The sequence below is a fragment of the Amphibalanus amphitrite genome, unplaced genomic scaffold (genome assembly GCF_019059575.1).
Source record: "Amphibalanus amphitrite isolate SeventyFive unplaced genomic scaffold, NRLGWU_Aamphi_draft 000630F_arrow, whole genome shotgun sequence".
NCBI classification, from domain to species: domain Eukaryota; kingdom Metazoa; phylum Arthropoda; class Thecostraca; order Balanomorpha; family Balanidae; genus Amphibalanus; species Amphibalanus amphitrite.
Genome location: NW_024882124.1, coordinates 39,178 through 111,266, shown reverse-complemented (window position 1 = coordinate 111,266; position 72,089 = coordinate 39,178). Strand labels below are relative to the sequence as shown.

At 49.3% G+C, this 72,089-nt stretch overlaps 2 protein-coding genes across 2 annotated transcripts; both read left to right on the top strand.

The window, feature by feature from the left end:
- Nucleotides 1-12,130: 12,130 nt before the first annotated feature.
- LOC122363602 lies at nt 12,131-20,803 on the top strand. Its single transcript, XM_043333072.1, has 3 exons — nt 12,131-17,033; nt 18,077-18,374; nt 18,953-20,803. Exon 1 carries the CDS (start codon nt 12,131-12,133, stop codon nt 16,562-16,564), a length of 4,434 nt encoding a protein of 1,477 aa, XP_043189007.1. The 3' UTR covers nt 16,565-17,033; nt 18,077-18,374; nt 18,953-20,803.
- Nucleotides 20,804-61,400: 40,597 nt separating this feature from the next.
- Nucleotides 61,401-69,857, top strand: LOC122363618 (translation initiation factor IF-2-like; the record flags this gene model as incomplete). Its single annotated transcript, XM_043333116.1, has 2 exons — nt 61,401-61,777; nt 69,402-69,857. Coding segments are annotated over exons 1-2 (787 nt in total), but the record flags the coding sequence as incomplete, so codon positions are not given.
- Between the last annotated feature and the right edge of the window lie 2,232 nt (nt 69,858-72,089).

The window sequence follows — 72,089 nt, the reverse complement described above, 5'->3', positions numbered from 1 at the left end:
GACGGGGAACTGAAAAAGTGCCACTACATATTGTCCGATTTTCAAAATTTTGGCACCAAAATGTAGCGCGTGCAAAGTTCTAGCCGCACATCGAAAACCATTTTCATCAAGGTCAAACTTCAAGGTCAACTTCAAGGTAAAAGGACGGGGAACTGAAAAAGTGCCACTAGATATTGTCCGATCTTCAAAATTTTGGCACCAAAATGTAGCGCGTGCAAAGTTCTAGCCGCACATCGAAAACCATTTTCATCAAAGTCAAACTTCAAGGTCAAATTCAAGGTCAAAGGACGGGGAACTGAAAAAGTGCCACTAAATATTGTCCGATCTTCAAAATTTTGGCACCAAAATGTAGCGCGTGCAAAGTTCTAGCCGCACATCGAAAACCATTTTCATCAAGGTCAAACTTCAAGGTCAAATTCAAGGTCAAAGGACGGGGAACTGTAAAAGTGCCACTAAATATTGTCCGATCTTCAAAATTTTGGCACCAAAATGTAACGCGTGCAAAGTTCTAGCCGCACATCGAAAACCATTTTCATCAAGGTCAAACTTCAAGGTCAAATTCAAGGTCAAAGGACGGGGAACTGAAAAAGTGCCACTAAATATTGTCCGATCTTCAAAATTTTGGCACCAAAATGTAGCGCGTGCAAAGTTCTAGCCGCACATCGAAAACCATTTTCATCAAGGTCAAACTTCAAGGTCAAATTCAAGGTCAAAGGACGGGGAACTGAAAAAGTGCCACTAAATATTGTCCGATCTTCAAAATTTTGGCACCAAAATGTAGCGCGTGCAAAGTTCTAGCCGCACATCGAAAACCATTTTCATCAATGTCAAACTTTAAGGTCAAATTCAAGGTCAAAGGACGGGGAACTGTAAAAATGCCACTAAATATTGTCCGATTTTCAAAATTTTGGCACCAAAATGTAGCGCGTGCAAAGTTCTAGCCGCACATCGAAAACCATTTTCATCAAGGTCAAACTTCAAGGTCAAATTCAAGGTCAAAGGACGGGGAACTGAAAAAGTGCCACTAGATATTGTCCGATCTTCAAAATTTTGGCACCAAAATGTAGCGCGTGCAAAGTTCTAGCCGCACATCGAAAACCATTTTCATCAAGGTCAAACTTCAAGGTCAAATTCAAGGTCAAAGGACGGGGAACTGAAAAAGTGCCACTAGATATTGTCCGATCTACAAAATTTTGGCACCAAAATGTAGCGCGTGCAAAGTTCTAGCCGCACATCGAAAACCATTTTCATCAAGGTCAAACTTCAAGGTCAAATTCAAGGTCAAAGGGCGGGGAACTGAAAAAGTGCCACTAAATATTGTCCGATCTTCAAAATTTTGGCACCAAAATGTAGCGCGTGCAAAGTTCTAGCCGCACATCGAAAACCATTTTCATCAAGGTCAAACTTCAAGGTCAAATTCAAGTTCAAAGGACGGGGAACTGAAAAAGTGCCACTAAATATTGTCCGATTTACAAAATTTTGGCACCAAAATGTAGCGCGTGCAAAGTTCTAGCCGCACATCGAAAACCATTTTCATCAAGGTCAAACTTCAAGGTCAAATTCAAGGTAAAAGGACGGGGAACTGAAAAAGTGCCACTAGATATTGTCCGATCTTCAAAATTTTGGCACCAAAATGTAGCGCGTGCAAAGTTCTAGCCGCACATCGAAAACCATTTTCATCAAAGTCAAACTTCAAGGTCAAATTCAAGGTCAAAGGACGGGGAACTGAAAAAGTGCCACTAAATATTGTCCGATCTTCAAAATTTTGGCACCAAAATGTAGCGCGTGCAAAGTTCTAGCCGCACATCGAAAACCATTTACATCAAGGTCAAACTTCAAGGTCAAATTCAAGGTCAAAGGACGGGGAACTGAAAAAGTGCCACTAAATATTGTCCGATTTTCAAAATTTTGGCACCAAAATGTAGCGCGTGCAAAGTTCTAGCCGCACATCGAAAACCATTTTCATCGAGGTCAAACTTCAAGGTCAAATTCAAGGTCAAAGGACGGGGAACTGAAAAAGTGCCACTAGATATTGTCCGATCTTCAAAATTTTGGCACCAAAATGTAGCGCGTGCAAATTTCTAGCCGCACATCGAAAACCATTTTCATCAAGGTCAAACTTAGAGGTCAAATTCAAGGTCAAAGGGCGGGTAACTGAAAAAGTGCCACTAAATATTGTCCGATCTTCAAAATTTTGGCACCAAAATGTAGCGCGTGCAAAGTTCTAGCCGCACATCGAAAACCATTTTCATCAAGGTCAAAGTTCAAGGTCAATTTCAAGGTCAAAGGACGGGGAACTGAAAAAGTGCCACTAAATATTGTCCGATTTTCAAAATTTTGGCACCAAAATGTAGCGCGTGCAAAGTTCTAGCCGCACATCGAAAACCATTTTCATCAAGGTCAAACTTCAAGGTCAAATTCAAGGTCAAAGGACGGGGAACTGAAAAAGTGCCACTAAATATTGTCCGATCTTCAAAATTTTGGCACCAAAATGTAGCGCGTGCAAAGTTCTAGCCGCACATCGAAAACCATTTTCATCAAGGTCAAAGTTCAAGGTCAAATTCAAGGTCAAAGGACGGGGAACTGAAAAAGTGCCACTAGATATTGTCCGATTTTCAAAATTTTGGCACCAAAATGTAGCGCGTGCAAAGTTCTAGCCGCACATCGAAAACCATTTTCATCAAGGTCAAACTTCAAGGTCAAATTCAAGGTCAAAGGACGGGGAACTGAAAAAGTGCCACTAGATATTGTCCGATCTTCAAAATTTTGGCACCAAAATGTAGCGCGTGCAAAGTTCTAGCCGCACATCGAAAACCATTTTCATCAAGGTCAAACTTCAAGGTCAAATTCAAGGTCAAAGGGCGGGGAACTGAAAAAGTGCCACTAAATATTGTCCGATCTTCAAAATTTTGGCACCAAAATGTAGCGCGTGCAAAGTTCTAGCCGCACATCGAAAACCATTTTCATCAAGGTCAAACTTCAAGGTCAAATTCAAGGTCAAAGGACGGGGAACTGAAAAAGTGCCACTAAATATTGTCCTATTTTCAAAATTTTGGCACCAAAATGTAGCGCGTGCAAAGTTCTAGCCGCACATCGAAAACCATTTTCATCAAGGTCAAACTTCAATGTCAAATTCAAGGTCAAAGAACGGGGCACTTTAAAAATGCTACGTCACCAGCGACTTTTCCAGCGACGAGCACCGATTTTAGCCAAAATATCGTCCAAGGTCAATTGGACCATGAGGATCACGAAAATCGAACCCATTCACCCCTAAACCTTGACCTTCAAGGTCAAATTCAAGGTCAAAAGACGGGGAACTAAAAAAGTGCCACTAAATATTGTCCGATCTTCAAAATTTTGGCACCAAAATGTAGCGCGTGCAAAGTTCTAGCCGCACATCGAAAACCATTTTCATCAAGGTCAAACTTCAAGGTCAAATTCAAGGTCAAAGGACGGGGAACTGAAAAAGTGCCACTAAATATTGTCCGATCTTCAAAATTTTGGCACCAAAATGTAGCGCGTGCAAAGTTCTAGCCGCACATCGAAAACCATTTTCATCAAAGTCAAACTTCAAGGTCAAATTCAAGGTCAAAGGACGGGGAACTGAAAAAGTGCCACTAAATATTGTCCGATCTTCAAAATTTTGGCACCAAAATGTAGCGCGTGCAAAGTTCTAGCCGCAAATCGAAAACCATTTTCATCAAGGTCAAACTTCAAGGTCAAATTCAAGGTCAAAGGACGGTGAACTGTAAAAGTGCCACTAAATATTGTCCGATTTTCAAAATTTTGGCACCAAAATGTAGCGCGTGCAAAGTTCTAGCCGCACATCGAAAACCATTTTCATCAAGGTCAAACTTCAAGGTCAAATTCCAGGTCAAAGAACGGGGAACTTTAAAAATGCTACGTCACCAGCGACTTTTCCAGCGACGAGCACCGATTTTAGCCAAAACCTCGTCCAAGGTCAATTGGACCATGAGGATCACGAAAATCGAACCCATTCGCCCCTAAACCTTGACCTTCAAGGTCAAATTCAAGGTCAAAGGACGGGGAACTGAAAAAGTGCCACTAAATATTGTCCGATTTTCAAAATTTTGGCACCAAAATGTAGCACGTGCAAAGTTCTAGCCGCACATCGAAAACCATTTTCATCAAGGTCAAACTTCAAGGTCAAATTCAAGGTCAAAGGACGGGGAACTAAAAAAGTGCCACTAAATATTGTCCGATTTTCAAAATTTTGGAACCAAAATGTAGCGCGTGCAAAGTTCTAGCCGCACATCGAAAACCATTTTCATCAAGGTCAAACTTCAAGGTCAAATTCAAGGTCAAAGGACGGGGAACTGAAAAAGTGCCACTAGATATTGTCCGATCTTCAAACCTTGAAGTTTGACCTTGATGAAAATGGTTTTCGATGTGCGGCTAGAACTTTGCACGCGCTACATTTTGGTGCCAAAATTGTGAAAATCGGACAATATTTAGTGGCACTTTTTCAGTTCCCCGTCCTTTGACCTTGAATTTGACCTTGAAGTTTGACCTTGATGAAAATGGTTTTCGATGTGCGGCTAGAACTTTGCACGCGCTACATTTTGGTGCCAAAATTGTGAAAATCGGACAATATTTAGTGGCACTTTTTCAGTTCCCCGTCCTTTGACCTTGAATTTGACCTTGAAGTTTGACCTTGATGAAAATGGTTTTCGATGTGCGGCTAGAACTTTGCACGCGCTACATTTTGGTGCCAAAATTTTGAAGATCGGACAATATTTAGTGGCACTTTTTCAGTTCCCCGTCCTTTGACCTTGAATTTGACCTTGAAGTTTGACCTTGATGAAAATGGTTTTCGATGTGTGGCTAGAACTTTGCACGCGCTACATTTTGGTGTCAAAATTTTGAAAATCGGACAATATTTAGTGGCACTTTTTCAGTTCCCCGTCCTTTGACCTTGAATTTGACCTTGAAGTTTGGCCTTGATGAAAATGGTTTTCGATGTGCGGTTAGAACTTTGCACGCGCTACATTTTGGTGACAAAATCTTGAAAATCGGACAATATTTAGTGGCACTTTTTCAGTTCCCCGTCCTTTGACCTTGAATTTGACCTTGAGGTTTGACCTTGATGAAAATGGTTTTCGATGTGCGGCTAGAACTTTGCACGCGCTACATTTTGGTGCCAAAATTTTGAAAATCGGACAATATTTAGTGGCACTTTTTCAGTTCCCCGTCCTTTGACCTTGTATTTGACCTTGAAGTTTGACCTTGATGAAAATGGTTTTCGATGTGCGGCTAGAACTTTGCACGCGCTACATTTTGGTGTCAAAATTTTGAAAATCGGACAATATTTAGTGGCACTTTTTCAGTTCCCCGTCCTTTGACCTTGAATTTGACCTTGAAGTTTGACCTTGATGAAAATGGTTTTCGATGTGCGGCTAGAACTTTGCACGTGCTACATTTTGATGCCAAAATTTTGAAAATCGGACAATATTTAGTGGCACTTTTTTAGTTCCCCGTCCTTTGACCTTGAATTTGACCTTGAAGGTCAAGGTTTAGGGGTAAATTGGTTCGATTTTCGTGATCCTCATGGTCCAATTGACCTTGCACGAGGTTTTGGCTAAAACGGTGCTCGTCGCTGGAAAAGTCGCTGGTGACGTAGCATTTTTAAAGTTCCCCGTTCTTTGACCTTGAATTTGACCTTGAAGTTTGACCTTGATGAAAATGGTTTTCGATGTGCGGCTAGAACGTTGCACGCGCTACATTTTGGTGCCAAAATTTTGAATATCGGACAATATTTAGTGGCACTTTTTCAGTTCCCCGTCCTTTGACCTTGAATTTGACCTTGAAGTTTGACCTTGATGAAAATGGTTTTCGATGTGCGGCTAGAACTTTGCACGCGCTACATTTTGGTGCCAAAATTTTGAATATCGGACAATATTTACTGGCACTTTTTCAGTTCCCCGTCCTTTGACCTTGAATTTGACCTTGAAGGTCAAGGTTTAGGGGTAAATTGGTTCGATTTTCGTGATCCTCATGGTCCAATTGACCTTGGACGAGGTTTTGGCTAAAACGGTGCTCGTCGCTGGAAAAGTCGCTGGTGACGTAGCATTTTTAAAGTTCCCCGTTCTTTGACCTTGAATTTGACCTTGAAGTTTGACCTTGATGAAAATGGTTTTCGATGTGCGGCTAGAACGTTGCACGCGCTACATTTTGGTGCCAAAATTTTGAATATCGGACAATATTTAGTGGCACTTTTTCAGTTCCCCGTCCTTTGACCTTGAATTTGACCTTGAAGTTTGACCTTGATGAAAATGGTTTTCGATGTGCGGCTAGAACTTTGCACGCGCTACATTTTGGTGCCAAAATTTTGAATATCGGACAATATTTACTGGCACTTTTTCAGTTCCCCGTCCTTTGACCTTGAATTTGACCTTGAAGTTTGACCTTGATGAAAATGGTTTTCGATGTGCGGCTAGAACTTTACACGCGCTACATTTTGGTGCCAAAATTTTGAAAATCGGACAATATTAAATGGCACTTTTTCAGTTCCCCGTCCTTTGACCTTGAATTTGACCTTGAAGTTTGACCTTGATGAAAATGGTTTTCGATGTGCGGCTAGAACTTTGCACGCGCTACATTTTGGTGCCAAAATTTTGAAAATCGGACAATATTTAGTGGCACTTTTTCAGTTCCCCGTCCTTTGACCTTGAATTTGACCTTGAATTTTGACCTTGATGAAAATGGTTTTCGATGTGCAGCTAGAACTTTACACGCACTACATTTTGGTGCCAAAATTTTGAAAATCGGACAATATTTAGTGGCACTTTTTCAGTTCCCCGTCCTTTGACCTTGAATTTGACCTTGAAGGTCAAGGTTTAGGGGTGAATGGGTTCGATTTTCGTGATCCTCATGGTCCAATTGACCTTGGACGAGGTTTTGGCTAAAATCGGTGCTCGTCGCTGGAAAAGTCGCTGGCGACGTCGCCAACTTCACGGACATATGGGACATTGGCAGTGTTTTAGTGCGTGCGACTGGCCGCCATGTTTGTGAGGGCGGGAGGAATCTGCGGCGCTGTGTAAACACTACGGGAGGAGGGGGGTATTTGAGACTGATTTTGTGGTATTTTTGGACCGAAAAGTGATAATCTTTTTTGCTCACGGCATTCTTTGGAATGTGTAGATTGTGGAACAAGTGCTGAAATATGCTTATCTATTGTAATTTGGCTACGTTAGCCTTAGACATGTTGCACTGTTGACGCTGATGAAGAATAGGCGGCACCAAAGGTAGATTTGCTTGGCATGCCTGTTTTAGATTTAATTCAGTTCCCATGTTTTTTTTTGTGCACACCACAATCCTTTAATTATTCTTGCATGGATAGAGCATCAGTCATATGATTTTTCACAAAGAAAGCTTAGGTACCTAAATAGGTAGGTACCAGAACATTGGCAGCGGAAAGCAGACTCATTACCTACTGTGGAAATTCCTTTGCAAAACACTAAAAACCAGCCACTCTACCTCCCCCTCTCCTACCGGCTCCTCCCCTCCCCCCGCCACGCGTTGGACACTGGGCCGGGCTGGGCGGCGGGTCAGGCGACCGGTCAGCTGACCTGCCCCCGGGCGATAACCACGTGACTGGCGGCCGCCCGCAGCCGCCCGCCTGAGCCACGGAGAGGGCAGTCGTTGTCCGTTACCGGTTGGAGCCATATGTGTTCACGACTGATTTGTGCCTGAATTCACCTATTACAAATATACTCATCAAGAGATACCTACCTACGAGAACATCGAGAGATCTACCTACGCGGTTCGTCCCGGCAAACCTACGCGGGGAAGTACCAGTGAGACCGACCAAATCACAGGACCGACGACTTCGAGACAAGACCTACGTCAAGGTAAGCCCGGCCTGTGTCTGTGGCGGTCCAACTTTCCCCTCGAATTCTCATCCCTACATCATTACCCTGTCAAAACCAACGTCAAAGAATAATTTTCTGTGTGCCCCTCGTACAAATCCGTACATAGAAAAACTGTGATTTGGACGCAGAAAACTGTGCTTTGCCCCCGAACTGGGTTAAAGTTGAACTTGACGAAACAGATAGAAATAAACTGAAACAGCCATATTTAAACTGAGCTGCACAGTGCAAGTTACTCAATCTGTCACTGATTGCAAGATTGTTAAAACCTCAATATCAACTGTTATCAAACTGCATAGAATTGTCGTCTAACCTCAAGTGTAAGGATCAATGAGAATTGACCAGCTGATCTCAGGGAAGTTGTGAGCTAGCCTGACAGAGGAAGCTGACTCATCAACGTCAAGATCCTGCTGCGGTCTGGTCTTCAGCGTCAGCAATCTGTTGCAGTCGCTTCATCAACGTCAAGATCCTGCTGCAGTCTGGTCTTCAGCGTCAGCAACCTGTTGCAGTTGCTTCATCAACGTCAAGATCCTGCTGCAGTCTGGTCTTCAGCGTCAGCAACCTGTTGCAGTCGCTTCATCAACGTCAAGATCCTGCTGCAGTCTGGTCTTCAGTGTCAGCACCCTGCTGCAGTCGCTTCATCAACGTCAAGATCCTGCTGCAGTCTGGTCTTCAGCGTCAGCACCCTGCTGCAGTCGCTTCATCAACGTCAAGATCCTGCTGCAGTCTGGTCTTCAGCGTCAGCACCCTGCTGCAGTCGCTTCATCATCAAGACCCTGCTGCAGTCGCTTCATCAACGTCAAGATCCTGCTGCAGTCTGGTCTTCAGCGTCAGCACCCTGCTGCAGTCGCTTCATCAACGTCAAGATCCTGCTGCAGTCTGGTCTTCAGCGTTAGCACCCTGCTGCAGTCGCTTCGTCAACATCAAGACCCTGCGGTAGTCGCTTCATCAACGTCAAGGCCCTGCTGCAGTCTGGTCTCCAGTGTCAGCACCCTGCTGCAGTTGCTTCATCAACGTCAAGATCCTGCTGCAGTCTGGTCTTCAGCGTCAGCACCCTGCTGCAGTCGCTTCATCAACGTCAAGATCCTGCTGCAGTCAGGTCTCCAGAGTCAGCACCCTGCTGCAGTCGCTTCATCAACGTCAAGATCCTGCTGCAGTCTGGTCTTCAGTGTCAGCACCCTGCTGCAGTCGCTTCATCAACGTCAAGATCCTGCTGCAGTCTGGTCTTCAGCGTTAGCACCCTGCTGCAGTCGCTTCGTCAACATCAAGACCCTGCGGTAGTCGCTTCATCAACGTCAAGGCCCTGCTGCAGTCTGGTCTCCAGTGTCAGCACCCTGCTGCAGTTGCTTCATCAACGTCAAGATCCTGCTGCAGTCTGGTCTTCAGCGTCAGCACCCTGCTGCAGTCGCTTCATCAACGTCAAGATCCTGCTGCAGTCAGGTCTCCAGAGTCAGCACCCTGCTGCAGTTGCTTCATCAACGTCAAGATCCTGCTGCAGTCTGGTCTTCAGTGTCAGCACCCTGCTGCAGTCGCTTCATCAACGTCAAAATCCTGCTGCAGTCTGGTCTTCAGCGTCAGCACCCTGCTGCAGTCGCTTCATCAACGTCAAGATCCTGCTGCAGTCTGGTCTTCAGCGTCAGCACCCTGCTGCAGTCGCTTCGTCAACATCAAGACCCTGCTGCAGTCGCTTCATCAACGTCAAGATCCTGCTGCAGTCTGGTCTTCAGCGTCAGCACCCTGCTGCAGTCGCTTCATCAACGTCAAGATCCTGCTGCAGTCTGGTCTTCAGTGTCAGCACCCTGCTGCAGTCGCTTCATCAACGTCAAGATCCTGCTGCAGTCTGGTCTTCAGCGTCAGCACCCTGCTGCAGTCGCTTCATCAACGTCAAGATCCTGCTGCAGTCTGGTCTTCAGCGTCAGCACCCTGCTGCAGTCGCTTCATCATCAAGACCCTGCTGCAGTCGCTTCATCAACGTCAAGATCCTGCTGCAGTCTGGTCTTCAGCGTCAGCACCCTGCTGCAGTCGCTTCATCAACGTCAAGATCCTGCTGCAGTCTGGTCTTCAGTGTCAGCACCCTGCTGCAGTCGCTTCATCAACGTCAAGATCCTGCTGCAGTCTGGTCTTCAGCGTCATCACCCTGCTGCAGTTGCTTCATCAGCGTCAAGATCCTGCTGCAGTCTGGTCTTCAGCGTCAGCACCCTGCTGCAGTCGCTTCAACATCAAGACCCTGCTGCAGTCGCTTCATCAACGTCAAGATCCTGCTGCAGTCTGGTCTTCAGCATCAGCAACCTGCTGCAGTCGCTTCATCAACGTCAAGATCCTGCTGCAGTCTGGTCTTCAGTGTCAGCACCCTGCTGCAGTCGCTTCATCAACGTCAAGATCCTGCTACAGTCTGGTCTTCAGCGTCAGCACCCTGCTGCAGTCACTTCATCAACGTCAAGATCCTGCTGCAGTCTGGTCTTCAGCGTCAGCAACCTGCGGCAGTCGCTTCACCAACGTCAAGATCCTGCTGCAGTCTGGTCTTCAGCGTCAGTACCCTGTTGCAGTCGCTTCATCAACGTCAAGACTCTGCTGCAGTCTGGTCATCAGCGTCCAGCCTGCTGTCGCCTCATCTAGTATCACTACCCTGCAACCATGGAGAAGCTTCGGAACGCTCGAGCGAACAGTAAGCGTTCGTTCTCCAGAATCAACAGAAACCTGTTACGGCACATCACAGACAAGGCTGAACCAAGCCTAGTCCAAGACTGCTGGGGAGAGTTGCAGACAGCGTGGTCCGATGTCGAACGGAAGCACAATGACTACGTTTCGCTGCTCTCATCTGAACAGGAGATGGAGAAGGAAGATACCTGGATGGACGAGATGTATGACATCTTCTCAACCACGAAGAAAGCCTTCTTCAGCTTCAACAATGAGACCATGAAGAATGTCAAGGAGGAAACCGGAACCAACGAGCAGAACATCAAACAGCCAGAGATCCAGAAGCTCAAGATGCCGCTGTTCTCCGGAACGCAAGATGATGTGATGTCGTTCAACGATTTCCTCAAGATGTTCGACGATCTCATCGGCAACAACTCGGCCTACAATCAATCGGCTAAGCTGATGTACTTGAAGAGTTATCTGCGTGGGAACGCGCTAGATACCATCAAACACTTGTCAACTGAAGAGAAAAACTACACCATCGCAAGAAAGTTCCTAACCGAGGAATATCTCGACACTGATGTCATCGTGGAGGCACATATCAGGAAACTCCACGACTTAACCCCACCACCTGCAAGAGATCTGCCAGCGCTGCGCGCGTTCTTTAATACTGCTCGCACCTCTGTGTATGAACTCAAGGCGTTTGGATACGACGCACTCGAAGACGGAACTCTTGGAAGCAAAATTGTCAGCTTCATCATCTGCGAAAAACTCCCAGTGAACTTCAAGGTAAAGTTGAGCGCAATCCTGCACACTGACTACCCTTCTACAAGACAACTGCTCGAGAACTTCAACGCCGTGATCAAGTCGTTGATGAAGACGACACCTGCAAAGCAAGAAACAAAACACACCACGGACCTCTCGTCGAAGCCGAAACAGCTCAAGACAACAGAGGTCGCCGGCTCAGCCAAACCAGCGAAGTCGTCACTACAACGATTCCAAACCAGTGCCGAGCCGATCAAGAAGACTCCCAGTCATTCCACATCGAAGTTCAAGGCGTGCAAGCTGTGCGAAGGTGCACACTCCATGCTGAAGTGTTCAGCGTACACATCACCTCGAACACGAATCCAACGCCTCAAAGACCTGGAACTCTGCACAAAATGCAGTGGATCCCACAAGCTGACGGACTGCAAAAGCCAGACATCAGGTCTCTCGTATCCCTGCACGCTGTGTGGCAGCAAGCAACACATATCAGCAGTGTGTGTCGTCAAACCTGGAGAGACCACGCCACTGCAAAGTGGAATGCGTCTGATCTGCAACAGTCTACAAAAGGGCCAGACGGTCCTCCTCCCGTCCTTGACGGTCATCATGCACAACGGCGAAGAAGTGAGCTGGTTCGATGCATGATAGATGTGGGCTCACAAGCGTCATACATCAGCGAAGAGTTGGCAGTGAAGCTTGGTTGTCCACTGGAGGCACCCAAGACAACATACAAAGTCAAAACGTGCATCGGCGTACAGGAAAAGAACTACAGAACGGCTACGTCCGACATCATCTTCACTCCAACCGCTTCGGCCCACCACTGCTTCCTGGTTGATCCGGAAATGAGTCTGGAGTACGAGATCCCTGGCGTGACGTCCCTGGTGCAGTTCCTGAGAGCCCAAGGAGTGCGTCTGGCCGACTCGTTCTTCAGTCACAGCACCAACGACGTCATCGGTGGCTTCGAATGTCTGCTAGGAGCGGACATCATCGGTGCAATCAAGCCCATGAGAAGTGTAAATCTTGGGACAGGTACTGCCTTCGAGGTACAGGACGGCCTCATCCTCTTCGGAAGCGTCGACGGATACTTCGAGCAGCTGAACCTGAAAGAGAACACTGAACATGATGAAGGTACAGACGAAGCTCATGGTGAAGGTGGACCGAGCGACTCAAACGAGCAAGAAGACGATGGCGGAGACAGTTCTCGGAGCGATGACAACGGTTCCGGTGGACGGTCGTCACCACTACCAGGCAACGTGAACACAAACAACTCAAACATCAACAGCGTCAAACGCAGCACTCAAAACAGTGGCAACAGGTCTCAGCAAGGAGACTCCTGCATGCTACAAGGCACGGACATCAAGCGACCAGTCAACATGGAAGCGAAGTTGACAGACAAAGAAACTCAAGCAGATGCTACAAACGAACAACACACACAAACACTCAGTTCGGACACAGCTGAGTCACAAACTCAAACCGACACACACTCTACCGTCGAACAACAACCACAAGTCCTCCGTCAGGGGGCAGTCGAACAACAAACTCAAACGCAAACAAACAAAACAACAAACTCGAGACAACGTCTCAAAAACTCAACAGCCGATCTCCCTGTTCCAGATAGATCTACACGTGGGAAACAGGAAGGTGAGACATCGACACATCTGTTGGTGCAGGCAACACTACATCCTAAAACTTCATACTTCCACCCACTGGCCCACGTATCAAGTGACAGTGACGTGGATCTCCAGCTTGAGCATCTCTTCAGCATCGAGAGCCTTGGCATCCGAGAGACAGATGAAAGTGTCTCGGCTCGAGAGCGCAGACTGGTGGAGGAATTCTCCAACGAGGTGGAGCTGAGGGACGGCAAGTACTTCGTCAAGGTGCCGTTCTACGACAGCGTCACCAAGGTTCCTGGAAACCACGACGTAGCTCTCGCGACAATGAAGAAGGTGCGAAACAAGCTCGCCAAACGCGGCCTCGCAGATTCATACACCGCAGTCTTCGAGCAGCAACTCCGAGACGGCATAATCGAAGAGGTCGATTACAACAAACCAAGTACCAACCAGAGGGTGTTCATCCCGCATCACCCTGTGGTGAAAACCGATGCACAAACCACTACAAAAATCCGTCCAGTCTTCAACTGCAGTTTGAAGATCGGAGATCGTCCATCACTCAACGAAGCCTGCTTCAGAGGTGTCGACCTGCTGAACGACCTGGTCACCCTCTTGATGAGGTTCCGCACAAACAAGCACATTCTTCTTGCTGACATCGAGAAGGCGTTTCTGCAAATATATCTGAAGTACGAAGAGGACAAGGACAAGTTCTGTTTCCTCTGGGAGACGGATGACGGTCTGAAGATGTACCGCTTCCGTACCATCCTCTTTGGCCTCAACTGCTCACCGTTCATTTTGAGCCACATCATCCAGATTCATCTGTCGAAATACTCGACAATGATGGCGGCTACAGCGCTCAAGGAGTCGCTGTACGTGGACAACTTCATATTCTCGACATCCGACGAAGGAAAACTTCTAGACATCTACCGCGACGCCACCCAGATTATGAAAGAGGGAGGTTTCAACCTCAGGAGCTGGATGTCCAACTTCTCTCCACTTGTCGACATCATGATGTCTGACAACATGGTCAACGAGCACGGCGCCGTCACAGAGAAGGTGCTGGGATACTTGTATGACGCCAAACAAGATACAATATCACTATCCGACTTCAACTTCGAAGAAAACCAACAGGGCATCACAAAACGTCAACTTCTGAGCAACATCAGTAAGGTCTTCGACCCGCTGTCTCTTGCACTGCCAGTCACCATCAGGGGAAGAATCCTCATGAAGCAGGTGTGGACCGAAGGGACAGCATGGGACGAAGACGTGTCGCCGGCTGTGCTAGCCGAGTGGCAGCGACTGAAGAAGGATCTCCTGTCTTTGCGTGAGTTCCAGTTCTCAAGAGAAACCGGTGACACTGAAAGTGGCCAACCAACAGACCTCCATCTCTTCTGCGACGGGAGCAAGACATCCTACGGGTTCGCTTGCTATCTGAAGCAGGAGGGCTCAGACCCTCAACTGGTCTTTGCCAAAAGCAAGCTCGCACCAGATAACAGAAGCATACCACAGATGGAGCTGCTGGCGGTGTTCCTCGCTCTGAAGTGCCTGCCACTCATCATCGACTCCATCAACGCTTCCATCCGTCACGTGCGTCTCTGGAGTGACGCACAGGTGGTGCTCGAGTGGCTTGCATCTGGATGCAAGTCAAAAAGCAAGTTCACTGCAAACCGTCTTGAAGACATCACAGCCATGAAGTTGAAGCTCCATCATCAGCATCAAGTTGAAGTCACTCATCACTACGTTTCTACTGACAGCAACGTGGCTGACATGCTCACACGGGGCCTGTCTGCGAAGGAGTTCCACAAGAAGCTGGCCGTCTGGTGTCACGGACCAGACTGGCTGGGAGATCATCCTGAGCAGTGGCCCAAGAGTCCTCTTCACTGCCTGTCGGAAGAAGGGAAAGTCATGGTTGAGCTCCAACAACATCATCAACAGGTGGAGCTCAACACTGAAGCACAAACGCCCGCGACTCAGACTATTCTCAGCATCAAGGACTTCTCTTCTCTTCGAAGACTGCATGGGGTGACGGCTCGAGTGTTTCGCTTCGTGAACGTGCTGAAGCACAGGGAGGCTGATGCCAAGGAGCAAGCAACACACTACTGGTTGAAGGTGATGCAGGAGAATGCGTTCACTGAAGAGATCAGCTACCTGCAAGACAAACAAGAGAACAAGTTATTCAACTCAGCCTCAGTACCCAAGCTGGTGAAGGAATTGAATGTCTTCATAGACAAGTCAGGTCTGCTAAGATGCAGAGGACGCTTGTCGAAACTCAACCGATACTCATACGCTGTACACAATCCCATTCTCCTGGATAAAACCCATCGGCTGACAACGCTCATGATTGAAGATCAACACCGACGATGCAAACATCTGGGAGTCGGCACGACGCTCACAGAACTGCGAGAGCACGGGTACTGGATCCCAAGTGGTCGTCAAGTCGTCAAGCGAGTTCTGAAGGACTGCATCACGTGTCAGAAGCTGAACGCGTTGGCTTTCGAGTACCCGAAGATGACGAACCTCCCAAGAGAACGAGTCAGTCTGATCAAGCCATTCTGCAACACAGCAATCGATTACACTGGACACATCTATGTTGAAGACACGAATGGAGAGATGAGGAAGATGTACATTGTACTGTACACCTGCCTTGCCATTCGCTGTGTACATCTCGACCTTGTCCCCGACTTAAGCCTGGGTTCGTTCCTGCAGTCATTCAGACGATTCTGCAGCACATACGGCGTGCCAGAGTTCTTGTATACCGACAACGCTAAACAGTTCCTTGCAAGCCAGAGGGTATTGTTCAATGTATTCACATCAGACGAGTTTCAAGAATATCTTACTGAACAAAGCATCAAGCACAGCACCATCCCAGTTTACGCCAGCTGGGTTGGCGGAGTCTACGAGAGACAAATCAAGACGGTAAAGCACTGCTTATACAAGACAGTAAGAAGAGCCAAACTTGGTTACTTCGAGCTCCTCACACAGCTCAGCGAGATACAAAACATGGTTAATAGCCGACCGATCACTTACGTCTACAGTGAGATTGATGATATCGAGCCGTTGACACCCAACAAAATACTCAAGCTACACACAAACCCGAGACTCCAGCTGGTGGACAGTTCACACGCAACTGACCCGCTGTGGGTTTCGACGCCTCAAGATGTTCACCAACAACTCAACAAAACCCTGCACGAGCAGCAACATCTTCAAGAGCACTACAAGAACATGTGGTACCGTGAGTACTTGCTTGGTCTACGCGAGAATTCGCGAGACCTATTCCACGTAGACTGGGATGACAAGATTGCTGTCGGTGATGTCGTCCTCATCAACACCAAGAATAAGCCTAGAATGTTCTGGCTAATGGGAAGAGTCCTACAGCTTCTGCATGGAGATGACGGGCGTGTGCGCCAAGTGCTCTTGAAGACGAGCACAGGACGCACTGAACGCTACGCCATATCGCACCTCTACCCGCTGGAGCTACAGAGTACCCACACAGGTCAAGACAGCACAAATGGCAGCACCAGGTGCCCTGATGAGCCGACTACGCACAACACCGAGACCGAGTCAAGCCCAGAGACCTCAGAGAGGGCTGCGAGACCTCCACGAAGAAGGGCAGCCATCAAGCAAACCGAGATGGTCAAGTCCCTGCTACAATCAGGCAGCATCTAATCAAACTGTCAAACGAATGCTAAACCCTGTTTAGCATCAGTCCGTGGGAGGGTGTGGAAATTCCTTTGCAAAACACTAAAAACCAGCCACTCTACCTCCCCCTCTCCTACCGGCTCCTCCCCTCCCCCCGCCACGCGTTGGACACTGGGCCGGGCTGGGCGGCGGGTCAGGCGACCGGTCAGCTGACCTGCCCCCGGGCGATAACCACGTGACTGGCGGCCGCCCGCAGCCGCCCGCCTGAGCCACGGAGAGGGCAGTCGTTGTCCGTTACCGGTTGGAGCCATATGTGTTCACGACTGATTTGTGCCTGAATTCACCTATTACAAATATACTCATCAAGAGATACCTACCTACGAGAACATCGAGAGATCTACCTACGCGGTTCGTCCCGGCAAACCTACGCGGGGAAGTACCAGTGAGACCGACCAAATCACAGGACCGACGACTTCGAGACAAGACCTACGTCAAGGTAAGCCCGGCCTGTGTCTGTGGCGGTCCAACTTTCCCCTCGAATTCTCATCCCTACATCATTACCCTGTCAAAACCAACGTCAAAGAATAATTTTCTGTGTGCCCCTCGTACAAATCCGTACACTACACTTGCTTTGCCTGCTCACTTTCTACTGTTGCCTTCAATGGACAATATTTATGAAGTAAGAAGGTTTTATGATTATAGGTTTTAAATAAGTACTTTACTTAATGTCATCAGCATCAGTTAGTATTAAATAGTAGTTCAGTGCCAAACGAAAAATCCATGCACTATGCCAGATGCCTCGGGGGCTCTTATCCGCTCTGGGTTCAGAGTGCAGTGGCATACCACGCTCACCCTCAACCAGAGCTGATAGATAGTGAAAATGCCAGACGTCGTGATATCTGCACCAGTGAACCGTGTCACACATTTGATCCCAATAATGAACAGCACAGGGGTGACGTAAAAATGTGCGTTAGTTGGAGCACCTAAACTCAGATTGTCATTACCTAATTAGTTTTCACATTGTAAAGCTTAAACTACACTTCATGCTCTTTTGGCTCACCTGTTATCAGTATCAGTAAATAGGGTATTAGTAAATCTGGCGTTACCATCAATGCTAAGTGCTAACAAGTAAATATGAAGTCCCAGGAAGATAAAAATCATAATCTTACTTGACCTAACCTTACCTACTAACCTAACTAACCTACAACCTACAAACCTCAACCTACATACAGCCTCCATACCTACAACCTACCCACCTACAACCTACCAACCTTATATGTGCCGACGGTGGCACCAGATTTATGGATACCCTTATTTGTTAGGTACTTCACTCCACTTCTCATTTTATTTGAAGCTCATTTAAATTCTTGTATTTAAGTCTGTGTAAACTATTATTTTAAAAACCTGATGCTTTTCCATGACTGTAATCTCACTGTTTGCTATGTGTATTTTGTAGTGTGTACTGTGTGCAAATCCAGTATCCTACACTTGTATGCTACAGGCCTTGTTTTGATCTGACTAACTGTTAATATGTTTCAGCTTTAAAGACTAGTATCTTTTGAAATTGAAATTTGTCTCTCAAGAATCAAGATGCCAAATAGATGTGCAGGATTTGATTGCTGACAAACCAGGGCCCTGTTTCACCGGTGATAGCAGCACGCTGCTTTTACACGTGTCAAATTGGGTTTCCATGGAAACATCAACAGGCCCATTGCTCCAACACTACCACAAGTGTGACGTCAGCTCGCGCAATTTGATAGCAGCGTGGTAGCAGCGTCCCGTGAAACACCGCCCGGGGATGAGGCTCAAGAGTCAAGAGATCACCCTGCATTGGCAAGTAAAAGCTACAGACTCTTGATTTTTTATATTGTTACAGGTTATCTGTCACCGAGAGCGATTGCTGTAGTTCAATTTCTTGCATCAAAATTGGCAGAATATGACTTCACTGATCACTCTGACGTCATTTACGGCCGACCTATGGTAGCTACACAATTTTTATTTCTATAAAATGTTTCAGATTGATGCAGCCGAAGGTACTGCAAGTTTCGTATTGACACGTCTAGTGGTTTAGAAATATTGCAACAAATATATATTTTAATTTTTTTTCAATATATAAATGTTAATATTTTATTGCAGAAAACAGGAGAGGGGCTCTGTAGAGCCCCACCCTCCAGTCATGCGTGGGTAAAGGCCCATCAGTCACTAAAACCAGAATAAGTGCAAAAAATTATTACCAAATGCCCGGAGACTGCTTTACCATTGCCAACATGTGTGTGTGTGTGTGTGTGCGTGTGTGTGTGTGCGTGTGCGTGTGTGTCAACAATGTGTTAACAACAAATACAACACTTGTGCCTGGCGTATGTTAACACTAAACACTATTAGCCATATTTTATTGATACTAATCGAACCTTCCAGGTGGCTGGAACAACCCCAGTGCCGCACAGTTCTGCGGGATATTCCGGCACCTGCTCCACCGCTGCGGCGTCCGGCCCGGCAGCACAGGGAAAGTGGCAGCCCTCGACCCGACCAGCATCCTGGCAGTCGGTCACACGACCAGCGGACGGGGAGCCAGCCTTACTACCTCGGCCTCCACCACCTCAGACAACGGTGCCACGGCACTCCACATCATCACGGAGCACGACTTCCAGCCTGGGCTGTCGTCTGGTGGGCAACATCGTCACCTACATCGCAGGGTTCGTGGTGAAGAAGGCGCTCGACTCTGTCAGCTGTAGCACCTGTCAGGAGGCCCTGGTGAGCGACATCCAGCCGGACGACATGACACAGCTTTACCACCTCTTCATCATCTCTGCCAGATGAGCTAAGGTGGGGACGGGTTACATGCCTGGGATCTGACTGAGACCCGCTCATACCCTGCCGAAGTGTTGGTGATTTCAGCGGTCAGCTGTCTCTAGCCGGTGTCAGTGAGTCGCGGCCAGCTGCCGCTGGAGTGGGTATCTACCGTCGATAGCTGCTGTGTGGCGGATAGCGTGGATTTGGATGGACACTTCATATTAATGAGCAGATCAATGTCTGGCCGATAAAAGACGTATTTCGATGATTGCTTAGTGACTGAGTGGGTCCACTGGCGACCAATGCAGTGGGCGCTGGGTTAACGCCTCGCCTCTTGTGACCGTGTCGATATGTAGCACTGTTAATTGCCGATTCGTTGCCGGCCGTCTCTGCTCCGTGGCTGGCTGATCCGGCACAAACTGGTGTTCGTGGCTGAAGGCGCGGCTACAGTTACACTAGCTCGCCACGTGCCTGTGCGACTATCGTCGGTGCTGTCTGCAAGGGCGATGTCGGTGCCTGTAGGGGGCGCGGATTGATTCAAAGTGAGGAATGGGTCATCGGAGCTCGGGTCAGGTCATGTTGGGCTTAAATAAGCGGATTTTGCGATTTGCCGCATCCGGGTGAATTTCCTTGCCTTCTAGTGCATTTTATGCATTTTACATGCGTTTTTTTAGTGTTGATGTCTAGATAACGTGCATTTGCCTCGAGGTCAAGGCTGCGCTTCATATGGGCAGTTTTCGGAGCATCTTGTTCATTTTATTCGTAATCCTTAATTATGTTTGCGGATTTGTGCCCGCAAATCATTTTTTAAAGTAAGATTGACACGGGATTCGAGATCGGCGCCCATAAATACACTTCACATGACCCGCCATGTGTCAAGGCCATCCGAGGTCATCTAAGGTCGCTGACCTTGTATGACCTTATGTGACCCGGTTCGCTAGATTTCGAGATGAGGTTGATTGGGAATGATGTAACCCATTTCGCCGACAGTTCACGCGTTTTGGTCGATTTTATAGCGAAAGATCTCAAACTCCAGTGACTTTACTGGTTCGATTTCCAGTGTTTGACCTGACCTCTGAGTTCACCCGTTGACCTAGTACCCTGAAATTTGGTATCACTGGTTTACTCACATCGCGGACAGCATACCTATTTTTTTCCGTTCTTGCTCCGTCGAGGGGCGAACGGCTGGAGTTCACTCCGTTCACCCTGGCTTCCCCTACTCGTAAGACGCTGACAAACTACGAACGGGTGAGGGCTAAAATTGCACTTATTGTCGATCATTGTCCATTGCATACTGCATACATAGATATAAAGTATGGTAGCCATAAAGGGAAACGAATTTAATCTTAAATTAGCATGCCAATTGCATCTACCTTCGGTGCCGCATATCCTTTATCAGCGTATTCAGGGCTATATGTCTAGGGCTGATGTAATTACATTACTATAAATACACATGTTTCTGCCCTTGTTTCACAATCTACTCATTCCAAAGAATGCCATAGGTAAAAAAGATTAACAATTTTCGGTCGAAAAATACCACAAAATCTGTCCCAAACACCCCCCTCCTCCCATAGTGTTTACACAGCGCCGCAGATTCTCGCCCTCACCAACATGGCGGCCGCTGCTACGTATTCGCGAGTCGCTCCCGACATGGGGGTGCCCTATCTAGTCTTTATATCTATGGTACCTACCACCCGGTACCCTAAACACCAGAACTTGACGACTATTCAACCTGCCCTTTAATGAAGATTCCCTTTTGTTCCTACAGCGTTATTGACCGCAATTTCCTTCACTCAATGAAGGAAACCATATCAGAGACAAAACTGTGAGTCCTGGTGGCAGCATTTTGTTGAATACGAGACGCGGGACATGAGCGGGCACTGAAAAGGAATAAGACAATACTAGTAAGGTGCAGGAGAATGCGTATACAAACGACCAACGCTTGACCGGATCTGCTTGGAGTCGGCATAGTTCGTCACAGGCGTAGTAGCTGGGGGCCAGGGTGTCCGTGCCCCCTGCCTCGGTTCAAACAGGCTGGGGGCCAGCAATGTCTGTGGGTATCTGCCCCTCCCCCTTCGCACTTTCAGTGCAGTGGCGGTCGCAGAGGGGGGATCAGGACCATGCCCTTCCCCCCTCCAAAGGCTAATCAGGGGGCCATCATATCATTTGCCCCCCCCCCCAAACAACCAATGGGCAGGACCCCCATGGGTGTATGGGGCTCTGGCCCTTATTCGATTGTCACGAGGCTCAAGAAACCCACGCCAGCTATTAACAGCTCCCATACCAGTCTTTGAGGGTCCTACACTGATCTCGGAGGGCCCTTCAGTGGCGGTCAAGCGCCCACATTGAGGGATGAGAACCCACATTGACCTCTGAGGGCCCTCCACTGGCATTTGAGGGCCCCTAAACCGGCCTCAAGGGCCCAGCCGGCGTCTGAGGGCCTCACTCCGGCCTCTGGTGACATCATTTCTGTCTCTGGGGTCCCAAGACTAACCTTTAGGTGCCTCTGAGCATGGGATCTGAGGCATGGGATCTGAGGGCCCCGCACTGCGGGCCCTCAGATCCCGTGCCGGTATTTTCCCATGCCGGTAAGCCCATGCAGGTATTTTAGGGTCCCACACTGACCTCTGAGGGCCCATGATGGCCTGTAAGGACCCACATTAGCCTCTGATGGCCCAAGTCGGCATCTAAACGTCTCAAACTGCCCTTTGCAGGCCCTGTACTGGTCTCTGAGAGCCTTAACCCTCGCCGGCCGAGGGGGGAGGCAGGTGCCGCCCCTCCATAGTTTTTTTTTTCGCGATAGATCCGAACACGCCGGTGATCTGAAGCTAGGCATACCTGACCTTTGAATCAAGCCGGATCTGTTGACACCAACCGCATTTTCGGGTCAGATCAGGTCACTGACCTATGAAGTCAAAAATGAACCTCTGCACGGTCTTCAGATGTCGCAAATTCTCAACGCCCTCACTCCCAGAGGAGCTTTCACATGGAAATGAACCTTGCAGGACCTAGTATCCATTAGGAGTCTTACAACTTCAGAAAGGCAGTGTATAGGTAACATGAAAATACAGAGTCTGAATCTGAGTTGCTTTGTTTTGTTTATTGTATTCAAGCCATTTCGACTAAACAGACAAAAGGATTAAGTAGGACTTCGGATTAATCTGACTACAGAATAGTTGGACAAATGTTTTCAAATAACAGTCGAAATTGCTATTTATGAAGGTGGTCCCGAAGAAAATTTTCACCATCACAAACTCGCCGGCTGGAAAGGCATGCTTCTGCCCCAGGCCCCCATAGTGTAAGTGCAACTGTAACTACATACATCATTCTGCAGACTGCAATCGGTTCGAAGCCAAGGGAGGGACGGCAGGGACAGCCGTCTTTCCCTTGGTCAGCTGGGTGTTTATTAGATCATTCGTTTTACTCGTTTTGTATTATTTTAAATGAAAATGTTGACTTCTCGACAATCAGTGGGACGAATCCGGAGAGTTTTCAGGTTTTGGTGATGTTATAAATAAGCACCTTGGAACTTGGGAAAATTTTCATCCCACCCTGGGTGTCGTGCCTGAGCCTACCACTAACCTGCATGCGGGTGTACGTAGTGCTCATAAAAGCGTGGCGGCGCCGCTGCAAAATTCCTTAAAATCTATTTTCATTTTTACCTTAATGCATCATATTGCATATCATTCGACTCAGCTGGTGAAGAAGAACACAACGACACCATTTTTGAAGCTCTAGCTTCATTTTCTGTCGCGTTATCTGCAAAAACGTAGTTTGACCCTAGTTGACCTTAAGTGACATGACTGGCTTTGTCTATGATAACATGTTTATTTTCGAAATTTATCTTTGATCTAGGTGTAAACCAAACCTGCTCAGTACCTATTATCTCATGGACAACAGTGGTTTAGTGGCATTGCTCTCGGTTGGGGGTAAGCTTGGCCACTCGCCCGGGGTTACCCCAATGTGCTAATTTTTATTTTAGAACAGCGATATTCGAAAAAAATGCCATACTTAAGCCAGCCTGCCTAGTCACCCCTCACTACAAACACTTAAACGGTCCTTACATAACATTCGTATAAATATTAGTACTGTATGGTATAACATTAACAGTGCAACATATCTCACTTTTTAGCTAAAAACCCTTAAAATATCATTTTTGCGCTATAACTTAAACAATATGCAATTTTTGTCAGCCTTAACTTTTTTGCTGGCGTCACCTTAGCTGCCACGCTGAAAGGACAAACAGTTGAGCATTTTATTGTGAATAATGTAGCCGGAAACGGGGTGGCCGGGCTTCCCCCGCGCCCGGGCTTCCCCCGGCTTCCCCTACATCAATTTAACCCGCGCCCTGATGGGGTCTGCCGAGCAACGCGGTCTGATGGGGGGGGCATTTTGGCCCTCCCCCCCCTAAGATCTAGAGAACCACGCAACATAGCGACAAGCGGTAAACGGTGTTGGATAGCCCCAACGGGGAACTACCTTGTGACCCAATTTCATTGACCTCGGTCAAACTGATGACGTCACAGGTCAGGTCAAAGGTCGAATTTTCACCGTTTACAGGCATTTCAGGAAATGCGTTGTAAAATCGAGTAAAATGCATTTCATTGAAAATCATCGAAGGGGTAATGTTCTTCAAACACATATTTTGCTATTTGAGGTCACTGATACCAGGTCAGGTCACAGAGGTCAGGTCACTGGGGGGGGGGGTTACAATATGAAAGTGTCGTGTGATACATGCTTTATGGTCCATTTTACATGACAAATGCGATTATGTGGGTCAGGCAGACGATAGGGCCAGCTTAGGTCACGTTTTGGTCAAGGTCAGGTCAAGGTCAGGTCAAGGTCAGGTCAAGGTCAGGTCAAGGTCAGGTCAAGGTAAGGTCAAGGTCAGGTCAAATTTCAAAGTTGATATTTTGCATAAAATGGGTATCGATTCGATGCAGCTCGTCACGGGGAGTTCAATGGTGGTCTCCGTTTTGCGCTACGAGCTCTAGAATTGCTAAAAATTGAGTTCAAAAAATTGACGTCATCAATTTTTAACAGTTTTTTCGCTATAACTTGGCCAAAAAAAGGTATCGATCTAAAATTGGTATGTATATCGAAGAGCGCAGGGACTATCACATATATTCCGGTTTTTTAGAAATTCGAAAAAAATTTTGAGTTTTCTAAAAAAATCATTTTTTTATTTTTTTTTTTTTTGGTCAAAATCCCAAAATTATTTCGATAATCCGAGATAGCAGTTTTGTAGCGCCGTCTTTTCTCTACACAACCACATAAAGAACTTTAAAATTGCTTGTTAATTAACCCTCGCCCCGTTGGGGGGGGGGCATTTTGGCCCCCCCCCCTGTGGTTTTTCCTAAATAGCAAGAAAACGGCGGCGCGCAGCGCCGCCAAATTTTCAGTACCTTCCCGGGCATCAATTTGACACCTTCACACCAAATTTCAAGTCTTAGGTCACCTTAGGTCAGGAGTTATTGAGGTCAAACTGAGGTCATGTTCGAGCAAAAATGAGCAAAAAACATGCAATCTTGAAACGCTCACCAAATCTACAGTTATCAAGCAATTTCAAAGTTCTTTATATGGTCTAGTAGACGAAATGCGGCGCTACAAAACTGCTATCTCGGATTTTCAAAATTTTTGGTTTTTGACCAAAAAAAAATCAAAAAATTGATTTTTTTAGAAAAACTTTGAAAAAATCCAAAATTTTTCCGAATTTCGAAAAAACCGGAATATATGTGATAGTCCCAGCGCTCTTCTATATACATACCAAATTTCAGATCGATATCTCGTTTTTTGGCCAAGTTATAGCGAAAAAACTGTTCAAAAATGATGACGTCAAATTTTTGAACTCAATTTTTAGCGATTTTAGACCACGTACGGCAAAACAAAGACCACCATTGAACTCCCCGTGACGAGCTGCATCGATTCGATACCCATTTTATGCAAAAATATTAACTTTGAAATTTGACCTAATTTGACCTGACCTTGACCTGACCTTGACCTGACCTTGACCAAAACGTGATCTAAGCTGGCCCCAAAGGCTGCCTGACCCATATAATCGCATTTGTCATGTAAAATGGACCATAAAACATGTATCACACGACACTTTCATATTGTGACCCCCCGTGACCTGACCTCTGTGACCTGACCTGGTATCAGTGACCTCAAATAGCAAAATATGCGTTTGAACAACATTTCCCCATCGATGATTTCCAATGAAATGCATTTTACTCGATTTTACAACGCATTTCTTGAAGTGCCTGTAAACGGTGAAAATTGGACCTTTGACCTGACCTGTGACGTCATCGGTTTGACCTAGGTCAATAAAATTGGGTCACAAGGTAGTTCCCCGTTGGGGCTATCCAACGCCGTTTACCGCTTGTCGCTATGTTGCGTGGTTCTCGAGATCTTAGGGGGGGGGCCAAAATGGCCCCCCCCAACCGGGCGCGTTGCTCGGCAGAGCCCAACGGGGCGCGGGTTAACTGTAGACTTGGTGAGCGTTTCAAGATGTCATGTTTTTTGCTCATGTTTTCTCGAACATGACCTCAGTTTGACCTCAATAACTCCTGACCTGAGGTGACCTGTGACTTGAAATTTTGTGTGAAGGTGTCAAATTGATGCCCAGTAAGGTACCCAAAATTTGGCGGCGCTGCGCGCCGCCGTTTTCTCGCTATTTAAGAAAAACCACAGGGCGCGGGTTAACCCTCGCCGGCCGAGGGGGGGCGGGTGCCGCCCCCCCATAGGGTTTTTTTCGCGATAGCTCCGAACACGCTGGCGATAGAGAGCTGAAACTTGGCATACCTGACCTTTGATCCAAGCCGCATCTTTTGACACCAACCGCATTTTTGGGTCAGGTCAGGTCACTGACCTATGACGTCATAAGTGAACCTCTGCACGGTCTTCAGATGTCGCAACTTCGCAACGCCCTCACTGCCAGAGGAGATGTCACAGGGAAATGAAACTTGCAGGATCTAGTATCCATTATGAGTCCCACAACTTGTATATCTCGGATTTTTCCTAAAGGTCATATGAGGTCAGGTCATTTTCGTGACCTCACCATTATAAGTCAATGGGGAAAAATGAAAACTGCTATTCTGGCGCCGGGAACGATCTCCAACTATCTCAAGCACACAGAATCGTGATTTTATGCACTCCTTGCAAGGTTAGATGCGTCACTTTTCCAATGTTGACCTTGCGTGACGTCATTTATGACGTCATCAAGGTCATATTAGTTTTTCGTCAATAACTCTTGATCAAATTGAGCTAGCGAGTCGGGAAAGCCACCAATGGACTCAGGAAGGCCTACCGAATCGAATGATATGCGACATGACCCCTTTCGACCAACTTCGTGACCTGGGGGTGCTGACCTGACCTTGACCTGAGGTCAACACCCCAAGTTGACCTAACCCGGACAAAAAGTATACCATTCGACGCGCCTGAGCGAGACGAACACGATGCTGCCAAAATCGGCGCTCTGCGGCCGTTTTTTGCGAAGTTATTCACCAAAAACTGAACCGTACCTTGGGGCACTTGACCTGACCTCAGAGGTCACCGGTTGACCTAGGACCTTAAAATCGGTTACCAATCTCTGCGTCTCGTAACGGCGCACACGCTCGTTTTTTCCGCGACGCGCTAGCTCCACCAGGAGCGAAACGGCGAGGGGGGGGTCGTACCCGCCCCCCCCCCCCCCTCGGCCGGCGCGTATGTAGAAAACCAATAGGTCCGGCGAGGGTTAATTAACACGCGCACCGACGGGGGTCTGCGCCAACTTCGCACCGACGGGGGGGGGGGCGGATGACCACCCCCCTGAGATCTCAAGAACGAAGCAAGATCGCGACAAGCGGTAAACGGCATGGGATAGGCACTGACAAGGTCTACAATTTTTACAAAGGTCATTTTCAGGTCAGGTCAAAGATGACGTCACAGAGGTAAAAAAAGGTCAAAAAGGCGGCGCTAGATATGGAAAGTTTTTTCTCGAATAACTTTCGAATTAGTCAAGATACGAACAAACTAAGGGCATCATCGTGATCCTCTCGTCGATCCGCATCGAATGGTATCCCTCGCCGGACCTATTGGTTTTCTACATACGCGCCGGCCGAGGGGGGCGGGTACGACCCCCCCCCCTCGCTGTTTCGCCCCTGGTGGAGCTAGCGCGTCGCAGAAAAAACGAGCGTGTGCGCCGTTACGAGACGCAGAGATTGGTACTCGATTTTAAGGTCCTAGGTCAACCGGTGACCTCTGAGGTCAGGTCAAGTGCCCCAGGGTACGGTTCAGTTTTTGGTGAATAACTTCGCAAAAAACGGTCGCAGAGCCGCGATTTTGGCAGCATCGTGTTCGCCTTGCTCAGGCGCGTCGAATGATATACTTTTTGTTCGGGTCAGGTCAACTTGGGGTGTTGACCTTAGGTCAAGGTCAGGTCAGCACCCTAAGGTCACGAAGTTGGTCGAAAGAGGTCATGTTGCTTATCATTCGATTCGGCAGGTCTTCCTGAGTCCATTGGTGGCTTCCACGACTCGCTAGCTCAATTTGATCAAGAGTTATTGACGAAAAACTAATATGACCTTGATGACGTCATAAATGACGTCACGCAAGGTCAACATTGCAAAAGTGACGCATCTAACCTTGCAAGGAGTGCATCAAATCACGATTCTGTGTGCTTGAGATAGTTGGAGATCGTTCCCGGCGCAAGAATAGCAGTTTCAATTTTTCCCCATAGACTTATAATGGTGAGGTAACGAAAATGACTTGACCTCATATGACCTTTAGGAAAAATCCGAGATATACAAGTTGTGAGACTCATAATGGATACTAGATCCTGCAAGTTTCATTTCCCTGTGACATCTCCTCTGGCAGTGAGGGCGTTGCGAAGTTGCGACATCTGAAGACCGTGCAGAGGTTCACTTATGACGTCATAGGTCAGTGACCTGACTTGACCCAAAAATGCGGTTGGTGTCAAAAGATCGGACTTGAATCAAAGGTCAGGTATGCCAAGTTTCAGCTCTCTATCGCCAGCGTGTTCGGAGCTATCGCGAAAAAATCCTATGGGGGGCGTCACCCGCCCCCCCCCCTCGGCCGGCGAGGGATATATATGTTGACCTCGAAAGGTCAAGGTCAAAGGTTGACCTCAGGTCACGTGACGTCGAGGTCATCATGTATATCATTCGATGCGTCTTGACGAGCTGAACACAATGAGACCATCCGCGCGGCTGTATCTTGTTCGTGTACGGAATTATTGGCAAAAAAACCTTTGGTGACCTTTGATGACGTCACATGACCTTACAGCTGCCCAACAGCAAAACAGACCTGAAGGTAGTGAAGGTGGATCGTATATGAAGTCATGTATGGTATATGGGGCCATTCCGACCCGTTTTAGTGGTAAAAACAGGGAGTTTGATTTTTTCCCCCATTGACTTATAATTAATGGGGAGGTCGAGAAATTGACCTGACTTTAGGTCACCGATATCAAAATTCCGAGATAAGCAAATTGTAGCTACTAATGACCTAATAACATCCTGCGACTTTCAAATGCCTCCGACATCTACTGTAGCTCTGGCACGGTGACAAATTTGCAAAAAAGTGACTTGAGGTTGGGTCATTCAAAGTGACCTGGTGACCTGACCTTGAAGGTTAGGAGGTTCAAACTTGCACACCATGTGTAAAATTGATGAGAAAATAGTCGTACCAAATTTCGCGGCGCTACTCGCCGCGGTTTTCCCGCTATTCGCGAAAAAACTCAGGGGGGGGGCGGATATCCACCCCCGTCGGTGCGCGTGTTAACACGCGCAGTGGAAGGGTTGCGAGTACTTCGCCCAGTGGAAGGGGGGGGGCGGATGTCGCCCCCCCCCCCTAAGATCTCAGCTCCCACTGGAGCTAGAAAGACACGAAATTTGGAGGGTAGGTGGAGGCCATGGGGAACTCTGTTGTGTGTGAATTTCATGACCCTAGGTCAATATCTTCAAGGTCAAATGAGGTCAAATGTGGTCAAATCTGCCATATTTTCGACTTTTTTGCGTTTACACGCCGATAACTCAAAAAGTTACCGGCCGATTTTCTTTTTTCTTTCATTATACGAAAGACCAAACCTTTGTGAGTATGTATGGTGAATTTCAAGTTAATCCAACAATGAATATGGCAGTTAGAAGCCTGCTAAGGGTAAGATGTCGCCGGCTGAAGCGGGATCGGCCGACGCGGGAAACGCGGCAATCACAATTCTGTGTTTACACACTCATAACTCAAGTTGTTACCGGCCGATTTTCAAAATTCTTTGACCATATGATTGCCTGTACATTTCTCAGTCTTCTCACTAAATTTGACGCGAATCTAATTTAATCAGCGGTAAGGAGCGCCAGGGGCGGATCCAGGAAAACTCCAAGGGGAGGGTCATGAATCGAAGTGGTGCCCCTACCTATACCCAAAATTAAAAACTCAACGGATTTCGTCCACTTGATTTTGGTGGTGCCCCCATTTTCAGTTTTTTATTTTTATTTTTTATTTTTAGTCAGTATCTTACCTCTTAGCCACAACCACATTTACCAATTGTAAGCAAGTATATATGAATGTGCTATGTGTATATATGTTGTGGACGCTGAGTAATGAGTACTTACCAGGGACGTTATCAGGTAAGCAAATCGTTGTCAGTCCGACGAACTTGACCCTGGCGTCTAAAGGATCTGTCCTTGACACTTCAGGCTTGTCAGGGGCACCAAAGTCCTTCCAGGGACACCACAAACCTGTCAGGGGCACCTACGGCCTTGTAGGGGCGCCACAGGCCCGCCAGGGGCACCACAGGCCTGCCAGGAAGCAGGGGCACCACAGGTCTAGCAAGTATACACGTCAGGGGCACAACGGGCCTGTTGGGCCCATGAGCACCCCTAGGGGCAGGGGCACCACAGTCCTTCCAGGGGCACCGCAGACCTGTGAGGGGCACCAGCGGCCTAGCAGGGGCACCAGTCAACACAGGCCTGCCAGGGGCACCACAGACCTGCCACGGGCACCAGAGGCCTGCCAGGAGCACCACCGACCTCGCAGGGGTAACTTGGGCCTGTCAGGGCCCAGGGGCACCACGGGCCTGTCGAGAGGCACTTCAGGCTTTTCAGGGGCACCATAGTCCTCTCAGGGCGCAGGGGTAGCAGGGGCACCAGAGGCCTGCCAGGGGCACTACAGGCCTAGCAAGGGCACCACTGGTCTATCAGGGGCACCACGAGCCTGTCATAGCCAGGCATCTCAGGCTTGTCAAGGCCCAGCGGCACCACAGGTCTGTGAGGGGCACCAGCGACCTAGCAGGGGCACCAGTCAACACAGGTCTGCCAGGGGCGCCACAGACCTGCCAGGGGCACCACAGACCTGCCAGGGGCACCAGAGGCCTGCCAGGGGCACCACCGGCCTCGCAGGGGCACCTTGGGCCTGTCAGGGGCACGACGGGCCTGCCGAGGGGCACTTCAGACTTTTCAGGGGCACCAGTCCTCTCCGGGCGCAGGGGCACCAGAGGCCTGCCAGGGGCACCAGCGGCCTAGCAAGGGCACCAGAGGCCTGCCAGGGACACCAGCGGCCTAGCAAGGGCACCAGAGGCCTGCCAGGGGCACCACAGGCCTAACAAGGGCACCACGGGCCTGTCAGGGGCACCTCAGGCTTGTCAGGGCCCAGGGACACCACAGTCCTTCCAAGGGCACCGCAAGCCTGTCAGGGGCACCAGAGGCCTGCCAGGGGCACCACAGGCCTAGCAAGGGCACCTCTGACCTGTCAGGGGCACCTCAGGCTTGTCAGGGCCCAGGGGTACCACAGTCCTTCCAGGGGCATTACAAGCCTGTCAGGGGCACCAGAGGCCTAGCAAGGGCACCACAGGCCTGCCATGGACACCACAGGCCTGCCAGGGGCACCACCGGCCTTGCAGGGGCGCCTCAGGCCTGTCAGGGGCACCACGTGCCTGCCGGGGACACTTCAGGCTTGTCAGGGGCGTTACAGTCCTGTCAGGGCCCAGGGGCACCAGGCCCGTGGTGTCCCTGCAAGGCCTGTGGTGTCCCTGCAAGGCCTGTGGTGCCCCTGGCGGTCCTGTGGTGCCCCTGTCAGGACTGTGATACCCCTGATAGGCCGGTGGTGCCCCTGGAAGGTCTTTGGGCCCCCGGGCCTCAAGGGGGGGGCCATGACCCATGTGACCCCCCCCCCCTTGGATCCGCCCCTGAGGAGCGCGATGTAAAGACGGAACCGTCCCGCCCCGGCACAGTCTACAATTCAGGCGGCGCGTAACGGCTAGCGCCGGCCGCCGCGCCGCCGCGCCGCGCCGCCGCCGGGGCAGGATGTTTGACTTTACACCGCTGTTACTAGAAAAGTTGTGAACCGATTTTCTTATTTCTTGCACCAGAAGATCCGCAATTCAATTCTAGACAGGTAGCCAAAATTTCACATTAATATTATTGTTTGCGGCGCGAGTTATTGGCGAAAAACAGGAGGGGTGGGCGAAATCCGCCCCCCCCTTCCACTGCGCGTGTTAACGCCCTTTCTGAGTAATTCTCTCAGATTTGACCTACGTCAACGGTTTTGCCTGCAGGGGGCAAAAAAAAAAACTGAAGAAATAGCCGATTTTTTCGAAAGCAGTTTTTCTGCAATAACTTTTGACCCAAGCCTTGTACGAGCTTACTTTTACCGGCATCGTGTTCCTCTCGTCAAGACGCATCCAATTAACTATAACTTGACCTTGAAAGGTCAACTTGAAAATTTGACCTCATGTCAAGGTCATGACCTGACCGGAAAGGGTCATGTTGCATATCAGTCGATCCGTATCGTCGAGCTGAACACATCTAAGACGTTTTCATCGCTCTAACATGCCTCTATCAAAAGTTATTCGCGAAAAACTGTTATATTTATATTTATATAAACTGTTTTATAGATATCATTCGTGACCTGAGATGACCTCAGGGATATAAACAGGGGTCACGGACACCATATTCATGTTCAGTGTGTCTAAAACACTTGTAATTCAGTGTTTGGGAGTGTTTATAATGTCTTTCGTCCAAAAGAGGCGCATTTCAATTTTCTCCCATTGACTTATAATTTGGGGAGGTCGCAAAATTGACCTGACCTTAGGTCATCGATATCAAAATTCTGAGATATACATTTTGTACATGCTATTGCTCTTAGCAATCGCTGAAAGTTTCAAAGCGATCGGTCACTCGGTGTAGCTATGGCAGACATTGAAACTTGTTATGTGGTGACGTCACTTCAAGTGACCTGGTGGCCTGACCTTGAATGAACCTGGTCTGAAATTTTGACAACATGTGTAGAATTGATGTATGATAAGGTGTACCAAAAACGGCGGCGCGTTTTTGAGATATTCGCGAAAAAACACGGGGGGCGGTGTTCAGACACCCCCCCCCCCCAGCAGGGCGCGGGATATAAGATTTAGCCAACTACCATGTTCAATCTTTAATTAAACTAGAGTATGGGGCTTATTGCCCCAGGCCGTGGGGGGCTTTGCCCTGGGGTTTAGGCAAATTGTCCCTTTTGCAGCTGCTTCGCAAATCACTTCCTACCTGGGAGTCCTATGACAGACCTATGACGTCATTAGTGAACCATTTCAGCGTGCACGGTTATAAAAGTCCTAACTTCGCAACACTATGTGCCAGAAAGTCTTTTACAGGGAGATAAGACCTACATGCAGAACTCAATAACCTACCAAGTCTCTTGTATAACTCGGATATCTCTCTCGGTTTGCACCTGAGGTCAGATCGGCCAGGTGACCTCACCATTAGGACCTAAAGGTCAATGGGGAAAATGAAAATTGTTATTTTGGCGTCGGTCGTCGGACATGAGCTAGTAGGACTATCTCAAACACACTTGGAAGCGACATTTTATGCACGGCTCCTTGTAAAGTCCAGGGACTGTTTGCACTATTGGTTTTGTGTGACGTCCATCAGACTTTTTGTCAATAATTTCTGCTCAATTTATACTAGCGAGTCGGGAAAGCCAATAGGCTCAGAAGCGCCTCAAGCGGAGCGGAAGGATATGCGATATGACCTGCTTTTACAAACAAAATCACCTGAGAGGCCGTGGCCTGACCTAGACTAGACCTGAGGTCAACACACTAAGTATCTTTCCTAAACAAAAAGTAAGTATGTCATTCGACGCGCCTGATCATGACAATCGACGGCGCCAGAATCGTGACTTTACGACCATTTTTGGCAAGGTTATTTAATATTTACCATAAGAAACCTGACATAAGAGTTCAGTGGTTGACCTGAAACACTAAAATCGAATACCGGTCGCTGCGTCTCGTATACATAGGCCGACGCACACGCTCGTTTAGCTTAATATAGGTCGTTTAATAGTAAGGTAAAATCACACGTATTTCAGTCTAACTTTGGCGCAACGACACAAAACTAGCAGCATATGTTCATTGAAATATTGTCTAGAAATTGGCTATAGGGTAGCCTGGGGCAAGACGCCCCAGATAATTTATTTTGCTACATAAATTTTGTCCCACATCACCTGGAAGGCCAAATTTGTGCTCAATGCGTTCTTTGGACATTTTACTTTAAATTGCACCCCTCAAATTCATTCACTTATGATCGGACTCCAAGCTAGGAAGTGATTTGTGAAGCAACTGCAAATGGGGCATTTTGCCCCAACCCCAGGGCAAAACGCCCCACGGCCTGGGGCAAGTAGCCCCATACTTTAGATTACAGATTTAACATGGTAGTTGGCTTAATCTTATGTGAGAGATCCGTTAGACCTCTGGAGGCACGGCTCTGAAGTTATCATATTCCATCCTGTCAGGTGTTCAGCTATGACACTATTGTATGAGCAGGTTTTTCACCTGCCTCATAAGACCAAATAATAAATTATTGCAATGCAAATGTTTACAGAATACTTCCTTTGCCATCCAGTTGCTGAGAAAAATACACATTAAGGCATAGAAACTTACTGTTCGCCAGCTACCGAACATTAGAAAGTGGGTAGCCCGAGCAACACATGAGGTAAAACGCCCCATGGGGCTTTTTGCCCCGCGACCTACTGGGGCGTTTTACCCCATCACGTAGTTCGGTCAGAGAACAACGCTTTGCACTCCAGCAAGACATAATTTAACATGAACCAACCCGGCATGATAAGCGTTAGGCAATAGTTGTTCAAAATACATAAAAGTCGTTAACCTGATGTGGACCATAAAAGAACGCCATGACGCATAATCTGACAACAAAACATAAAAATCACTCAAAAAACACATTTTTGGCTATATCTTCCGAAAGAGTCATCACAATTTCTTTCCAGTCTGCTCATATAATGTTCATATAGTGCACGTTTTATAGAAGAGAGGATGTTTCCCCAGAAGTCTGCCAGTTTCGAGAAACATCGGTGAGGCGTTTTACCTCGGCGGGGCGACTTGCCCCGGTCTACCCTAAGCATTTATTAGCATGTCTCTTCGGCCAGCCTCCCCAGCCTTCGGAACTCGAACCTACATCCAATCACCGTTCAAGCGCACGTGCCTATCCCAGCACTCCACCCGGTGTTGAAATCCTGCTTAGAAAACTCCTTATTGCTATTCTAAAGCCATGTCTTGATTATTTTCTTGATTGCCTGATCAGTAAAGATTTCAAAGTACACAGCAGGTTTTCCGGTGGTCCAAACAGGTTGAAGTGGGACGGCGCCAGATCAAGGCTGTACTTAAGCTTTTCTGTACTGCTAAAGCAAAGCCGATCCCACACTGACGCCTCGTTGGGCGTCCTTCTGTTGTTCAGTGAGCTCTTTCTGTATTAACCTTCGCCCCAGTGGGGGGGGGGGGGATATGTTACCACCCTGTTGCGTTTTTGCGTCTGAATAAAAAACCGTGGCGCGTAGCGCCGCGCCGCTTGGAGTAGCTTTTAGCCTTTTTTACATCAATTATGGACAATGTGTGAAATTTTTTATCCCAGGTCATGTCAGGTCAGGTCACCAGGTCAAGTTAACTGAACAAGCCTAAAAAAGTTTGCAATCCTTTTAGTTTGCAATACAATACAATACAATACAATGCAATACAATACAATACAATCATGTCCAGCCTGCAGTGTTTGTCAGAGAGGTTTTAAACTTGCATGATGCTATGGGCGCCTATAGTTTGTATATCTGGGATTTTTTTTATATCCGTAACCTAAGGTCAGGCCAGTGGCATGACCTTTCCATTATAAGTCAATGGAGAAAAACGAAAATGCCTCTAGATCCGTGTGTACGCATAGGAACAGTCCAAATATTTCAGAATCACAATGATTTGGACCACCCGTGACGACCAAGGTGTCTTTATTGCTGATAGCCTCTAGAAAGGTCATCCGAGGCCATTTGAGGCTACAAACAGATTTTTGCCAGTAACTATCGATTGGAAAGAGATAGAACGCTGAAGATGGCCTCATTGTGTTTGTCTTGCCGAGACGCATCGACTGATATCCAACATGACCTTTTCCGGTCAGGTCATGACCTTGACCTGAGGTCAAATTTTCAAGTTGACCTTTCAAGGTCAAATTATAGTTCATTCGACGCGTCTCGGCGAGAGGAACACGATTCTGGGAGTAGAAATGTCGTGGCTTTTTTAGTCAAAAGTTATTGCCGAAAAACACATTTCGTAAAAACAGCTATTTTTGGAGTTTTTGCCCTCTGGAGGCTAAACCGATGACCTGAGGTCATTTTTAATGATGACTCTATCAAAAGAAGCTATCGATTGCGTTTCCATGCGTTTTTCTAGCTATCATAATGTAGCGGGATTTCGCGGCGTTGCGGGGCTAACCGGGCGGTCGCTTCTCAGCAGGTGGGCTGGCTCGAGTGGGGGTGTTAAAATCGGCCTAATGGGTGCGCTTCTACTCGTAAAAGCCCTTCTCGGTTCAGCCCCTCGCGAACTCGTCCCGACTCTGTCTTTGCATTCTCCGGGGCGATCAATCATCGGAAACACATAGGCCAGGGTTAGGGAATGGGAGATAATGATAAATGATAATCAATTACCCTCGATCATATTGGTATAGAAAATCAACTCTATTTAACAAAAAGTCCCACTCTCAAACAACAGCGCCTTTCCTAGCTGAGGGCTATCTCCCACCGGATATACACAACAATCATACTTCCACTCGTGCATCCCTTCTCACTTCTGTCATACGTCCAGTTATACCTCATAATTATCAGAGTTAGCCGTCTCCGATCCCTCCCTCTTTGCCTAACTTCCCCCGGTGGTGCTAAGGCGTGCGCAAATCATTATTGAGTCATTGGCCTTAAATTTCATTAACCGTTATCCCTTCATAACCACAATGCTCCGTACATCAGACAAACGCTTCATAATGCTCACGCTACACGAATAGAATATACGAACCACCACAGATTTCGGCACTCCGCCCTTGAATTACGCGACTTATAGCGGGTCCAAGACCATGCCGAACTACCTACACACAAATAATAAACACACACGCACGCAGGTTGTTGAGCGAACAATGGACTTACAGCATGGGCCGGTAAACCTTTGCAACAACGTACGCAGCCCTTGTCTTACTGCCACTCACGCGTGGACCTACCTTCTGCTGCCAGTGGTCAGTCAGCATCTCTAACACACTCCAGCCCACGGTTCCGGAGCTAGAGCTCGCAGGGCACTCAGTAGCCCGGGCTTTCCGCGGCGGACGTATCTAAAATTTGAAAGCCGGGTTGGGTAACTAAAGTCCGTCCGTGATACTAATGACCGCATCTCGCACCAGCCATAGTTCAGGGTTTCCGGGCCAACCCGGCGACCTAAAAAAAGGTTAGCTCTCGTCGGCTAACTACAAAGACGACACGCGTCTTCCACGCACGCAGGTCCACTCGGGGATATCCTGCACTCAACACACATCGTCGACTACCAGCACATAGGCGTCCAAAGCCCTATCTATCCGTGGCTGGTAGTTAAGCTGTCGTCACAGACCTATTCGAAAGGACCAGAGCATGGCCGGAGCTACTCGACTGACTGCGGGTGGCCAGCACCGTCTGACTGCGATCACCCGACTCGAATGCTCGGTATCTAATGTTCACCCCCGTCTTGCGGCATTATACGTTCCTTCGCGGGGCATTACTCTTCCGGCGGCATACGATTCCCTCGCTAAGACGCCCGGGGTCCTAACCACCTCCGAAACTATCTATGTCGCTCTTCAAATGACGTCCCGCGCCGACCACTTGAGGGACCGATAGCGGGCCTACCTATCTTTTTGAAACCGGGCTGGGTAACTAAGGTCCATCCGTGATACTGATGACCGCATCTCGCTCCAGTCATAGTTCAGGGCTTCCGGGCCAGCCCGGCAGCCTAAAATCTGCCCAGCCTCCGAGGCTGTTAATCCGAGACGGAACACCGTCATCTCGCGGCGGCCCACCCGCCGATACACATCCCAGGCGACGGCCCACGTGACCTTAATTATCACCCAGGCCTACCCTGGGCCGGAACAATCGGGCCACTGGTCCCGTGTCCGCTAGCCAGAGGTTAGACAGACTACAGCCCGTCGTCCCCTCCGAGCCAGGACACGAGGCTGACCGGGTAACATTTCTTGAAACCCTCCTCGGCGGTCTGTGCCCGACTCGCCTTCATCCTCACGTTTAATTTCGCGACTTATTGCACGCATCCAGGGCTTACTCAATCGAGGCCTTATATCTAGTGGGGTCTGTCCGAGTTTAGCGCCATTCGGGAAACCCGATTTTTCTATTTGTACAGTCCGCGTCTCTACTCGCGTCTCATCTCCCTCCTAACCCATGGCCGCGTCGGTGGATTCTCCACGCACAGGGGCGTGACGTGCATCATCTATCTCCCCGGTTCCATCCCTTGCAGTGTCCATGTAGAATAAAATTACATATATTTCGTGTGCAACAAGGTCTAGTGTGTTGCTTGTGTGCGGACCGTTGGTAAATTGATTAGTGGAGTGCCAGGAAATCCGCTGGCGAGGGCATTTGGGAGTCAACCGGAGGAGCTCCAGTATCGGTTGGGCTAGGGAGGTCCTGTATGTGTTGTGTATAATCGCTATCGTTTGGACCGTGGGATAATTCGGGGAGGATGGAGTGCCAGGAAATCCACTGGCAAGGGCACTTAGGAGTCAACCGGAGAAGCTCCAGTATCGGTTAGGTCAGGGAGGTCCTGTGTGTATTGTGTGTAATCGCTATTATTTGGACCGTGGGATAATTTGGGGAGGATGGAGTGCCAGGAAATCCACTGGCAAGGGCACTTAGGAGTCAACCGGAGAAGCTCCAGTATCGGCTAGGCTAGGGAGGTCCGGTGTGTGTTGTGTGTAATCGCTATTGTTGGACCGTGGGATAATTTGGGGAGGATGGAGTGCCAGGAAATCCACTGGCAAGGGCACTTAGGAGTCAACCGGAGAAGCTCCAGTATCGGTTAGGCTAGGGAGGTCCTGTGTATGTTGTGTGTAATCGCTATTGTTTGGACCGTGGGATAATTTGGGGAGGATGGAGTGCCAGGAAATCCACTGGCAAGGGCACTTAGGAGTCAACCGGAGAAGCTCCAGTATCGGTTAGGCTAGGGAGGTCGTGTGTGTGTTGTGTGTAATCGCTATTGTTTGGACCGTGGGATAATTTGGGGAGGATGGAGTGCCAGGAAATCCACTGGCAAGGGCACTTAGGAGTCAACCGGAGAAGCTCCAATATCGGTTAGGTCAGGGAGGTCCTGTGTGTATTGTGTGTAATCGCTATTGTTTGGACTGTGGGATAATTTGGGGAGGATGGAGTGCCAGGAAATCCACTGGCAAGGGCACTTAGGAGTCAACCGGAGAAGCTCCAGTATCGGTTAGGCTAGGGAGGTCCTGTGTATGTTGTGTGTAATCGCTATTGTTTGGACCGTGGGATAATTTGGGGAGGATGGAGTGCCAGGAAATCCACTGGCAAGGGCACTTAGGAGTCAACCGGAGAAGCTCCAGTATCGGCTAGGCTAGGGAGGTCCTGTGTGTGTTCTGTGCTCCCCGTATAATCCCTGTGTGCACTGTGTAAAATCAAACAGATAAAGAAAACTGATCGTTGTAAATTGCTCTGGCCAGACACCTTGGAAATGACCTCTTTCCCGACTGTGGGTTGGCATATGGCCTTTTATGCTCCATCCTCCGATCCCTGCCCTTCAGCACTATACTCACACTCGTATTTCAATATTTACAAGTCCCATTTATTTACATACTCCGACGCAACACCTTAAATTCCCTTACACGTCAAATTTAAAAGAAACATTCTGGGCCCAGGCCGCCCATCAACTGAGCCCCACAAGCCGCGCGGTGCGGTACACAGTCGCCCGTCCCTTTCCAGACTCCCCACGGTGTATAATCCCCTCCGTCCGCCTTAATCACCACGGGGCGCCGGACGAGGGTCCACGTCGGCACGCGTCTCGCGCCACGCGCACAGTTACATAGTTTACCGAAATCGAATTGTGAACTTAAGCTACCTAGACTGAAAGTCCCAAGAATAAATTTAACTACCTAAACTGAATGGCCTAAAACATTGCAGACGACACCTAAAAAGGGGAATATAATGTGGCTCACATAGCAGTAACGAGGGGGATTGAAGGATACTTGAAGGATTTTAGGGACTAGGTGCGCACCCGTGTTCACCGCGTGACCTTACTTGAGATGGAGTCGCTGACATGATGGTCGTGTCCGTCCAGCGCCCGGCCCGGCGGCCAGAGCCGCCGCCGGCGCCGTGATGCCAGCCGCTGGTGTCTCGTGGGCTGTCCGCGATGTCAGACGAGAGACGTGGGCCGAGAGTGCCACCGGCGCGGGATGCGTCGTCCGAGAGAGCGAGGACCAGAGAGCGTTCCAGTTCCGTTTCATCAACTTATACTTTTGATGACGTCATACTTCAGAGGGCCGGGCAGCATCTCCTTGTCCAATCTTCGTCCTCCATTCTCAGAAAGTGCGTTTGGCTCCGCCTTCAAACGTTCGTGATTTGCTGAAGTTCGGCACCCCCGGCCATGCAGTCGCACCCTTTCACGTGGCGATCGGGTGGAATTCGCCGCCGGCGCTCACGGCGCCTGAGGTGCCAGGTGGCGGGCCTGGCCCTCCGCTCCCCCTTGTTTTGAAGTCAGCTCCGGCCAGATGTCCTATATTTTGTCGTTGGCGACCGAGTTCCATTTCATCCTGTTTTCGTACAAACCGGGTCGGTCCCCGCTCCCCTTTCTTGTTTTGGTTCAAATCAGGGCCGGTCTGCACTCCCCTCTCCTTGTTCTCTGGCGGGGTGCCGAGCGTGGGACAGAGTCTTGTTTTCCAAAGGCTAAACTGATTAATGGCTCGAGGCTGGCAGAATGGCGCGTTTCGGTATGCTATTTGTTGGCTTCAGATCCGGGTTCTCATGAAGTGGGGTGGTCATCTATAGAGGACCCCTGTTTGTCAGAGCCTACTGCGCCGTCTGTGTGGACGGCAGCTGGGACGGAGAGAGGGTATCACAGCCGATTTAGCCGGCTGACCGTGTCTGTGCGGCGCTCGCAGATGGCCGTGTTTCAGCTTGTGGCACAGCTTGCAGTTCAGCATGAAAGATGAAAAAAATGTAACGCATCTGCGTTACATTTTCAGACCTCTTTTTATAGTCGCGCCCCGCGACTAAACGTTTGAGAGCCCGCTTCTGCCGTGCTATTTGGTGCCGTTTCGTCGTGTTTCTTGGTGACTTCTGTGACGAGGGCGGGTGGCCGTCTTCTAAAGGATTGGTAGCTAATTCAACAGGAGTGTTCGGTTGGGGAGGATGGCATAATACGAGCTTGGATGATTGGGACAAAAGGAGTGCGGGTTTTTGTGTCATTGCACAGTATTTCAGGCCATCCTTACATTTCCAGAATTAAAAACATTCACGTACTATCCCGTAATACACCACCAACTACACATCAAATTATTTGCGCGCAAAACAATGGAAATTGAATGAAACCTGTAACGCAGATGCGTTACATTTTTTTCATCTTTCATGCTGAACTGCAAGCTGTGCCACAAGCTGAAACACGGCCATCTGCGAGCGCCGCACAGACACGGTCAGCCGGCTAAATCGGCTGTGATACCCTCTCTCCGTCCCAGCTGCCGTCCACACAGACGGCGCAGTAGGCTCTGACAAACAGGGGTCCTCTATAGATGACCACCCCACTTCATGAGAACCCGGATCTGAAGCCAACAAATAGCATACCGAAACGCGCCATTCTGCCAGCCTCGAGCCATTAATCAGTTTAGCCTTTGGAAAACAAGACTCTGTCCCACGCTCGGCACCCCGCCAGAGAACAAGGAGAGGGGAGTGCAGACCGGCCCTGATTTGAACCAAAACAAGAAAGGGGAGCGGGGACCGACCCGGTTTGTACGAAAACAGGATGAAATGGAACTCGGTCGCCAACGACAAAATATAGGACATCTGGCCGGAGCTGACTTCAAAACAAGGGGGAGCGGAGGGCCAGGCCCGCCACCTGGCACCTCAGGCGCCGTGAGCGCCGGCGGCGAATTCCACCCGATCGCCACGTGAAAGGGTGCGACTGCATGGCCGGGGGTGCCGAACTTCAGCAAATCACGAACGTTTGAAGGCGGAGCCAAACGCACTTTCTGAGAATGGAGGACGAAGATTGGACAAGGAGATGCTGCCCGGCCCTCTGAAGTATGACGTCATCAAAAGTATAAGTTGATGAAACGGAACTGGAACGCTCTCTGGTCCTCGCTCTCTCGGACGACGCATCCCGCGCCGGTGGCACTCTCGGCCCACGTCTCTCGTCTGACATCGCGGACAGCCCACGAGACACCAGCGGCTGGCATCACGGCGCCGGCGGCGGCTCTGGCCGCCGGGCCGGGCGCTGGACGGACACGACCATCATGTCAGCGACTCCATCTCAAGTAAGGTCACGCGGTGAACACGGGTGCGCACCTAGTCCCTAAAATCCTTCAAGTATCCTTCAATCCCCCTCGTTACTGCTATGTGAGCCACATTATATTCCCCTTTTTAGGTGTCGTCTGCAATGTTTTAGGCCATTCAGTTTAGGTAGTTAAATTTATTCTTGGGACTTTCAGTCTAGGTAGCTTAAGTTCACAATTCGATTTCGGTAAACTATGTAACTGTGCGCGTGGCGCGAGACGCGTGCCGACGTGGACCCTCGTCCGGCGCCCCGTGGTGATTAAGGCGGACGGAGGGGATTATACACCGTGGGGAGTCTGGAAAGGGACGGGCGACTGTGTACCGCACCGCGCGGCTTGTGGGGCTCAGTTGATGGGCGGCCTGGGCCCAGAATGTTTCTTTTAAATTTGACGTGTAAGGGAATTTAAGGTGTTGCGTCGGAGTATGTAAATAAATGGGACTTGTAAATATTGAAATACGAGTGTGAGTATAGTGCTGAAGGGCAGGGATCGGAGGATGGAGCATAAAAGGCCATATGCCAACCCACAGTCGGGAAAGAGGTCATTTCCAAGGTGTCTGGCCAGAGCAATTTACAACGATCAGTTTTCTTTATCTGTTTGATTTTACACAGTGCACACAGGGATTATACGGGGAGCACAGAACACACACAGGACCTCCCTAGCCTAGCCGATACTGGAGCTTCTCCGGTTGACTCCTAAGTGCCCTTGCCAGTGGATTTCCTGGCACTCCATCCTCCCCAAATTATCCCACGGTCCAAACAATAGCGATTACACACAACATACACAGGACCTCCCTAGCCTAACCGATACTGGAGCTTCTCCGGTTGACTCCTAAGTGCCCTTGCCAGTGGATTTCCTGGCACTCCATCCTCCCCAAATTATCCCACAGTCCAAACAATAGCGATTACACACAATACACACAGGACCTCCCTGACCTAACCGATACTGGAGCTTCTCCGGTTGACTCCTAAGTGCCCTTGCCAGTGGATTTCCTGGCACTCCATCCTCCCCAAATTATCCCACGGTCCAAACAATAGCGATTACACACAACACACACACGACCTCCCTAGCCTAACCGATACTGGAGCTTCTCCGGTTGACTCCTAAGTGCCCTTGCCAGTGGATTTCCTGGCACTCCATCCTCCCCAAATTATCCCACGGTCCAAACAATAGCGATTACACACAACATACACAGGACCTCCCTAGCCTAACCGATACTGGAGCTTCTCCGGTTGACTCCTAAGTGCCCTTGCCAGTGGATTTCCTGGCACTCCATCCTCCCCAAATTATCCCACGGTCCAACAATAGCGATTACACACAACACACACCGGACCTCCCTAGCCTAGCCGATACTGGAGCTTCTCCGGTTGACTCCTAAGTGCCCTTGCCAGTGGATTTCCTGGCACTCCATCCTCCCCAAATTATCCCACGGTCCAAATAATAGCGATTACACACAATACACACAGGACCTCCCTGACCTAACCGATACTGGAGCTTCTCCGGTTGACTCCTAAGTGCCCTTGCCAGTGGATTTCCTGGCACTCCATCCTCCCCGAATTATCCCACGGTCCAAACGATAGCGATTATACACAACACATACAGGACCTCCCTAGCCCAACCGATACTGGAGCTCCTCCGGTTGACTCCCAAATGCCCTCGCCAGCGGATTTCCTGGCACTCCACTAATCAATTTACCAACGGTCCGCACACAAGCAACACACTAGACCTTGTTGCACACGAAATATATGTAATTTTATTCTACATGGACACTGCAAGGGATGGAACCGGGGAGATAGATGATGCACGTCACGCCCCTGTGCGTGGAGAATCCACCGACGCGGCCATGGGTTAGGAGGGAGATGAGACGCGAGTAGAGACGCGGACTGTACAAATAGAAAAATCGGGTTTCCCGAATGGCGCTAAACTCGGACAGACCCCACTAGATATAAGGCCTCGATTGAGTAAGCCCTGGATGCGTGCAATAAGTCGCGAAATTAAACGTGAGGATGAAGGCGAGTCGGGCACAGACCGCCGAGGAGGGTTTCAAGAAATGTTACCCGGTCAGCCTCGTGTCCTGGCTCGGAGGGGACGACGGGCTGTAGTCTGTCTAACCTCTGGCTAGCGGACACGGGACCAGTGGCCCGATTGTTCCGGCCCAGGGTAGGCCTGGGTGATAATTAAGGTCACGTGGGCCGTCGCCTGGGATGTGTATCGGCGGGTGGGCCGCCGCGAGATGACGGTGTTCCGTCTCGGATTAACAGCCTCGGAGGCTGGGCAGATTTTAGGCTGCCGGGCTGGCCCGGAAGCCCTGAACTATGACTGGAGCGAGATGCGGTCATCAGTATCACGGATGGACCTTAGTTACCCAGCCCGGTTTCAAAAAGATAGGTAGGCCCGCTATCGGTCCCTCAAGTGGTCGGCGCGGGACGTCATTTGAAGAGCGACATAGATAGTTTCGGAGGTGGTTAGGACCCCGGGCGTCTTAGCGAGGGAATCGTATGCCGCCGGAAGAGTAATGCCCCGCGAAGGAACGTATAATGCCGCAAGACGGGGGTGAACATTAGATACCGAGCATTCGAGTCGGGTGATCGCAGTCAGACGGTGCTGGCCACCCGCAGTCAGTCGAGTAGCTCCGGCCATGCTCTGGTCCTTTCGAATAGGTCTGTGACGACAGCTTAACTACCAGCCACGGATAGATAGGGCTTTGGACGCCTATGTGCTGGTAGTCGACGATGTGTGTTGAGTGCAGGATATCCCCGAGTGGACCTGCGTGCGTGGAAGACGCGTGTCGTCTTTGTAGTTAGCCGACGAGAGCTAACCTTTTTTTAGGTCGCCGGGTTGGCCCGGAAACCCTGAACTATGGCTGGTGCGAGATGCGGTCATTAGTATCACGGACGGACTTTAGTTACCCAACCCGGCTTTCAAATTTTAGATACGTCCGCCGCGGAAAGCCCGGGCTACTGAGTGCCCTGCGAGCTCTAGCTCCGGAACCGTGGGCTGGAGTGTGTTAGAGATGCTGACTGACCACTGGCAGCAGAAGGTAGGTCCACGCGTGAGTGGCAGTAAGACAAGGGCTGCGTACGTTGTTGCAAAGGTTTACCGGCCCATGCTGTAAGTCCATTGTTCGCTCAACAACCTGCGTGCGTGTGTGTTTATTATTTGTGTGTAGGTAGTTCGGCATGGTCTTGGACCCGCTATAAGTCGCGTAATTCAAGGGCGGAGTGCCGAAATCTGTGGTGGTTCGTATATTCTATTCGTGTAGCGTGAGCATTATGAAGCGTTTGTCTGATGTACGGAGCATTGTGGTTATGAAGGGATAACGGTTAATGAAATTTAAGGCCAATGACTCAATAATGATTTGCGCACGCCTTAGCACCACCGGGGGAAGTTAGGCAAAGAGGGAGGGATCGGAGACGGCTAACTCTGATAATTATGAGGTATAACTGGACGTATGACAGAAGTGAGAAGGGATGCACGAGTGGAAGTATGATTGTTGTGTATATCCGGTGGGAGATAGCCCTCAGCTAGGAAAGGCGCTGTTGTTTGAGAGTGGGACTTTTTGTTAAATAGAGTTGATTTTCTATACCAATATGATCGAGGGTAATTGATTATCATTTATCATTATCTCCCATTCCCTAACCCTGGCCTATGTGTTTCCGATGATTGATCGCCCCGGAGAATGCAAAGACAGAGTCGGGACGAGTTCGCGAGGGGCTGAACCGAGAAGGGCTTTTACGAGTAGAAGCGCACCCATTAGGCCGATTTTAACACCCCCACTCGAGCCAGCCCACCTGCTGAGAAGCGACCGCCCGGTTAGCCCCGCAACGCCGCGAAATCCCGCTACAGATTTGGCGCACCCAACGTGGGGTAGGATCAATCAAAGGAATCATGAAGTCGGTGGACGGACGTGCATTGCCGAACCCAAAGCTAAAATTTCAGAGGAAATGCGAGCGTGAGTGAGGAAACGTATTAGTGTATGTCTGAGATAGATGCAATGGGAGCTGGTCACTCAGTACAGCGTTGCTCGGGTTGAAATCGATTTTTGACTGAAATCAGAAAGCGTTGATTGCTGAAGGGTGTATATAGCTGAATGAAATGTGTAATAAAAGGGTTACTTGATATCAAATAAAATGGTCATGATAAGGGTAACGTGAGTATAAATTTTCAGTGACGGGCGAGCGTATTTAGTATTTCTTTTAGCTACAGGTATCGCTAACTAAATTTATGTGGCTCACATCAGCGAACCCTAACCTTGAGTGAAATCCCGTGATCCAAAGTTAGAGTAATCACACCGACGATGCCATTGTAACCCAATTTTAAGAGATTGTACCCATCCTATACCAAAAAGGTGCAGTGACCTATGTGTGACCCGTGGACTGACCCACCTCTGGAGAGAACTGACAGGAGACCGGCAACCGTCCACGAGCCGTTTTCCGCGACGGAAAACCCGTTACAGAACAGGCAGTCATGTGCTGCCGAACCCGATGTACATACTACAGATACGGCTGAGCTCGTCTCTATGAAGATATTGAATGTTTTCAAATGAAATCAGGACCGAAGACGGCAAGAAAGATAAATAGAACGCATGATATTGAAAGGAAGGTAACGGCACAGACTGAAGATGATCGGGGTTGTTATTGAAGTATGTAATATGAAGAACAGTAAGGTGAAAAGAAGGACGGCACACAGCGGAGGTTGACGGCGGGAAGAGAAGAAATTGAAGGAGGAGACCGATTAAAACGATGCCACTAATACTGAATTTCAGTACAGACATGAAATCACAGATATGAATCAACAGCTGGGAAGAGAATATGCAAATGATTTGAGAATAGTGACATCACGGATCAAGTTGGGAGAGCAAACACGCAATAGAAGAACAACAGATGCCGACAGAAGAACAGAAAAGCTAGTCACAACCACTGACCTGATGCCGACAGCCAGTGCCCAAGAGGGCTCAAAATGAAGACAACGCCTGAAACAAATAACAACAAAGACCGGAAGAAGGAGAAGGAGGGACGGATATACCGAATAACTTAAATGTTGTTAGCAATCAACATTGCAGGTATTACAACAAAATCAGACAGCAACTTGGGTGATGGTGACGACTTCTATCACCTTTGGAGCATCATTAGACACGACTATTCGGGGGCACCTGGATGCTGCCTGTTTCGACCAACATAGACAGCTGAAATGGACCGGACCAGTCCGCGGGCCGATTTCTGGACCGCCCGCCGCATCCGCCGTTCATCAATTGCAGGCAGCTCCCACTTTCCAGACTTCGAGACCGACTCGCGAGATCCGCAGCGGGTCAGAGCGAAGTGCTCAACATCGCAGCCAGTAATCATGGAGCAGGCTGCAGTGGGACCACGTCTCCCACTGGATGTGACAGCCAAACCATCATCAGCAATCTACACCAGAGCGCAGCCCAGCCGGCCACCAGACCAGCAGAAACAACTCGGAAGTGCGCTGGAGCCACGTCCAACCCAGGCTCAGCCACAGACGACAAGTTCTGGGCCGACCGTAGTCAGCCCTGACAGCTCGCCAGGGCGGCTGCGTTCGACATCGATGGTCGGCGAGAACCACGGCTACAACTACGAGACTGGGAAAATCCGGAACTGGACACAACTACAGCAGCAGCCGGCCGGCTCGAGACCGAATCGCGGACGCCCGCCAGCTCGCCAACAAAGGCCTTCCCGGACCGGAGTTATCGTGGCTCGCTCGTGGATCCACCGTCAGGTGCCAGGCTCGGCTCAGGCACACCAAAGTCTGCACTGGTATGTTATCTGTTAAACTGATCTGAATTGGAGTAACCAAATCTATCATTGTATTTATGTGTGCGTGTAGTTTTTTTTTTTTGTATCGTGACGCGTCAACAATCTCCATTGCTTTGAGTGAACTTCTGGCGAGGTAGGTGGAGTTTAACGAGATATTGTGTGATATTTTAGTTCTGGAAATGTAAGAATGGCCTGAAATACTGTGCAATGACACAAAAACCCGCAATCCTTATGTCCCAATCATTCAAGCTCGTCCTACCATCCTCCCCAACCGAACACTCCTGTTGAAATAACTACCAATCCTTTAGAAGACGGCCACCCGCTCTCGTCACAGAAGTCACCAAGAAACACGACGAAACGGCACCAAATAGCACGGCAGAAGCGGGCTCTCAAACGTTTAGTCGCGGGGCGCGACTATAAAAAGAGGTCTGAAAATGTAACGCAGATGCGTTACATTTTTTTCGTCTTTCATGCTGAACTGCAAGCTGTGCCACAAGCTGAAACACGGCCATCTGCGAGCGCCGCACAGACACGGTCAGCCGGCTAAATCGGCTGTGATACCCTCTCTCCGTCCCAGCTGGCGTCCACACAGACGGCGCAGTAGGCTCTGACAAACAGGGGTCCTCTATAGATGACCACCCCACTTCATGAGAACCCGGATCTGAAGCCAACAAATAGCATACCTACCGAAACGCGCCATTCTGCCAGCCTCGAGCCATTAATCAGTTTAGCCTTTGGAAAACAAGACTCTGTCCCACGCTCGGCACCCCGCCAGAGAACAAGGAGAGGGGAGTGCAGACCGGCCCTGATTTGAACCAAAACAAGAAAGGGGAGCGGGAACCGACCCGGTTTGTACGAAAACAGGATGAAATGGAACTCGGTCGCCAACGACAAAATATAGGACATCTGGCCGGAGCTGACTTCAAAACAAGGGGGAGCGGAGGGCCAGGCCCGCCACCTGGCACCTCAGGCGCCGTGAGCGCCGGCGGCGAATTCCACCCGATCGCTACGTGAAAGGGTGCGACTGCATGGCCGGGGGTGCCGAACTTCAGCAAATCACGAACGTTTGAAGGCGGAGCCAAACGCACTTTCTGAGAATGGAGGACAAAGATTGGACAAGGAGATGCTGCCCGGCCCTCTGAAGTATGACGTCATCAAAAGTATAAGTTGATGAAACGGAACTGGAACGCGCTTTCTGGCTCTCTCTCGGACGACGCATCCCGCGCCGGTGGCACTCTCGGCCCACGTCTCTCGTCTGACATCGCGGACAGCCCACGAGACACCAGCGGCTGGCATCACGGCGTCGGCGGCGGCTCTGGCCGCCGGGCCGGGCGCTGGACGGACACGACCATCATGTCAGCGACTCCATCTCAAGTAAGGTCACGCGGTGAACACGGGTGCGCACCTAGTCCCTAAAATCCTTCAAGTAACCCCCCCTCGTTACTGCTATGTGAGCCACATTGTATTCCCCTTTTTAGGTGTCGTCTGCAATATTTTAGGCCATTCAGTTTAGGTAGTTCAATTTATTCTTGGGACTTTCAGTCTAGGTAGCTTAAGTTCACAATTCGATTTCGGTAAACTATGTAACTGTGCGCGTGGCGCGAGACGCGTGCCGACGTGGACCCTCGTCCGGCGCCCCGTGGTGATTAAGGCGGACGGAGGGGATTATACACCGTGGGGAGTCTGGAAAGGGACGGGCGACTGTGTACCGCACCGCGCGGCTTGTGGGGCTCAGTTGATGGGCGGCCTGGGCCCAGAATGTTTCTTTTAAATTTGACGTGTAAGGGAATTTAAGGTGTTGCGTCGGAGTATGTAAATAAATGGGACTTGTAAATATTGAAATACGAGTGTGAGTATAGTGCTGAAGGGCAGGGATCGGAGGATGGAGCATAAAAGGCCATATGCCAACCCACAGTCGGGTAAGAGGTCATTTCCAAGGTGTCTGGCCAGAGCAATTTACAACGATCAGTTTTCTTCATCTGTTTGATTTTACACAGTGCACACAGGGATTATACGGGGAGCACAGAACACACACAGGACCTCCCTAGCCTAGCCGATACTGGAGCTTCTCCGGTTGACTCCTAAGTGCCCTTGCCAGTGGATTTCCTGGCACTCCATCCTCCCCAATTTGTCCCACGGTCCAAACAATAGCGATTACACACAACACACACAGGACCTCCCTAGCCTAGCCGATACTGGAGCTTCTCCGGTTGACTCCTAAGTGCCCTTGCCAGTGGATTTCCTGGCACTCCATCCTCCCCAAATTATCCCACGGTCCAAACAATAGCGATTACACACAATACACACAGGACCTCCCTGACCTAACCGATACTGGAGCTTCTCCGGTTGACTCCTAAGTGCCCTTGCCAGTGGATTTCCTGGCACTCCATCCTCCCCGAATTATCCCACGGTCCAAACGATAGCGATTATACACAACACATACAGGACCTCCCTAGCCCAACCGATACTGGAGCTCCTCCGGTTGACTCCCAAGAGCCCTTGCCAGCGGATTTCCTGGCACTCCACTAATCAATTTACCAACGGTCCGCACACAAGCAACACACTAGACCTTGTTGCACACGAAATATATGTAATTTTATTCTACATGGACACTGCAAGGGATGGAACCGGGGAGATAGATGATGCACGTCACGCCCCTGTGCGTGGAGAATCCACCGACGCGGCCATGGGTTAGGAGGGAGATGAGACGCGAGTGAAAGGGAGGAGGACTGTACAAATAGATAAATCGGGTTTCCCGAATGACGCTAAACTCGGACAGACCCCACTAGATATTAGGCCTCGATTGAGTAAGCCCTGGATGCGTGCAATAAGTCGCGAAATTAAACGTGAGGATGAAGGCGAGTCGGGCACAGACCGCCGAGGAGGGTTTCAAGAAATGTTACCCGGTCAGCCTCGTGTCCTGGCTCGGAGGGGTCGACGGGCTGTAGCCTGTCTAACCTCTGGCTAGCGGGACACGGGACCAGTGGCCCGATTGTTCCGGCCCAGGGTAGGCCTGGGTGATAATTAAGGTCACGTGGGCCGTCGCCTGGGATGTGTATCGGCGGGTGGGCCGCCGCGAGATGACGGTGTTCCGTCACGGATTAACAGCCTCGGAGGCTGGGCAGATTTTAGGCTGCCGGGCTGGCCCGGAAGCCCTGAACTATGACTGGAGCGAGATGCGGTCATCAGTATCACGGATGGACCTTAGTTACCCAGCCCGGTTTCAAAAAGATAGGTAGGCCCGCTATCGGTCCCTCAAGTGGTCGGCGCGGGACGTCATTTGAAGAGCGACATAGATAGTTTCGGAGGTGGTTAGGACCCCGGGCGTCTTAGCGAGGGAATCGTATGCCGCCGGAAGAGTAATGCCCCGCGAAGGAACGTATAATGCCGCAAGACGGGGGTGAACATTAGATACCGAGCATTCGAGTCGGGTGATCGCAGTCAGACGGTGCTGGCCACCCGCAGTCAGTCGAGTAGCTCCGGCCATGCTCTGGTCCTTTCGAATAGGTCTGTGACGACAGCTTAACTACCAGCCACGGATAGATAGGGCTTTGGACGCCTATGTGCTGGTAGTCGACGATGTGTGTTGAGTGCAGGATATCCCCGAGTGGACCTGCGTGCGTGGAAGACGCGTGTCGTCTTTGTAGTTAGCCGACGAGAGCTAACCTTTTTTTAGGTCGCCGGGTTGGCCCGGAAACCCTGAACTATGGCTGGTGCGAGATGCGGTCATTAGTATCACGGACGGACTTTAGTTACCCAACCCGGCTTTCAAATTTTAGATACGTCCGCCGCGGAAAGCCCGGGCTACTGAGTGCCCTGCGAGCTCTAGCTCCGGAACCGTGGGCTGGAGTGTGTTAGAGATGCTGACTGACCACTGGCAGCAGAAGGTAGGTCCACGCGTGAGTGGCAGTAAGACAAGGGCTGCGTACGTTGTTGCAAAGGTTTACCGGCCCATGCTGTAAGTCCATTGTTCGCTCAACAACCTGCGTGCGTGTGTGTTTATTATTTGTGTGTAGGTAGTTCGGCATGGTCTTGGACCCGCTATAAGTCGCGTAATTCAAGGGCGGAGTGCCGAAATCTGTGGTGGTTCGTATATTCTATTCGTGTAGCGTGAGCATTATGAAGCGTTTGTCTGATGTACGGAGCATTGTGGTTATGAAGGGATAACGGTTAATGACTCAATAATGACTTGCGCACGCCTTAGCACCACCGGGGGAAGTTAGGCAAAGAGGGAGGGATCGGAGACGGCTAACTCTGATAATTATGAGGTATAACTGGACGTATGACAGAAGTGAGAAGGGATGCACGAGTGGAAGTATGATTGTTGTGTATATCCGGTGGGAGATAGCCCTCAGCTAGGAAGGGCGCTGTTGTTTGAGAGTGGGACTTTTTGTTAAATAGAGTTGATTTTCTATACCAATATGATCGAGGGTAATTGATTAACATTTATCATTATCTCCCATTCCCTAACCCTGGCCTATGTGTTTCCGATGATTGATCGCCCCGGAGAATGTAAAGACAGAGTCGGGACGAGTTCGCGAGGGGCTGAACCGAGAAGGGCTACTACGAGTAGAAGCGCACCGACCAGGCCGATTTTAACACCCCCACTCGAGCCAGCCCACCTGCTGGAGAAGTGAATGCCCGGTTAGCCCCGCAACGCCGCGAAACTCCGCTACAATAACTCCCTGAGATAATGGCATATTTTCTGAAAAATATCATGACAATTCGCAAATTTTGACCTTTGATGACCTCTGCTGACCCCAATATTGCTCTAAGATGAAAAATAACCAATACTTTCAAACGTACGCATTGAGAGCTATCGACTGCTTTTTACCGCGTCTTTCTAGCCTTCTTAGTTTTTGAGTTAGAGGTGGGTGGAAACATATGCCCCCCTCCCCCCACTAGGGCGAAGTTGGCTGAGACCGCCACTGGGGCGCGGGTTAACCTCGTGAAGACCTTGCAAATATCAAGCAATCTAATGATGCCTAGAATTGTTTCGACATAACACTTCACTCTGTAAATGAAAGCAGTCACGCAGATGCTTTGGGTCTCCATAATCAGCTTTACAGATTGTGCCAAGTCCAGAGAGGCCTGCGGGCCCTGCTCTAGAACTTTGTCTCTTACACTGCTGTGTTCTTCTTGAGATCGTCGTACCAACTGCTCACCAGCAAGCATTGCTAATGGCAATATCGTTATCAGGGTCAGCTCACTCATTTTGAGATGAATTTTGGCTCGCCTGACAAACCGGGAATTTTTAGAACGGAACTTTGCTGCATCAATGTTTTCATACCGACCGTGTTCGATCAATAAGCCAAACTCCTAAAAACAGTTTCGAAGGTTGTGCAGAAAATTTTCAAAGATTCAGATGGCATATTTTATTTTGCTTAAATTCTTCATAGAGATCAACTATGGTACATTTTACCTTACTTATTGAACGACGTAGTATATAAACGCGGCAAAACGCGAGGGTGTTCCACCACTAATAGGTACCTACCCCTGGGCAGGAGTGTACAGCCCACCGCTAAAGTAATGTAGGGTTTTACCAATCTCAACGGTTGGCTTTGAATGGCGATTGTTTAATGCGGAGTGATCGAAAAGAAGATGTCAATAGCTAAAGTTGCAGCTGCAAGGGTGACGATACATATAAGCTACATTCAAAGTTTCATTGTAGTCTGGCTAATCGTTCTTAAGCTTCAGAAGCAGAACATACCCATGACTGAAACCCCACATTACTTCTGCTGTGGACTGCACCTAGGTATATGTAAAAGCAATAGGTCCAGCGAGGGATAAGTGCGAGGATTATTTGATATCAACGTTCTAACAATGACTTAGAAACATTTTTGTCCATTTTTTCTCGTGATCACGACTTTGGGAAAAAACTTGAGTCCACCGAACTCCCTCCCCTCCATGATCCCTCCAAGGCCCAAGCAGGACCAATTTCCGCCTGCAGGGCTATCAGAGTTCTCACGTTCCCGACTTTTCGTCCCCACGACCTGCGAAAGGTTGAGAGGCATCGGAAAATGAGATCAATCAGCTTTGGCATGCTGGTGGTGGGGATTCCGCTGTGCCAATCGTCTGGTTCACAGTAGTGACTGGCGGTACCATCAGTGGCACAATGCGCTGTGGATGGCCGTCCCAGCCATCGAATTATCCGTTTAAATAACCCAAATACCTTCCAGAATCCTGCTCCAGATGAAGTAGGTATGCCACATGAAGTAGGAGAAATGACTTTTGATTACCATCCAAAGCGCAAATGCCTGCATCAGGCACCAGCTCCCGGTATGTCTAAATGCTCTTCTTTCGACGAAGTTATATGATAATCCGAATGGCTTTCGGGAACTCGAAACAATGGGGACTCGAAGCACTATAGATAATGCAATTAAGCTAAACACGTTCGTACTTATTGGGTTCGGGTCGAATAGCTGTTCAAAATATTGTGGCACACGTGTGTACTTTATTGTTAAATTTAGCAAGTTTTTACTTGAGCTTGTCTACAAGGTGAAGGTCTCATTCCAACACCGCAAACATTCAGTGCTCGTGACATTTGGCCGCCCTGTCCGGGTCACTGGAGATTGGTGCCAGATGTGAGTTCTCGTCACGCGGTTCGCACCGTCCTGTTTACGCCACGGGTCCCTGGTCTGTGGCAATGGCTCCGACTATCGGACTAGGACGGCTGAGACGGTTCCGGCGCGGCGGGAGGGCGGCCTGCCGCAGTCGCGGCTGGGACAGCTCGGTGCGCCGCGACCACGTCCACCTGTCTGCTGACGCCGACCCGCGCGGCGCGCGGCCGACCGGCGGGTCCGACACCAGGGCCCGCGCACAGGTGCGACAGCATGCGCCAAAATAAATACTAACTTATCACTAAAACGACTAGTGTCGCTAAATTATACCCCCGTAAACTCTGCTGGCTTTCATTTTATGCAGTGATTCTCATTCACGGCCGATGATCCGTGCGCCCTCGGTGCCAGCCACCTCATGCCGGAAGGAAGAAAAAAATAGGTAGAAAAAGGAATTCGGCTAAGTTTTAACACACGATTGGTGAGGTTGAGCATATTGTACAATAATGATTATCGGAATATTCTGCAATCATTGGAGGGGATTCACTGGAGTGGAGGGGGCTATTTCATGTTACGTTACTTATCGTATTTTTTTTCTTCAACTATGATGTCAATAGCGTAAGTTGTCAAAAAATGATCACTATCTAGGCATTAATAATTAAATGAAACAATGCACCAAATATCTCAGAGCTTCATGCCTAAAACCACATTGCATCGGTTTTGGGTTGGACGTACGAGCACTAACCCGATCTTCCTACACATACGTGTAGGAAGACACATACGACGTAGGTACATACATGTATACCTGCCCCGCATCTTCTGCATGCAAATTCGTGTGACTTGCTTTGGAGGTGATTATTAATGGCTCAATTTTCAGCATGACAAATGAGATAATATATAAGTACACAGTTTAATTCATTCATCGTTGGCCAACCTTCCCTTCTATAATTCATGCCATGGTCTCATTTATTGCATCGTGCATCGTGCAATTAGTTTTTGTGCGGTTAACCAGACAAATTTCACCATGGCCGTCACTGCACCAATAAAATATCTCAATTAGGCAATTTATAGTACCGCTTAGAATAGAATGATTAACTAAACTGTGTTATACCTATGACAAGCCTGTGCATCGTTTCTTAGCGGAGCCATATTGTAAATAGGTAGGTACACGTAGTTATGCACATCGGGTCTTCACCCCACACCTCTTCATTCATAATATCAATGCACGTGCACTGGAATGGAATGTTTGACGACAAAAAAGGCACATTACGAGGACTTACAGAATGGATAGGCTTAAAGGAAACAGTTCACTTTCCTGAAATTAGTATTTTGCTATGGATTTATGATTTGTTATGCTCAAAATGATCAGAAAATAAAATAAAACCTTTTTGTAAAAACAATTATTTTCTATATTTTAATATAGGACGAACTATATTCTATGTAAAATAATGTTCGACGCGGAAGCTTATTACGCGTTGACCAATCATATTGCGTAGTTCAAACCTACGCATGCTGCATTGGCTGTAAGCAGCATGCTGATTGGCTGACGATGACGTGGCTGCATTCCTGTACAAGGCACACATTCCTCTGCAAGGCACTCTTTTCGGAACGAGAAATGGAATATTTTCGTCTAGGGTGATCGTTGAGCCGTAAAAGCTCCTGATTTGTGCCTGTCTCAGCTCAAGCTACGAAACTGCTATTCCAGTTCAAAACCCCATGTTAAAAGTGAACTATTTCCTTTAATTTTAAAAGTCGTTTCTTCAAAATGCAAGAGCCACTTTCCAGCGCATCTACGTTTCCTTGTGAGATAATTGATCTTCCCCATGTCTTGGTCTAACTGGCATAGACGGGCATCTGCAATTGAAAACAGTAGTCTCACTACCAAATACAGCGCCGTGACAAAGTCGGGATCACAGACACATGGCATGGAGGTTTATCAGCGGGATTCTTTTTCAGACAAACGAGCCGGCAGCTGGCAGGGACTCGGGCTGCTGTTATTGCGCTTCTCCATATGCGGTGGGAGAAAGGCTCAGCAATGCACTACCGTAACAGTGCATGTCATGTCCTGGTTAGGTCTCATGAATGCTGTTCAGAAACTTAAATCTCAGAGCCATTATAGCGACACTGTCAAATACGTACAGCCAGCAGCAGCTATTTGGCACTTGACTAATGGATACAATTATGTACCTACCTACCTATTATCGTATGATGATAGTGCAAATGCAGTGTAGATAGCCTATACCTAAAAAGAGTATAGATATTTAGGTGCACATTCCGTGCCATACCTTTATGCATGTCACACGACCATGAAAAGTTTTTTTTTTCTAAATTGTTTCTAGAATTTCTTTCTAGAAATCTTTTTTAGAACTAGTTGTTGAGAGCTAGCCCGGCACCGCCTGGGCTATTTCCGTACCCACGACAGCCTGGGGGGGGGGTCGGATCCGACCCCCCCCCCTGTTATCTCGAGAACCAATGGTCGTATCGAGCCCCGCGAAGCGGCGTTCGAAAGGTCTCTACGAGACCTTCCAAAAACACTCTTAAGATTTTAAGATTGAGGTCAACTTTCGGGTCAAGGTCAGGTCAAAGGTCAAATTCTAGGGTTTTGCATGATTAGGCTTATGGACAGCGGAATCGATAGCTGCTGCTCGAAACTCACCAAAAATGACCTCAAAGACCTAGTGAAGGTACCATGTGCATTGTGCGTATAGGGGTCATACTAAGCACGGGTCAAGGTCAGGTCAGGTCACGAAAGGTCACGGTTTTCACTTTCTGCTACATGGGCGTGCGACATATGTTTTATGGCTTATGTTTCTCGCCGAATCCGATGGTAATGGTTATATGTGACCCCAAGTCACTGTGCTGGTGATAAGTGTGCATGGAAAGCATAAAAATCGTTTATACCATACATAACTAAACGAGGGCCAAGAAAAAGTCAAATTTTCAACTTTTTATTTTTGACATAAAAATGCTTTTTTTTCTAGACGAGCTTTGTCCCAGGAATCTAGTGGTGCCATTTGAATTGTTTTCACATGCGATGTTCAAAAGTGCCTCTAATTCACGAAAATGATTATGACGTCACCATGCCCTATGCATGTTGGAGCTATTTTTTACAATTTGGGGGTCAAAAATCAAGATAGAAAGTTGAAATATGGGACATCAAATGTTCTAACAGAACTCTATAACATATGTTCCCGTTTTTAGAAAATTCTCAAAATTTTGGATTTCATTAGCTGTTTTCCAAAAATATATTTTTTTGAATTTTTAGGGGTGAAAAACGCATTTTATGGAAAATCCGAGATAGCCATTTGAAAGAACTCGTTGAGCTGCATCTATTGATGTTCCTAATTTGTAATTTGCGTTAAACATTGATTTATGGCGATTTTAAACATTTACCACTTTTTGACTAAAAACTTCATGTAGTTACATCACTAAAATCGATATATCTAAAAAAGTGTTGTATTTTTTTCTTAAAAATTGCACAGAAGACGTCAAATTGATAGGCGAGAAGGTATGCCAAGTTTCAAGTTGATAGCGTAAGCGGTTAATGAGTTATTCAAGAAAAACGGAGGAGGGGGTCGGATCCAACCCCCCCCCCCCCCCCAGGCGGTCGCGGGCGGCTAGGATGGGTGACTGGCATGACCAAGCGCTTTGTTTTCCATTGATCAGCACGCTGAAGCGGCAGCCGCGAGTGCAGGGACCACGGAGGTGCCCGTATAGCGCTGTTTGCTCAGCAGTGGGGCCAGTGTGCACCTCTCAGTCCCCGAAGAGGTGGGAACGACCGAACAGCACGCCTAGTACACACTGTGCATGAAGCACAACGAAACGCCCTCTGCAGTATACGGCGAGGGAGTAATGGGGCTTCATTGCCGTTTGATATCTTCCATTTGTTACATATGGTTTTTCTAAATAAATACCTCACAAGTCTATAGACGCAAATCGATGCAATTAATAATGTTATATGTACCGTAAGGTGGGGCTATTTGAGACAGTGGGGCTATTTGAGACAGTATTTAAAATTGCTATAAAATAAAAAACACTTAAGATTTACGCTTAATTTTTTGCTCAGGCGATTTACTGCTCGATTCCACACCTCCCTGAGCAAAAATATCACACAAAAATCAAACGATCTTCATTTTATAGCGATTTTAAATACTGTCTCAAATAGCCCCACTGTCTCAAATAGCCCCACTTTACGATACAGATAGTTAGTTGTAACTCACACTTCCCTGCAGGATTAAGAAAACTTTAAGAAGTAATTCGTCGTAGCATGATCATCAAGTGATAGGTCTTGAATTCAGGATTACTTCTGAGACTCACTGGCACAAGTTGCCGGTCCCGTAGCTCAATTGGTAGAGCGTTGGACTCCGCGTGGTGAGAGCACGCGTTCCCGGTTACAACAGTCCGGGTTCGAAGCGCGACGGGCGCTTGACATTTATGGGCCTCCTGACAGGTATGGTTGCGGTTGGTGGCAGGCCGTAGCCAGGCGAAGTCAGTGAGGGGACCGGCCGTGCGCGGCTATGTGCGCACGTTAAACTTTGGACTCTAAATTCTGCCATAGAACTGGAGTTACGCGATCGGAGGGTAGAGGGCAGGGTCACCGCAACAAGTTTCGCTTAGCGGTGGCTCTGTCCTTGTGAATCCTTCCTAGCAAAAGGTTCGGACTAAATTTATAAAAAAAGTTCATGCACCTGTTAGTGCTGCGGACAAGGAATGTTGTTAATAATCGCCCACGTATAGGAATTTACGTCAGGGGATGGACATTTTTTACGCCCTACAATGAGAGGAGGGATTATTCAAGCTACTCTTCACTCAACATACGTTTGCCATTCGTTTACATGATCTTGGTTTAAGCACGTTCTTTGTAATCTCAGTGCTAGCTATTTTTGTCCTAGATATGCAAAGATAATCATTATCGTTAGAAAAAAATCAAGTAGGTAATCACACATGCTTTCAATTTTAAGTGATACCACTTGCAACATTTCTCTGATAGAATCACTAGATTTTGTTTATTGGTGAGCTTTTCTTATACATCCATTAAATGGAGCTAGCTAATACCCATCACTTATCGTTATTCATCTGCTATCTTTTTCACCATTTATCCCAAACACTTTATCCCGGTTCATTAAATTATCAAGATTCGATTATTTTGCCAGCATGACGCCTCATTTCCGATCAAGGTCAATGCGGGGCTGGGAGCGTGGCGCGACCTTGACACTGGCGTTGGTCACAGTCGGGCCGGTCCCCGGGGATCCATCACGCAGCCGGTCGGGCTGTCGGCGGCCGGAACGCAGCACTGCTGACCGGGGACACGCGGCGGACCGACCGGCCGCTGACAGCACCCAGCAGGGGGGGGGGGGGCTGACAGACCGGCCCACCACGGGAGGCGCAGTGTACTCAGAGCACACAGCCCACAGGTGCACACTGAATGCTGGATAGCGAGGTAATGAATGAGTCTTCCTGGATACACATCGGGATTTACCGTTAGTAAAGCGATGGATGAAAGCTACACCAACAAGGCCAGGTAGCAATCCAAAGAGGCACCTCAACCTCTGAACACCGCTTTGAGATAAACCCGATAAGTGCAACGAAGAAACGAGCCGAGCCGTCTGCCTGCCGCAGCACTGGCCGCTCGTTGGCTGGGCTCTGAACGGACGCGCTATGACCGTCGGGAAGTGAGTCGAATCACGCCAGTGCCGTGACGCCGGCGCTGATCTATGGCCCGATGGATCATCTCTGCGTCACGATCATATGCCGCCCCGGGCGCGCTGGGCCGTGCTACACGTCAATTTCGAACACCGGTCTGTGGTTCGACGGCTTCTCGACAGAATGGTACGTCATCTGGAGCATTGACGAGTCATGCTGTGAAGATGTGGAGCGATCGATTATGTCTCGCAGTTGTGGTCCCTGTCCCTGATGACACTTCACAGCCACTCAGAGACATTCCGCTCTTCAAAAGAATAAACAATTCATACTGACGCTGAGGCGTGTGAACTGCGATGGCAGCTGGAACGGCGCCGGAGCTATATATAAGGAAAAAACAGCTTGTAACAATGCAAGCTCTAATCTATAGTCAGAGCCCAGCAGAACTTCAAAAGCGCATTGAAACGTTCCCTTCCGACTTTTTGTGTATGAAAATAGCGACTTCTGGATGGGTAGGAGATAGGCACATTCTGCAGTCTGCACCCTATCGTCATATATAGGGTTTCCTTTATGTCAAATCACAAGAAAATAGAAACTGCATTTTTCTTTTAAAGCTGGTGATGCTCAGCTAAACCAATTGGTAAGCTCATATTAAATTGCATATGTTTTGTCATGTTTCGCTGTTCACGATCAACAATGCATAGTTTGATTTAGCTCGTAAAATTAAAAAGAACGGTCAGAATAACGACATTATGAAATAAGTTGTACACAAGACAGTATACTTTCATCATGACGTTGGTTTCACAGTTGAGTGTTCAACGAGGTCAAAAAACCACAATTTTTATGAGTGTTTGTCATGGCCAGATTAGTTATGTTAGAGCATCAATTCCTGAATCATTACAATGATTCTTAAATAGTTTCATTGATTCCTATATAACTACTCTCTTGTGACCATAAGAACCACCGTCCCTGCGGTGCTTGTGTCACGTTAGGCCGACACCGGCCTCTCCCGACCGGGTGAAGTTCTGCCCACAATCCGATCGTCCGATGAGTCCTGTCAGCTTCTCTCTGCGCCGCTACTGCGGACTGCGGACAGGCGTCAGAGAGCTGTCATCTCGGGGGACGTCGGCCGTGCCCCCGGAGGAGCTGCGGCCGCGCGGTGGGGCGGTACCGCGCGCGACGCTGGGCGGTGGGCGGTGGACGCCGGTGGCGGCGGCGCGCGGCGGCCGGGCCGGCCGGGCCGACCCGCCGGTGGACGCTCAGTGTGCGCCGGTGGCTGCCGCTCGCCGCTGCCGCCGCCGCTCGCCGTCGGTCGCCGGTCGGCAGTCATGGCCGAGTGCGTGACGCTGCTGCCGGACGTGGTGGCCCAGTACAACGCCACCGTGTGCGGCAGCGCCGAGCAGGGCGACGAACCCCAGTTCCCTGTCTACGTGCGCGTGCTGGTGACGCTCACGTGCTCCGTGATCCTGACTGTCGGCATCGTCGGCAACGTGCTGGTGCCGCTGGTGATCTGGCGGAACCGCGAGCTGCGCAACTCGACAAACTTTTTCCTGCTGAACCTGAGCCTGGCCGACCTGTGCGTGCTGCTGCTGTGCATGCCGCAGGTGCTGGTGGAGGTGCACACCCGTCCGGAGGTCTGGGTGCTCGGCAAAACGATCTGTGAGTACCGCGCCGCCCACCCCGGCCCGAGTCCATGGCCGCTCGCCACAACATTCTGAGTACCGCGCCGCCCCCTCACCCGATCACCGGACATGGCTCATCGCCTGACCTGCTCACCTGACCTGACCTCACTGGATCTGGCTTTCTCACCTGACCACACCGTATCATATTATCTCACCGGATCCATCATCTCACATAAGTCGCCTTCAGACAGGTCGGCAGCGTAACACGGCCCATACTTGCGCTCGCCTGACGGGCTCACTCGGCAGTATGGGTTTATAATGCAGCGCCGCGGGGTTTATTTTGCCTTGCGAATGTTTGAGCTCTTGAGGACGCGCTCTGCCGACCGCAGCGGGCACGGCATTCCCCGGCGAGGTACTGATGGCTTCAGGAGCCCTGGGGAGGCCGCCCGTCAGTTACCAGATTTACTGTTCACTGTTCTAGGAGAACCCCTCCTCGCTGGCCTACGAGTCTATCAGGCTCACTTTTAGTGGCGTCATGTCGCGGCGTAAATGATGGCTCCAATATCAGTAAAACTGAGAAACTTATGGGGGAGGTGCCACATATCACAGAAACTGCCCTGCTCATTTATCACGTCCAACATATTGCCAGGATGACTTGACAGCTTCACAGCGAGAGCACGCGTATAGGTGGCGCGAACGGTAGGAGAATCGGCGAGTTTTACCATTACCGATGGTTTCATTGGCTTAGATTTCAGAAATAAAGGGAAAGCATGTTTTAAATGGTACACACCTGCAAGGTATAAGCGATGAAATATAAACATCTATGGTGTCAGGAGCCTTATATAAATCAACTATACCGCTTCCTTTTATCCGAATATCATTGACTACGTTATACCTACTCATACATAAGAGTACCTACAGGTACTTGGTACAAAATGTGAAGGCTTGTCACCACCTAATAATTTATATTTCATTTGTGCTGCTTGTTGTTTAGCATGACACGATATTGTCCTTTGCCCGATTGATTGAAACATTATTATATGCCAACTTGCGGAGTAGCTGTCGGAAAATTGTTTCCATCTAAAAGACCCTCAAGTCGAAAACAATCGAGATGCCGATCTATAGAAGCTTCTTTCCTGGACTCTAATTGCGCAATGATGCTGGTTTAGAAAAGCGTGTTTGCTACTTATAGTTCAATATTCGTTTATGTTAGGCTGCTGGAAGATGGTTTTATTGTAATCCTTTTAAATTTATTGCATTGGTAATTCGATCTGTGGAAACGCGAAGAGCTTCTTTTGTGCATGTTCATTTATCATTATTTTTGCGATAGTTCTGCACTTTTGGAAATCACGATTAAGTTACTCGTGAGACAGGCTGCTTTAGACTGTAATTGAATCGAAAATTATTTTATTATTATGCTCAGCTCCCAGAAGTTTGAGGCCTTATTTGATTTAAACTATTCGTTAATTGATTCCGTAATGACCGAACTGACCGACAAGTCTCCCAGCAACAGATAACCCCTGCAACCATAATTACCTCCTTCACAGATGACAGAGAAGTCATTTCTCGCGGACATTGGAGACGAATCAAAAGGCTGCTACCTTATCCGACTTGTCTCTCTCACCACACATAATTTAGTGTTGCTGTTTCTAGTTCCTACGCAGTTGAATTCTGCTTCACCCCACTTTTTAGGTAAACTTTGCACCGCCACAAACTGTAGCGGCGCCCGAAGTTTCGGACGATTCTGTCCCAAACTGCAGCGTTATTTACGCCGGTCGCCTGCTCTATATCGTCACGGTCCCAGCTGTCGGGGCTGTTGGGCCCGTCTGGGGACCGGCCCGCAGGCGCCGGCCGCGTTCCACTGAGAAGAGACTGCCCTCCGCACTCACAGGTCGCCACGCGGGGACAAAAACGACCGCGGCACGCCGCGCCAGCCGGTGTGCCTCCGCGGCCGGCGGCTGTTTATGTTTGTTTTTGCCGGGGCATGGTCACCGCCGAGAAGTGTTCATTTCCTGACGGAGCGCAATATCTGCATATGGGGCGGCCTGTGCCGACGCCTCCGGCGGTGCGATCTCAGCCAGCCCGGCTCCCGTAGGATGGTATCAGCCGGATGACGTCATCAGTCCCATCCCGGCGCGGTGACGGACGCCATTCTCGCGCGGCGACGGGGGACCGCCGTAATGGGCTGTCGCCGTATCGGAAAGGCGGCCAGCGTGTCGCGGCGGAGTCCGCCGGGCGCCGGCTAAACGCGCCATCGAGATTCCTGCGCGAGCCGCGCGCCGTGTCAATACCGCTGTGCGTGGCGCGCGCGCGGCTCATTCTGTCGCGTCGTCGCCGGCGGCGTCATCGTCGACAGTCGGCGACGGCGGAGACGCGTCGGGAACGCGTCGAGGCGGCCGCGAGCCGCCGCTATCGGTACGTCCTGACGGCGGGCCGGGGAGGCTGGACGGTTCTGTCTCTCCGCGACCAGCGCAATCGCGGAGGAATGTCGCGCGCGGCGCCGACCGTCTCGCTAGGAGCGGGAGTAATGAATGGTGAGCGGGCTCCCAGGATGGCTGAATAGGACGGCGTGATTGCATAGTTCGGTATCGGTACATAACAGGGCAGGTGATAAATGGTGGCATTATTGATCACTATTGGCGGGTCAGGGAACAATCTCCGAGCATCGTGTACTTAATGAAGCCGTCAGGCCGACCGTCGCATATTGAATTGGATGGCCATGCCGTGTTGGACATTACGCGTTTAAGTGCTGTAAGGCGCGTTTATGGACGTTTGTATATGTTACAGGCAATGTGTGGAATCAGGCATTCTATAGAATCCCTGACTGCTAAGGCATTCTATAGAATGCCTGGCTTAAGCTCCCAGGCATTCTGTAGAATGCCTAAGTATTTTGATTGTCCGAAACACACTTCGAAATTTAGGAGTCAGTGGCAGTAATGCTATTTGTTTACCTAATTTTCTTCGTTGGCCTAGGCCGGTCGTCACCTCACACAGGGCAATGAGTTGAGAGGAAGCGAGGGAGAAATTGGGCTATGCCGACCACCAAATGCATATAATGCCAGCGGATGGCCTACAACTCACTTAGAAAAGACATCTCTTGATCTCTGTAATGATCATTTACTTACGCGCCATTTTCAGTAGCATGTAATGTGCCTTTTCATCTAAGTTCATTAAAAGTTTCTTGATTTCTGGTAAATGGAGTAACACCTATAGTTTAGTTTTAAGCTTTCGCCTTTTATGTGACTTGATCGAAATGAACGAAATTGATTGTAAGTACGTGACTGAATACTTCAAATAATTTAGCATACCACCTTGAAATCCACCTAATCCTTCATCCACCACTATGCAACTTCCATCTTTCTAACAAAGAGCTCCGAGGAGTTGGCCAATCTGTATGCACATTGGCATATGTAGCTCGCATGCGATTAACGTTGTGGAGCGGGACAGGTGACTTTCTCTGTGGCTCGGCCGGCGAGCCGTGTGTCGTCAGTCTCGGCCGTTAAACATCGGAGGCATGCCTGACATTCCGGTCGCCGAAAAGTCACCACGAGGTTAATCGATTGGCCCGAGGCCAGTCTGCGGCTGCCGACAAACCCCACTTTCATCTATCATGGAAAATGGCAGCCAGCACTTGACTTTCGGCAAAGGTACGGTACGGCAATATTCGAGTGTAGTTGTGTCGCCGAGAGTGTGCGTCAAAGAGTTCGCTGTGCGTTATTCCAAATGGGACGTGATCTGGCTGATAACTGTCCGGATGCCTGCGAGAGTAATTCAATGACACCAGACAATATATAAGAAAATATTCTCATTTTATGAGTTTTGGAAGCACGACGAATGAGACGTGTTTTCTTTATAAATCGCATTTTAGCTCTGTTTGATGTATGGCGCCATCGACCTTTCGCCTCTAGCTCATCAACTGTTTGTTTAGGAGATGAGTCACAAAGGTGAGCGGACACGACTCTCTGGGGCGGCCTCCCAGCGCCCGTTCGCGTTTCGGAAACGTTTCGGTGTGTTTGAAGTTGTTTTGAACGGCGGTGCCCCGCTTCCCTTCTAGAGCTGCAGCGCCGGTGGGCACTACTTCCGGCCGCCGTTTCCACGAGCTGTTCTGGTGGCTGTCGCTAGCCGGGGTGGAGGCAAAAATCGAGATGAGAAGCGTTTTTGATCTGTTAGCTCCTCTATTTATTCTAGTCTGGAAATCAGGTGAGTCGTCTGGTCCGTCATGGGTCTTCATGCGTCCTTTTGCCTATACATGCGTCTGCTCTGCTACGATAAATCCAGCGGGTAAAGACGTAGGCCAGTATATTTATAAGCTGTTGAATGGTGTGGGAAAGAGAGATGAATGTAACTGATGGAAAGACCGGCAGCAGAATACATTCAAAATGTTTGCCAGTGCGATGCATTTAGCCCACAAAATTGTACGATGTTCAATGCTCATTGTGTTTTTAGTGCAATTCATTTCATATAAAGTGGAAATCATTTTAACCCTCGCCCGCACATGCCATTTTCCCATCCTAGAACGCACATGGGGGGGGGGGGGGGTTGCCACACCCCCCGCGCCATTTCGTTCCTGTTGGAGATAGAGCTTAGCAGTAAAGACCAAAAAGATTCTTTGGGAAGAGACGAATCCAATGATACCCAGTTTTACCTTCTCAGGTCAGTCATTGACCTTCCAGGTCAGCTCAAACTAAAAAATGTTGCTGTTTTGGGTCACCGTTGGATATCAAGTGCGCTGCTTATCAAATACCGATCACGATGCACTGTTTTCTGGTGCCAAGCCAGCTAGAACCTCTTTGTCACACTATCCGACCAGAATTTTGCTGCTGAGGTCATTTCAGGTCAAGTTAGGTCAAGGTCAATTATGTGTGTTTGTATGTCTGTGTGTGTGTGTGTATACTGATGTGTGCACCGATTGTTTTTGGGTCCATATCACATGAAATCATGATCTGAGAAGCCTTTACCAAAAATGCAGTCATAAAACTTCACAAAAAGTAAATTCAGCTTGCCTAAAACGCAATTATCTTAGATGACCTAGGTTGACCTTGACCCTGACCTTGACCCCTGTACATCGTCGAACAGCATGTTCCATGATAGGTGGGAGGTAAGACTGGCAAAAAAGGCCGAAATCAGGGTGTCAAAAGCTCACAAGGCCCATGGCAAACGCAAGATGTTAAGAATTGGCCATTTGGGTCATGACCTGAAAAACAAGGTCATATCTCCGAAACCAAAAATCACAGAAACTTGAAATTTTCAGTGGACATCAAAAAAGGATAGACGAGCAGTTATACCAAAAAATCAGCCTTCTAGCTCTAAAAATGTTGAGTGCAGAGCAGAAAGACTGCCTGGGGGGTGGCCCATGTGCGGGCGAGGGTTAACACAGGAGCACAGGAGAGAGAGAGAGAGAGAGAGAGAGAGAGAGAGAGAGAGAGAGAGAGAGAGAGAGAGAGAGAGAGAGAGAGAGAGAGAGAGAGAGAGAGAGAGAGAGAGAGAGAGAGAGAGAGAGAGAGAGAGAGAGAGAGAGAGAGAGAGAGAGAGAGAGAGAGAGAGAGAGAGAGAGAGAGAGAGAGAGAGAGAGAGAGAGAGAGAGAGAGAGAGAGAGAGAGAGAGAGAGAGAGAGAGAGAGAGAGAGAGAGAGAGAGAGAGAGAGAGAGAGAGAGAGAGAGAGAGAGAGAGAGAGAGAGAGAGAGAGAGAGAGAGAGAGAGAGAGAGAGAGAGAGAGAGAGAGAGAGAGAGAGAGAGAGAGAGAGAGAGAGAGAGAGAGAGAGAGAGAGAGAGAGAGAGAGAGAGAGAGAGAGAGAGAGAGAGAGAGAGAGAGAGAGAGAGAGAGAGAGAGAGAGAGAGAGAGAGAGAGAGAGAGAGAGAGAGAGAGAGGAGAGAGAGAGAGAGAGAGAGAGAGAGAGAGAGAGAGAGAGAGAGAGAGAGAGAGAGAGAGAGAGAGAGAGAGAGAGAGAGAGAGAGAGAGAGAGAGAGAGAGAGAGAGAGAGAGAGAGAGAGAGAGAGAGAGAGAGAGAGAGAGAGAGAGAGAGAGAGAGAGAGAGAGAGAGAGAGAGAGAGAGAGAGAGAGAGAGAGAGAGAGAGAGAGAGAGAGAGAGAGAGAGAGAGAGAGAGAGAGAGAGAGAGAGAGAGAGAGAGAGAGAGAGAGGAGAGAGAGAGAGAGAGAGAGAGAGAGAGAGAGAGAGAGAGAGAGAGAGAGAGAGAGAGAGAGAGAGAGAGAGAGAGAGAGAGAGAGAGAGAGAGAGAGAGAGAGGGAGGGAGGGAGGGAGGGAGGGAGGGAGAGAGAGAGAGGTGATGGTGTCGGGTAGGGACCATAGGAGCGTCGACCTCCCTGAAACAGGGCGACCTTGGCTGGCCGTCCTTGGACCCGTCGCCCTGCCGTGGTCGGTCTCCGTTTTTACAGTCCATCGGCCCGGCTACACAGCACATCGTGTGATATTTATAAAAAAAAAAACATTCCTAAAATGTACCGCACTGCGTGCCAGATAGGGAAATATAGTGCGCGCACTGATCATATCAGTTGAGCTGACCGGCTGGCAACCTCGCAAGGCTCCCAGGCACGTCGCCCTGAACAAGGCGATAAAATGCGGATAAGGTACCTATATAGGAATGTCGACTTGGACACCAAAATTATGCAGTTTAATGGGCGTTAAATTTAAGAAGAACTACTCAACGTGGTAGCGGCATTTACTTGTAAAAAGCTGAAGCATACGCGCTTTGTCTTTCTTTCGCTAACATTTCTAGCACAAAATCCCTGTTATTTATCGAGAGCATAAAATGTTATCCTGTCCAGCATATATCACATTGATCAAAGCAGATGATTGCGAAGTGTTGATGTATCTAAAGCTGTTATATTGTCGGCTCCTTTTGTAAACAAACGGAAATATCAAAAGTCAGCGATAAACTGGAGTTAAATGTGACCCATCACTCACCACTATCGAACAGTTGATCAGGAAATGGTCCGATGTGCTACCTCCTTCATAGAAACCAGGAAGTCGAAAACAAGGTTATCAAATATCTGGACTTCAGCCCTGTCCACCGTCTGCTCGAAAACATGAGTTTCGACACCGTGATTTTGAATTTGCATAGCATTATCGGTAGCACGTCGCAGCAATGTCGACGAAGGCATGCTCTAGTTGAGCTGCTTCCATATCGAGCATATCACGCGGGCACTGCGGACGCCGTATTCGGTCCTGCAATTCGTATTGTGAATATCCCTGAATCTGATGATGCTGTGCATGGAACGTCTTCCAGCAACGTGCCTCATTTTTACCGGGACTTGGCTCGTCACAGAATGTAGATTTATTGGATGTGAATATGTGGACATTTGTGATAAACAGCCCGGTCCATGTTCCGACCGCTGACGGATCCCCGGCGCGCCCGCCGGCGTCACGCCGTCCCTCTGAGCGCCCGGTCCACGCGCGGTGTCGCGCCGATCGGACACTGCCTGCCGGCCGTACTGGGAAGGCCTCACTCGTCATACCCGCGGCTCGGCCGATCCCGCGTCGTCCGCCCTTGTTGTGATGCAGACTCGGCGGCGGCGCCATCCGTCACGGTGACAGCGCGCACACGGCGCCCAGATTGGCGCCCCGGCCGGCACGGGCGCCGCCGACAGCTGGACCAATCGCCGACATCCATTGCACGTCTGCCGTGCCATGCGTCACCATCAGTGGCGTCACGCGGCATCGGTCTGCCGGCGGCCACCGCGGCGGCAGCGGCAGCGGCAGCGCGTGCCGCGACCTTCCGCCGGGCGTCAGTGGCCGGCCGGTACCGGCGGCCCGCTCTCCGGCCGGCCGGTACCGGCGCGGCGGCCCGCACTCAGGCCGGTACCGGCGGCCCGCGCTCCGGCCGGTACCGGCGGCCCGCTCTCCGGCCGGCCGGTACCGGCGCGGCGGCCCGCGCTCAGGCCGGTACCGGCGGCCCGCGCTCCGGCCCGCGGAGGGTGGCCCGCACTCCGGCCGGTACCGGCGGCCCGCGCTCCGGCCGGCCCGCGGAGGGCGGCCCGCACTCCGGCCGGTACCGGCGGCCCGCGCTCCGGCCGGTACCGGCGGCCCGCGCTCCGGCCGGCCCGCAGAGTGCGGCAGAGCGCTGCGCCCCAGACACATGGCCCGGAGATCCCTCGCCAGGTAGCCGCCGTCGGTAGGAGACCATCGCTCACGCGCTGATGAATGCTCACAGGATCGGCGCCAGATTAGCGGATCGTTAACGCACGCACTCCAGGGGCCCCGGCTGGAAGACGGAAAACGAACAGAATCGGAATATCTCGCGGCTCGGCCGGGAACACGTTCGGGGAAATAGGAGCCCCGGAGGTCGGCTGATAACGTTACGTAGAAAATGTGTCACCTGGGTGGCGCATAATGTTAACAATTGTAAAGTCAAAAGGACGAAAGTGTGCTCAATTGTAATACGTATAGCTTATCAGTTATCACAAAATGGAAAAGTTCAAAGACTTTTTTCATATCGGACATTAAGCGTCTTTTGAATTTTGCTGAATCATTCAACACAAAACAAATGTTTTATTTATCAGCACTTTTTAACATTTTATCGTTAGACCGCCGGCAAAAAATACCTTTTCAAGAAAGAGAAGCAATTCCGTGTCTGATATTTTCTCACTACAATTATTTTGCCGTCTTTGTACTCCAACAAATCTTCAGTGACATATATCGTCAGCTAGCGTGGCAGAATTGTGACCCTCCGCCCAGTGAAATATGCTGATTAAAACGATAAAGATGTCGTTGACACATCTAAGTGCTGAATAGTTTCTGCAAATGTGACACCAACGCCGCTTCGTCGCGGAGAGTCGGGCCGACGCGTCTAGACGCCCCCATACATATTCCTGAGCGCGGAAGCATTCTTCTTGTCAACAAGCGGCTATTGTTCAACAGAATTATGCTTTAGTTCTTCTAGCACAGAAATTCTTCATATTATATATTACTTTAAAACGTTTACATGCAATAGGTATACCTAGGTATGCCTTCTCCCTGCCCGCGTGATTGTTACCCATTATACTCGGATCTAAGCCGTAATCGCCACGCCATATGTAGAAGGCTTTTGGATGTCAATACATACATACGTACATACATACCTACATATGTACGTCTTAGGATTTTAAAGTATGAAGAGGTAACTCGGGCAAAATAAGGATAGGTGTTTGGAGTTACATATTTTGTGTACAATCGTAGATTCGTGGTACAGTTATGGTTTAGAATGCGAGTCTAAATCACGATAAGACTATTCCTCCATAGCAAAATGGTAAATCATATGCCGCTTTCTGTACACAGGTCTTGTCTAGAAAACTACAGACAACCCGATTGACGCTGACGATTGACATGTTGAAACTGTCAGCCGTTCAAAAACTTTGACACCAACAAGGCCACGAACAAATTAACTCAAATATGTAGGCTTAGTCTCATCATTCGCGCTGTTTTACCGGCACTTGGGGAGTCAAACCCCTATAATCCCCAGCCCAGGTGAGGACAGGACAGCCGCGGCTCCGGGGCCGGAGTGCAGGACCGCGCCGTGGGGTCGAGGACCGAAGCCGAGGCGGAAGTGACCTCGGCACCTGTCGAGAGTCGGCTGACCCGTCGAGAACAAAACAGGCCGGCCCGTTTGGGTTGGCGCGCGCCGGCCGGCCATACGTTACGGTGCCGCCGCGTATCGCCAATGGCCTGTGAACGGCAGCCGGTGGCCGGCGCGCGGCGATTGATAGTGTTTGGGTGGGCCGCCGGACCCGCGGCCCTGCCCGACACAGGCTCGCCACAGGCCCGTCCGGTGGTGGGGGCGCCTTTGCGGAGTCCCGTACACGCCTTATCGGTGATTTGATGCGATGTCTGTCCTCCGATCGAACACGAAACTGTCCACAACTTCCAGCTCCCACCGATCTTTGCGGATTTATTGATGGGATTGGAGATTGTGAAGTGGACTCTATTCGGTTATGGTTCCGAAGAACATTTAGGTATGAATACAGTTTAGAGTCTAAGACTGGCTCAAGGTCGCTGCGGTGCAGCTGACAATATCAAAATAATCTCTCGTTTAACATTCCTATGAAAATGATTTATGGATTATGCCAGACTCGAAACATTTTTAGAAAATTATGATTCATTTGATTATGCGTAACACGTTTCCATTTCGTCAGATTTACCGTGGAGCTGTTTTCGTGCACAGTTACGATGTAGGTAAGCAGGCCACTGCAGCCAGCTGCACCTTACCTCAGAGGTTTGAGGAATGCAGATACAAATGTGGTGCATGCTGAAATCAAATTTACATGGATATGCAAATGGAAACAGAAATATGGTTCGTTATCCACTAGCCAGAGGCCAAGCTGGTCCTTGAGCATTTATTCCGGCTTTGAAGAATAT

Excerpts from the sequence above, each read along its gene's own strand:
- LOC122363602 (XM_043333072.1), top strand. The coding sequence starts at position 12,131 with ATGAGTCTGGAGTACGAGATCCCTGGCGTGACGTCCCTGGTGCAGTTC.